Source organism: Sceloporus occidentalis, unplaced genomic scaffold (genome assembly GCF_023333645.1).
Source record: "Sceloporus occidentalis isolate IW3139 unplaced genomic scaffold, rSceOcc1.0.p SCAF_31, whole genome shotgun sequence".
Taxonomy (NCBI): Eukaryota; Metazoa; Chordata; class Lepidosauria; order Squamata; family Phrynosomatidae; genus Sceloporus; species Sceloporus occidentalis.
The window spans coordinates 8,146,863-8,218,951 of record NW_028317011.1 but is presented as its reverse complement, the minus strand read 5'-3'; positions in this window follow the sequence as shown (position 1 = coordinate 8,218,951).

The following is a 72,089-nucleotide window of genomic DNA, read 5'->3' as shown; positions in this document are numbered from 1 at the left end:
TGCATCGTTGTGGCTTCTATGACTCTTGGAGAGTATTGCACCCTCTTGGACGTGACTTTACGTTTTATTCGAATCCCCATTCCAGCTATTCTCGTATTGATCTCATTCTGGTGGATAAGTTGACTCTCAGTCCGTTACCTCGGCCTCTATTGGCAATATCACGTGGTCCGACCATGCTCCTGTCTGGATTTCTCTCGCCTCCGGTAATCGAGACCTTCCTCCCCCAACATGGAAATTAAATGAAAGCTTACTTCAACTGCCTGAAATCTGTGCTGACATAGAGGATTCCCTTCAACAATATTTTCTACTGAATGCATCACCTGATTTGCAGCCTTCCACGCTCTGGCTTGCTCATAAGTCGGTTATTCGGGGTCACCTGATGAAGTTAACGGCCCAGCTGAAGCGGAAGAGGCTGCACTCCCTTTCTACACTCTGTGCCAAGCTTACGACCCTTGAGTTAATGGACAAAACCTCTTGGTCCCCGGCGACTCACGCTGAATTGCTAGAGATAAAAGCTGAAATCCATCGCATTAATCTTCAGCACACTGAACTGGCATTACGACGGCTTCACCAGAATTATTATTCTAAAGGCAATAAGGCGGATACTTTATTAGCACGGAAACTCCATGCCCAGGCATCTTCCTCATCGATCCACTATTTACAGACGCCGGATGCCGGTAGAATCTACAACCCTAAAGATATAGCTGATCGATTTGCCGCCTATTATGAATCCTTATACAATTTGAGCTCTCAACCTCAGACGCCTCAACCACAAGATCAACAGATTCAAGCCTTTCTCGACTCTATTTCCATCCCCAGATTGTCACCGGATTGCTGGACTGACCTTATTAAACCTCGGTAGAGGAAGTGTCTCGGACTATTTCAGCTCTCAAGCGGCACAAAGCTCCGGGACCGGATGGTTTTCCTAACTCATATTACCAGAAATTTCAGCATATCCTTGCCCCACACCTCTGTGACCTTTTTACTCACATTATGGACTGTACTGCTCTTCCTACAGAGATGGCTGAGGCACACATCACTACTATACCAAAGCCTGGGAAGACCCCGACTGACTGCGCTAATTATAGGCCTATTTCGCTTCTAAATACCGACACGAAACTCTATGCTAAAATTCTGGCTGAACGCTTGAACCGTTTCTTACCAACCTTAATTCGGAATGATCAAGTTGGTTTCATCATTCACCTGTCCTCCAGTTCGTGTTGGGACGAATGGCACACGGCAGGGCTGTCCGCTTTCTCCGCTGCTGTTCGCATTAGCGATGGAACCCCTGGCGATAGCGATTCGCTCGAATGCAGATATCAAAGGTTTTGTCTGTCGTTCTGCTGATACGAAAATTGTGTTGTCCGCCGATGACGTTCTGCTTACTGTCACGGACCCCGTGATATCTCTGCCGTCCCTACATTCCGTCCTTGAAGTTTTTGGCAACGTCTCTTTCTACAAGATCAATTGGAGTAAGTCCCAAGCGCTGAATTTAGGTTTCCCTGCCGCTACGATTGAGCGCCTATCGCCTGCGTTCCCGTATGAATGGAGGTCTGATTACCTTACATATCTAGGTATTAGACTCACGAAATCTATCCATAATTTAGCTACAACAAACTATCAACACGTCTGGCGATCAATTTAAGGGGATCTCGTGCCCTGGTCCAAGCTGGAGCTGTCATGGACGGGTAGGATTGTTTCGTTTAAAATGAACTCTCTGCCGAAACTGCTCTATTTGTTCCGCACATTACCGGTGTCTGTTTCACCCGCTTTCTTACGAGACATCCAATCAACGTTATCGTCTTATATTTGGACAGGTAAAAAAGCGAGGTTATCCATTCGACTTCTGCAGCGCCCTAGGATGTTAGGGGGCCTCGGGGTTCCGGATGTTATGAAATACTACCTTGCTGCTGCTCTTGCTCAGGGTCTCCTGTTATTCTCGGACTCGGCTCAAGTGGCCTGGGTAGATCTTGAAAATGTTTGTTTTTGTTTCTCCATGGGAGATGAGAGACTTACTCTGGATTCCGAAATCCGCTCGCCCAACCCTTCCAAATCTCCTACCTACTACAAAACTATGTTTGACATTGTGGGATAGACACCGCTCAATACTTGGTTTCCCGTCTACGCTGCCTTCATGTGCTCCTATCACAGCCCTGCGTTCCCTCCTACCCCACGTTTCTTTTGACTCCTGGAGAGAGGCTGGACTTCGCTCTATTCACCATTTTGTCTCTAAGGGCCATGTCCACTCCTTTCAACACCTAAAGAATGAGTACTCTCTATCAAACAAAGACTTTTTTAAGTTCTTGCAACTTCGAAGCGCTATTCAGAAACATTGGAAGTCAGCTCCTCCTTCCACTCCTGTGTCCCGGATTGTTAACTTGTGCATAGCCGCCCCTGTGACACCTCAAGCCATCTCCACTTGTTACCTAGCTCTGTTAGATTGTAAAACGGATCTTAAGCTTCCATACATGCTGGCGTGGGAACGGGAGCTTGATTGCTCCTTTGAAGTTCAGGAATGGTATTCTGCCCTTGAAGCCATCAGAGGTGCATCAAAGAACGCCACTCATTTTGAGACGGACCGTAAAGTCCTTTTTCGCTGGTACTATGTCCCTTCCAAACTATCGAAGATTTTCCCGTCCGCTTCTCCGCTGTGTTGGAGGCTCTGTGGTCAAATAGGCACGATGGCACATATATGGTGGGAGTGTCCCCAGTTATTACATTTTCAGTCGGAAGTTTTCTCTCTTATCAATACTTCACTTTCGATCCCGATTGATAGGTCCACTTCGGTCGCCCTCCTAGACATGCTCCCTCCCGACTTAGACGCTCCTAGTCGTAAACTTCTGATCCATGTTTTATTAGCAGCTAAAAGCTGCATCGCTAGGAAATGGAAAAACCCGACACCTCCTTCATTACAGGACGTCCTCTACTCTTTAGCGACTACTCGCACATATGTATGGCGCATTCGGCGCTGGGCACCTCGCATATTTTTCAATCGACCTGGGACAGGTGGGATCAGTTCTACCTTGACGCCTTTCGGGGTCTCCCCTCTGGCTTCTTGCTTCCCAATATGCGTACTCCTTGGGGTCTGAGAGCCGTTCGTACGTCATAATGTGTTTGTCTGTTCTTTTTTCTTTCACACATACCCCCCCCGTTTTTTTTCTTCCCCTACTAAATGACACTGATGCTTCAGCTTTGTATTCTTTTATCTCATCGCCTGTATTTATGTTGTTTTTTTTATTTGTTAAAAATTCAATAAAAACTTAAGTGCTAAAAAAAAAAAGAAAACTGCAGTTTCTCGAGTGATTATTTAAAGAAGTCCCTGGAGTGTCGGTAACTATTTTTGGATGTTATATATATATATTTTAGACCCTGCTGCCGAGAGCAGGTATAGATCAACACATTAACACACAAACCCAGATCAATTGAAATTCACTTGTGTTCTCAGCACTGAAGGTATATATCAAATAAACAGAATCAGACATACAAATCATGTATTTGCAGGTATACAATAATAATATATGAAACGTAGCATCGCAGGTATAGATCAAATAAATACATGGAAACAGCATTGCAGGTATTAATCAACTGAATAAGACATATTAACCCTGTATTTGCAGGTATACATAAATAATGTATGGAAACATAGTACAGAAGATATGGATCTACAGAATAACACAAAAATGCAGGTATAGATCAATTGAAATTCACATAAAAACACGGCATTAAAAGGTATATTTAAAACCCCCTAAATTACAGGCATAGATCACAGGTTGCACACCCCAAAGTCAGCCCTGGCGTCCACACTGCCCACATAGAACCTGACCAGCACCCAGATAACACACATAAGATTTGCCACCTTTGTCCCCAAATAGCCCAGTACAAGTCAACTTTGTCCCCAAACAGCCTGGCCTGTGCCATCTTTGTCCCATAAACACCCTGCCTGTGCCATCTTGGTCCCCAAGGCTCAAACCTCCTGCTAGTGCCATCTTTGCTCTTCCACAATTATACATCTATGATACACACAAACACTTTTACAGTCACTCACTAATTCACACTTTCATTCAGACAACTCATCCACACATTAACTCATGCTCTCCCTCATTCAGAATATTCATCCACACATTAACTCATGCTCTCCCTCATTCAGACAACTCATCCACATATTAACTCATGCTCTCCCTCATTCCAACAACTCATCCACATATTAACTCATGCTCTCCCTCATTCAGACAACTCATGCTCTCCCTCATTCAGACAATACAGTCACATTTGAACTCATGCTCTCCCTCATTCACTCAATGCATCCACACATTAATTCACACTCTTTACTTATATCTACCCCCTCTCCCTTCCTTGTCACTTTCTAACCCCTTTCCCTACTACCCTCTTCCTCAATATCTACCCCCTCTCCTTCCCTTATCACTTTCTACCCCCTCTCCCCTCCCTTATCACTTTCTATCCCCTCTCCCCCTCCCTTATCACTTTCTACCCCCTCTCCTCCTTTGTAGTTCTCTCACCTTGAGGTCCAGCGACGGGAGCAGGAGTCTTCTGTCTTCCTGCACCGCTGCGGTTCCCGCTGCCGTAATATGATGTCATATTTCGGCGTCATATATGGCACGAGCCATAGATGCCATACCCTAGATACGCCTCTGATCACCACTATGGATATAATATATATATATATATATATATATATATATATATATATATATATACAGTATATCACAAAAATGAGTACACACCTCACATTTTTGTAAATATTTCATTATATCTTTTCATGTGACAACGCTGAAGAAATGACACTCTGCTACAATGTAAAGTAGTGTGTGTACAGCCTGTTTATCAAAAGTGAGTACACCCCTAAGTGGAAATGTCCAAATTGGGACCAAAGTGTCAATATTTTGTGTGGCCACCATTATTTTCCAGCAGTGCCTTAACCCTTTTGGGCATGGTGTTCACCAGAGCTTCACAGGTTGCCACTGGAGTCCTCTTCTACTCCTCCATGATGACATCACGGAGCTGGTGGATGTTAGAGACCTTGCGCTCCCCCACCTTCCGTTTGAGGATGCCCCACAGATGCTCAATAGGGTTTAGGTGTGGAGACATGCTTGGCCATGTCAGGACCCTGGTAAGCAGGTCGGGTAGGAGCCCAGTAGCAGGGATACAAGGGGTTCTGTTTGCACCCCACGATGCATGACGGTATGTGATGTGGTACGGACAGGCGAAATAACACACGGCACAACAGAATACGAGGAAAGGTACTGTATTGATGAAGGATATCACCAGCAAGAAAAGGCAGTAGTTTCTAGGCAGGATGCCTACTGTCAGGGCTGACGGCAGGAAGCCCACTGGCAGGGCTGACGGGTACGGAGACCCACTGGCAGGGCTGACGGGTACGGAGGCCCACTGGGTGGGCTGACTGGTACGGAGGCCCACTGGGTGGGCTGACGGCAGGAAGCCCACTGGCAGGGCTGACGGGTACGCAGGCCCACTGGGTGGGCTGACTGGTACGGAGGCCCACTGGGTGGGCTGACTGGTACGGAGGCCCACTGGGTGGGCTGACGGCAGGAAGCCCACTGGCAGGGCTGACTGGTACGGAGGCCCACTGGGTGGGCTGACGGCAGGAAGCCCACTGGCAGGGCTGACGGGTACGGAGGCCCACTGGGTGGGTTGACAGCAGGTACAGGCAGGTAGCTCAGGAACTAGCAGGTAGCTCACGGTACAGGGCCAAAGCAGAGCGGTCCATGCACTTCAATGCAAAGGCCCTGACTACAGGGCAGGGCAGGTTAATAAAGGCAGGTCCCACTCAGGTGATCAGACCCAGCTGACCTGGTAATCTGATCCTGAGCCCTGCAGAGAGAGGGAGAGGGTGGCCACTAGTGGTAGCAGCCGGACATAACGGCAAAAGTAATCATACATGGTCCGGGCTAGCAGGGTGGAATCCTGACAGGCCAGTCCATCACCTTTACCCTCAGCTTCTTTAGCAAGGCAGTGGTGGTCTTGGAGGTGTGTTTGGGGTCATTAACATGTTGGAATACTGCCCTGCTTCAGTATGTCACAGTACATGTTGGCACTCATGGTTCCTTTAATGAACTGTAGCTCCCCAGTGCAGGCAGCACTCATGCAGGGCCAGACCATGACGCTCCCACCACAATGCTTGACTGTAGGCAAGACACACTTGTCTTTATACTCCTCACCTGGTTGCCGCCACACACGCTTGACACCATCTGAACCAAATAAGTTTATCTTGGTCTCATCGGAACAAAGGACATGGTTCCAGTAATCCATGTCCTTAGTCTGCTTGTCTTCAGCAAACTGTTTGCAGGCTTTCTTGTTCCTCATCTTTAGAAGAGGCTTCCTTCTGGGATGACATGCCATGCTGACCAATTTGATGCAGTATGCTTAATGGCTTGCCGGCATGCCGATCATTGAGGCTCTTCTTCCCGCCCCTTTGAAGATGCTCAAGGGGGCGGGCACTTACGGAACAGATGCTGTGACAGGGAGCACGCGGTAGAAGAGCAAGAGCAGCGGTGTTAAGGCGGAAAAACGAAGACCTTCAAAAAAAGTAATTATTTCATTTAAAAAAATAGTTGATAAGCAGAAGGGTCTTCAAATGTCATTTCAATTTAGAAGGAGAACCCCCATTAAATATGTTTGGGTATTTTGTTAAAAATGCCGTTATTTAAGATTTGTGTTATTAGAAGTAATGCACTAGAGTAAGTACACCAGATCTCACTGGAGGAGGCACATTAACAAAAGCTTCACTGAAGGAGGGACATTAACAAGAGGGGGGCTGCCTTGGGAAAATTAAATACAAAAAGATGGTGGCTGGCAGGCTGGGGACATAATTACACATCAGGGGGGGGTTAATACACATTTGTATGGGGGCCATTATAATAACCATTATAAGGGGTTGGTGCATCAATACACAAGGGAGGGGGGCTGGCTGGGGGCATCAAATCAATACACAAGGGTGTATAGCAAAAATGCACAAAGGAGGGTGGCTGGGGGGGCACAAATACACAAGGGGCAATACACACAAACAACAAAGCAATGTGGAAAGCATTTTTATACTAGTAGTAGTATATAATTAATAATCTTAGTAGGTTATCCCATCCTGATGTGGGGGTCCATGTGGCAGCAGAGCCTGCCCTGGGGTATGTATTTGGGTGTCAGTGTGGCAGACCCTGTCCTGATATGTGTTTGGTCATCTGTTTCCTGGCACTTTACTTGCTGTAGAGGGTTAAATAGAACTTTGTAATTTTTATTTATGCAGATTTTGTGGTCACTTCAGAGGACAAAACTTTCTAGGCCTAGAATCAGTGAGAGGAAAAGTAAAGGTTTTGTGTTATTTACTCTTATTTCAATCTGAATATATTATTACAAAGGAAACTTAGATGTTGGTTCAGAGTTTGTGAAACTCAATTCTTGATTTCATTATACAGGATTCCCCTTTGGTTTCACAGGCCTTCACAGACCAAGTGGTATTCAGCTTAGTTATATGCAGCTGTATGCATTTTGTTATCTGTGATGAGGTGTTCATTTGGTGACGCAGTGCTAAAATGGTTGTGTTGCATTAATGGCTAAAAGTTTTGTTGAAGTTTCATATTTCATTTTCAAGAATATTGTTAAGAATAATGCTATCACTGTTTTGTTGCGCTGAATAAAACTGGACTTTTTCATCTAAAAATTTTTGCAGTAGCAAATGTTTCATTCCATTATGTATAATCTCCTTAATTTATTTGGGCCTTTTAACTTTTTTGATTTCTGGGATTTTAATAATGTGATAAAAAAGAATGATTTATAGTTGTTTGGATGTCAAATAGTGTGTCAAATTCTGTTGATCTATATCTGCTATGCTATGTTTCCCTACATTATTTATGTATACCTGCAAATACAGGTTTTTTTTGTCTTATTCAGTTGCATGTGCTGTTTCCATGTGTTCTTTATTTGATCTATACCTGAACTACAGGGTGTAAGTAAAAGAGCGGTATGGTTTAGTGAATGAGGGGACAAAGGGACTCTGGGGATGATTACAGGGGAGAGGACTTCTCAATGTGATGGTGCAGTCAGAAGGAGGGAACACTGCACTGACTCTCACTGTCTTCCTCTGATCTGCAGTCAGTGTGGCAAATATATTGGCAGCAGGGTCTAATATTAATATATATCAGCAGCAGGAGCTAATATTAACATATATTGGCAGCAGGGGCTAATATTAATATTTATTGGCAGCAGGGTCTAGTATTTATATTCATATTGGCAGCAGGGTCTAATATCGGCAGCAGGGGCTAATAATATATATCGGCAGTAGGGGCTAATATTAATATATGTTGGCAGCAGGGTATAATTTTTATGTATATCGGCAGCAGGGTATAATATAAGTATGTATCCGCAGCAGGGGCTAATATTAATATATATCCGCAGCAGGGGTTAATATTAATATATATCGGAAGCAGGGTGTAATATTTCTATATATCTGCAGCAGGGTCTAATATTTATATATATTGTCAGCAGGGGCTAATATTAAAGAATGAGAAATAACTGCCAGTTTAGCTGTTATTTTGAAATCATATTTCAATCACGGTCTTTACTTCAAAGAGATAAGTGCATATTATGTAGTTAAAAATGCACTTCTAACGTGTATATGTATGTATGTATGTATGTATGTATATATATATATTTATATATATATATATATGTAGTGTATATGTACCGTTTTATAATTGGCCCCCCTACTTTGGTCCCTGGCCCCCCATGTGCCCCCCCTAAATATGAAAGCTGGAGACGCCACTGGTGTGTGTGTATATATATATATATATATATATATATATTTCATTTGAACTTGGGGTCACTGATTTTTCATGGAAAACAAGGAAATTTATAGGCTTACTAACATAATTTCAAAATGGTTTTGTAATGATCAATTAGCCTTTTTAACTTAAACTTGGATTAGTTAACACATTGTGTCACTGAACACAGGAGTGATGGTTGCTGATAAAGGGCCTCTGAATGCCCATTCCATTAAAAATCAGCTGTTTCCAGCTACAGTAGTGATATATAACGTTAACAACTTCTATAGTGTATGTGTGATTCATTGAATGTTATTTTAATTTACCAACTTTGCTTTAATTTAAAAAAACAAGGATATGTCTATCAGAAGCATCCCTATTTTGATGATGGGGACCTCAACATGTAGGGGATCTATAAATGTATCACTGCATACGGTAGTTATGCCATTGGTTGAGTCTCCATCACTTATTTTGATATTCTATAAAAATATAAGTAGTTTGGACATGTAAAAGCAAAACCTTTTCTAAAAAAATATATTCTTGTGTTACTTGGAGCATAGCACAGGATTTCATCAGTCATCATGCAACAACTTTTCAAACAGCATTATCTGTATTTTATATTTAAAGTATGGCATACCAGACTCTAAAGTAGGAAACAGATTTCACAAACCGTATGACACGCATCACTGAAGGATGTACTTTTACTTTATTTCAGCTGTAATTAAATTAATTTGTTTCGGTGGTCTATGTAATCTTAATTTAGCAATTTATGACATGTATGTGTTGTTCAGAGCTATCGCTTTGTGCTAGTGTTAATTACGCAGTAGTGTGGAATTATCACCTTGGAATAAAAAGTGTGAAACCTGACAAATAAAGTAAATAAACAATTAATTCATATGACTTCTGTCAGATACAGGTCCTGTTCACATATAATAGATCTCCAACATATCATAAGTCAATGGTGCTATCTTATGTTCATTTGGACATTTATTCCTTGTCATTTTCAACATACAGTATAATACTATGGTGGACACCAAGATATCATGGTCTGGAGGTTGCCAAGCTAATATACTGTGTGTGTATGTATATATATATTATGATACATATGTTGGAAAATCACAATTTAATGTGTACAATAGTAAAGAAAAACTAAATATGGTAAATAATAGTATTTATTGACTACGGTATTTTTTGTGTGTGTTTCAAACAGATTTAAAATGACTTACTAAATATACCAACAAATATTATTATTGCCATGGAATGTAAGTGCTAATGTAGGGAGTAGGGATGCATTATCTAATCATTCATTAAATGACAGCAGTTACTGTAGTTGTTGGCATGCCATTTTAGACATGCACACAGCTGGCACAAAGAAACCCCACATGCCTGTAAATTCATTTTGACATTAGTACACCCACAGATAAATGGCATTTATAAAGCACATGGAGCAGCTTTAGACAACCCTATCTGAATCTGTATATATGTGTGTGTGTGTGTGTGTGTGTGTGTGTGTATATATATATATATATATATATATATATACGATGTCAAAAAATAGAGTATTGCAGAGTATGCGGTGATACCTTTTTTATTGGACTAACATAATATTAAAAAGACAAGCTTTCGAGAGTTATCCTCCCTTCATCAGGTCTGAAGCAATACTAATCAACATGATAGAGGTTACAACTTAAAACAAGTGATGGTATAAGGTGGGGGGGTTGAGTGGGGTGTCGTAAATAATAGGTCTGGAGGTGAGAAATGCAGAGAGGTGGAGAGATAACCCAGGGACAGAACAAATAAACTTAGGGAACCAATAACCACAGTAAAACATCAAAGACAACAGCAATTAGACATTGGATGACTAGATGAAGTTCATATGAAGTTCTGGTAGTGTGTAAGGAAACCAGAATCCACATTAAGTCCCTCTTTTATGGTGTTAAAATGTGTAATCATTTTCATCTCAAATGTTTTTCTTTCCTGAGAGTCTCTGAAATTTCCTTTGAGTACTTTAATTTTTAGGTTTTGGATGGAGTGATTGTTCTGTGTGAAATGATGTCCTACCGGGGTGCAATATTTTTCTTCCTCATGGTTTTTGATGGAGCTTCGGTGCAGGTTCATTCTAAGGTGCAGCTTAAGCCCAGTTTCTCCAATGTAGCACCCTTTGTCACATGCAGAGCATTGTATGATGTACACCACATTTGCCGATGTACATGAGTAAGAATCTTTGATGCTGTATGTTTTGTTGTTGTGACTGGCTGTGTTGCTGTCACATATATGTTGGCAAAGTTTGCAGCGGGATTTGTTGCATGGTATAATTATTACCGTTACATCGACGACATCTTCATAATATGGACAGAAGGAGAAGAAAACCTTTTAAAATTCCACGAATCTTTCAATTCATTCCACCCATCTATAAAACTCAAAATGAATTTCTCAAAACACAGTGTGAGCTTCCTGGACTGCACTATAACTGTCACCTCTGGCTTTCTTCACTCTTCCGTGTATAGAAAACCCACAGACAGGTACAGCTACCTTCACAATTCAAGCTTTCATCCCAAACACACTAAACAAGGTGTCATTTACAGCCAAGCCATAAGATACCACCGTATCTGCTCTGACACTCAGGACAGAGACAAACACCTGGGCGCGCTGGCAGAGTCATTTCAGAAGAAGGGCTACAAGGAAAAAACTATATCCAAAAAAATTAATCTGCTGTAAGGACACCACGGGAAAGGCTTCTAGAATACAAAAAAAAGGATAACACAAGCAGGATCCCTCTGGTAGTTACCTACAACCCAACTCTTGAGGAAACCCGCAAAATTATTAAAGACCTACAGCCGATATTCTCAGAAGACCCCATACTGAAAAAAATATTCCCTCAGCCCCCAATACTGGCATTCAAACAACCACCAAACCTGAGGAAAAGATTAGTGCGCAGCAAACTGGCCCCAGAACAGGAGCATACACAGAATGGCACTGTACCATGCAACAAATCCCGCTGCAAACTTTGCCAACATATATGTGACAGCAACACAGCCAGTCACAACAACAAAACATACAGCATCAAAGATTCTTACTCATGTACATCGGCAAACGTGGTGTACATCATACAATGCTCTGCATGTGACAAAGGGTGCTACATTGGAGAAACTGGGCTTAAGCTGCACCTTAGAATGAACCTGCACCGAAGCTCCATCAAAAACCATGAGGAAGAAAAATATTGCACCCCGGTAGGACATCATTTCACACAGAACAATCACTCCATCCAAAACCTAAAAATTAAAGTACTCAAAGGAAATTTCAGAGACTCTCAGGAAAGAAAAACATTTGAGATGAAAATGATTACACATTTTAACACCATAAAAGAGGGACTTAATGTGGATTCTGGTTTCCTTACACACTACCAGAACTTCATATGAACTTCATCTAGTCATCCAATGTCTAATTGCTGTTATCTTTGATGTTTTACTGTGGTTATTGGTTCCCTAAGTTTATTTGTTCTGTCCCTGGGTTATCTCTCCACCTCTCTGCATTTCTCACCTCCAGACCTATTATTTACGACACCCCACTCAACCCCCCCCACCTTATACCATCACTTGTTTTAAGTTGTAACCTCTATCATGTTGATTTTTATTGCTTCAGACCTGATGAAGGGAGGATAACTCTCGAAAGCTTGTCTTTTTAATATTATGTTAGTCCAATAAAAAAGGTATCACCGCATACTCTGCAATACTCTATTTTTTGACATCGTGTCTACTGGACTAATACGGCTTCACCCTTTTACATTATTATATATATATATATATATATATATATATATCTATATAATATGAGGCAGAAAGTCATACTGTATTATACAATAGATATGAATAGATATATCACACACTTATTTTACATGGACTTCATCAATCACCTTTTTTTGGTTCACATCAATATTTGTTAATTTTTATTAATATTTGGTTTTAACCCATATAGAAGACGGATGCATATATTATATTATGGCTAGAAATACTATTTTCTCTCACCCCAGACACCATACCAAAAATTGGTTCTAGCTAGACTTGGGCACCAGGGGGCACTTCGTGTTCATCTTCGTGCTCATCTTCGGGGGGAAAAAAATCTTCGTATTCTGTGAATATTCGCCTGTTCCCGTCTTCTCTTCGGGCGAATATTCGTGGACATTCTTCGTGTTCGGTTTTTCTTCGTTTCCCCGGTTAAGGGGTTAATACGGGGTTAACGCAGCTCTGGCGCCAGGAGTTTAAATGTACGTATGAGCAACTCTATTGGTCATCAGCAGGGGGCTCGTCTGCCATTGGTTGATGGCAGACGATCCCCCTGCTGGCGACCAATAGGGTCGCTCATACAGACTGTTAACTCCTGGTGCCGTAACTTACCTGGCACATCCCACTGGTCTCCCTCCCTGTTCAATTAGTTAAATGTCCGTACGAGCGACTTTATTGGTCGCTCGTACGGACATTTAACTAATTGAACAGGGAGGAAGACCAGTGGCATCTGCAGGGTAAGTTGCAGCATTGGGGTTTTAAAACCTCAATGCTGCAACTTACCTGGCACATCCCACTGGTCTCCCTCCCTGTTCAACAATTAGTTAAATGTCCGTACGAGCGACTTTATTGGACATTTAACTAATTGAACACGGAGGGAGACCAGTGGGATGAGCCTATTGGTCACCTGCAGGTCTTCATCTTCGCCTACGTTTTACCGCCGCTGTCTTCTCTTCGGCGTGTCTTCAGAACGAACACGAAAACGCACTCTTCGTCTTCGTTTTTTCGTGTTCGCCCGAAGACGAATGCACAAGTCTAGTTCTAGCCTTAATGGCACCCGAGACAAGGATACCTTCTGGCAACCTCCCTGTTATTGTTACTTACATTTTAAATACTAACATTATATATGACATATTCTGAATGCTTTTATTATTATTATTAATAATAAATTATCCATTGTTAGACTCCAGTTTAATTTTGGAAAATTCTGATTTCAGTTCCTGTAGAATTATGATTAATTATTTGTTATTCCTGTGTTCTATATATACACACATATGCACACACAAAAACATATCTATATCAGGCACCTGACTCCACTACCCATTGCATGGTGTAAGCACTGCCACACCAGCCTAGGACTGGGCTGTCCACTTCAAAACTGGATTCAGGTACTGCATGTGGTATGTAACGCAGCCCTGTTTTCCCCTACTCTTATTTATAACATACTACAGTTATTTAGATTTGACTTGAATATAGCAGACATTTCTGCTTACACTTCCGTTATTCCCTCTTCTTTTCCTGGCTTACAACTTTCCACCGATTCCCCATAATTATTTCAAATAACATGCAATTGCGTGCCTTCCTTATTCCTTCTAAATATTTTTTGTTTTGTTAAAATCTACCAAGAGATAATACAATTTAAATATGATTAAAATATTTGCATTTTTTTTATCAATTTGAGTTTTTCAACATAATGTTACTCACCTGTCCTCGGGTTCCACGTTGCCGCAGCAGCCGCCATGAAGGAAAGGGAGACCCCCCTCCAACGCATGGCCACCTCCACAGCAGCCGCCACGAAGGAGAGGGAGACCCCCTCCAACGCACGGCCACCTCCGCAGCAGCTGCCACGAGGGAGAACCCCCCTCCACCGCATGCTCACTTCCGCTGCTGTCCTCTGAAGTGCCGTGCAGAAGAGGCAGACCTCCTGGTACATGGCGTCCTGCTTCAGCAGTTCGTCATTGTCTATTTGGACGACATCCTGATTTACTCTGCAGACTTGCCTTCCCATCGCGAACAAGTCCGTCGTGTACTGTGCCGTCTTCGGCAACACGGACTGTTTGCTAAATTAGAGAAGTGCATCTTCGAGACTCGTAAAGTGACGTTTTTGGAATACATTATCACGCCTGAGGGGTTCGACATGTACAAGCAATCAAGGACTGGCCGCAGCCCGTGAGCCTCAAGGCTCTTCAACGTTTTCTTGGCCAACTATTATCGGCATTTTATTCGAAATTACTCCAAGATTGTTGCACCCTTAACGGACTTGACAAAGAAAGGTGCCAAAGTCGCGGAGTGTTCGCCTGAGGCGGTGTCAGCGTTTGCTCTTCTCAAGGATAGATTCACGTCGGCCCTGGTGCTACGGCATCCCGAGCCTCACCTACCGTTCGTCCTGGAGGTGGATGCTTCTGAATCTGGGGTTGGAGCTGTACTCTCTCAACGAGTATCGTACAGTGGATCGCTGCACCCATGTGGGTATTTCTCTCGGCACTTCTCTGCAGCTGAGAGGAACTACAACATCGGGAATAAGGAATTGTTGGCTGTCATCCTGGCTCTGGAGGAGTGGCGTCACCTGCTGGAGGGAGCTTCTGTAAATACCTTGAATTTGACCGATCATAAGAACCTCCAGTACATGGAATCTGCTAAATGCCTCAATCCCCGCCAGGCCAGATGGGCTTTGTTCCTCTCCCGATTTCCATTCGTGCTGACGTACCGTCTGGGTTCAAAGAACACCAAGGCAGACGCATTATCTCGCATGAACACACGACCGGGAACCGGAACCTATTGTTCCTTCTGCCAAAGTCATCGCTGCCATTCAATTACGCGGCTACACTCCCTTCCTGGATCGCATTTCTCGTTCTCAAGGACAAGCTCCGCCCTCCTTACCTCCAGGGAGACTATTTGTGCCACTACAGCCTTCGTCCAATCATGTACCAAATGCGCTGCCAACAAGTCATGCCGCACACGTCCTGATGGACTTCTGCGGCCGCTTCCTTGTCCCGAGGTTCCTTGGACTCATGTGGCCATAGACTTTATTGTCGAGCTGCCTCCTTCTAAGGGTCATACCGTGATCCTCATGGTGGTTGACCGCTTTTCTAAGATGGCTCACTTTATTCCACTCAAGAAGCTTCCTAACGCCTCTACCTTGGCAGATGTTTTTATCCGGGACATCGTTCGACTCCACGGAGTGCCGTTTGAGATTGTATCGGACAGAGGTACCCAATTCATTGCAAGATTTTGGCGCGACTTTAAGTCCCTGGGTATCACCCTTGCTTTTTCCTCTGCATATCACCCTCAGACGAACGGCCTGGTTGAGAGAGCTAACCAACATCTGGAGCAATACCTGCGTCTCTTCATCAATGATCACCAGGATAATTGGGTCGATCTACTGCCGTTCGCCGAAATTCGCAAGGAACAACACGCTCCAGGAGGACACTAGAATCTCTCCGTTTTTCTGCCTTTATAGTCTCCATCTGTAGTCTCTCCCAGACACATTGCCGGTTTCACCTGTTCCGGATCTGGAGGAGAGACTTGCTTCCATTCGTGCCACCTGGGCTTCTGTTCATTCCGCACTGGAACGCACGGCTCAGCTCCAGCAACGTCAGGCCAACAAGAGAAATTCTCCCAATCCCTCGTATCGGCCTGGCAATAGGGTTTGGCTGTCTACACGGTTGCTGAGACTCCGAGTCCCATCCATGAAATTGGCTCCGCGGTTTATTGGGCCCTTTCCGGTTCTACGTCGGATTAATCCGGTGGTTTACGAACTCTCGCTACCCAGAACACTTTGCATTCCTCGGGTATTTCACGCCTCTTTACTGAAACCTCTGGTCTGCAACCAGTTTACCCGAGGCGAACGTTCCACTGCTGGGACTGCTAGAAGGGCTTCGGAGAGACGCACTCCTCAGGTCATTCTCGATTCCCGGCGGCAGCAAGGAAGCCTACAGTATCTGGTACAGTGGAGAGGTCTCGGTCCTGAGGAACGTTCCTGGATTCCAGCGGCACGCCTCTCCGTGCCGCGATTGATACGTGCGTTTCACGCTAGACGTCCTTCTCGTCCTGGTAGTCTCCCTGAGGGCTCCCTTTTGAGAGGGGGGTAACGTTACTCACCTGTCCTCGGGTCCCACGTTGCCGCAGCAGCCGCCACGAAGGAGAGGGAGACCCCCCTTCCAATGCACGGCCACCTCCGCAGCAGCCGCCCCGAAAGAGGAGGGAGACCCCCCTCCAACGCACGGCCACCTCCGCAGCAGCTGCCACGAGGGAGAGGGAGACCCCCCTCCACTGCACGCTACCGTCCTCTGAAGTGCCGCGCAGGAGAGACAGACCTCCTGGTACACGGCGTCCTGCTTCAGCACTCGCTGCAGGTCTTTATGAAGGGAGATTACGCCACACTCAAAATGGTCGCGATTCCCGGACACCGGAAGTGATATCATGATGGGTTGATGGGAGATTCGGACTTCCTCCGCGGTTCCCCATTTAAACTCCTCAGACCAGCTACACCTTGCCTTCTGATGGTCGTCTATGCCTTGTGCTAGTGCCCAGATAGCGTTTAGCTTCCTGATTCCTGTGTTTGACCTCGGCTTGCCTGACTACGTTGTTATCCTGTATCCTGACCTCGGCTCATTTATTGTTTATCCTGATCTCCTGAATCCTGACCTCGGCTACGTTTATCGGTTATCCTGCTCTCCGGAATCCTGACCTCGGCTTGTCTGAACTGTTCTGTCCCGGAGTCCTACCTGACCACGGTGTCTCCTACTACTTGTACGTGACACATAAGAAATATTTAAGTTGGATTTGTATCTCACCTCTTTTGAGCTAAATAAACCAGTAATTGCAACTCTCTAGTATGCTTCTCATGCTTCTGTGCTCTATAAATTGAATTTGAGATCACCTGCACTGTAGACATATGCTATATTCAGCTTTGATTTACTTCTTATTTGGAATATACTGGGTAGAAAAGAGAGGCTTTAAGCAACAATTCTATTCTGTTAATTCTTTGTCATTTTCTATAAAGGTCTCAGAGCTGCAAGATCAAATACTTTTCTAGATTTATTTTCTGTTTTCTTTAGCAATGGTTGTTAAACATTTTTGTGTGTCTAGGAAGTTCTTTTGAAACATGCTCTACCCCAAGACTCACCTTTCTACTCTATGAATACGCTTTTGCCAAAAACCTGTATTATACAATTCCAAACTAAACACAAAGCACACATATAAACTTAATGAGCTGTTGAGTGCCGTTCCAACTACCTAATATGTAAAACATACACTCACTGGCCACTTTATTAGGTACACCTGTTCAATTGCTTATTAACACATGGGAGAAACTCAATGCATTTAGGCATGTAGACGTGGTCAAGGCAGCTTGCTGAAGTTCAAACTTGGCATCAGAATAGAGAAGAAGGGGATTTAAGTGAATGTGGCATGGTTCTTGGTGCATCTCTAGGGTTTACAGAAAATGGTCCGAAAAAGAGAAAATACTTGTGTGGAAGAAAATGCCTTGTTGATGTCAGAGAAGAATGGGCAGAATGGTTCAAGATGACAGAAAGGCAACAGTAGCTCAAATAACCACTCATTACAACCAAGGTATGCAGAATACCATCTCTGAACGCACAACAAGTCAAACATTGAAGACCACACCGGATGCCACTCCTGTTGGCTAAGAACAGGAAACTGATGCTGCAATTTGCACATGCTCACCAAAATTGGACAATGAAAGACTGGAAGAACGTTGCCTGGTCTGACTCTCGATTCCCGCTGCGACATTCAGATGGCAGGGTCAGACTTTGGCATAAATCACATAAAAGCATAGATCCTTCCTTGTATCGATGGTTCAGGCTGGTGGTGTAATGGTGTAAGGGGCATTTTCTTGGCACACTATACCAATTGAGCATCGTTTAAATGCGACAGCCTACCTGAGTATTGTTGCTGGACATATCCATCCCTTTATGACCACAGTGTGCCCATGTTCTGATTTCCAGCAGGATAAAAAAAAAAGCTCATGCCATCTCAAACTGGTTTCTTGAACATGACAATGAGTACGCTGTACTCCAATGGCATCCACAGTCACCAGATATCAATCCTAAAGAGCACCTTTGGGATGTGGTGAAACGGGAGATTCGCATCATGGATGTGCAGTCGACAAATTTGCAGTAACTGCATGATGTCCATATGGACCAAAATCTCTGAGAAATATTTCCAGCACCTTGTAGAAAGTATGCCATGAAGTATGAAGGCAGTTCTAAAGGCAAAAGGGGGTCCAACCCGATACTAGCAAGGTGTACCTAATAAAGTGGCCAGTGAGTTTATACTCTATAGAGAAATACCCTCTCTGTAAAACTACTGTTAATTGATTGACCTTTTAGAAAATTACTCTCGCCTCTTATCAATGCGGCTGCGGCCGCAAAGTAAAAAACTAAGCGGCCGCGAGCAGGATTGAATGCGGCCGTCATGCGTACCTGGCGGACGGGGGAGGGGGGCGGTCCGCCTCGGCTGCCGCTCATCTGAGGGGTGCCACCATGCCGGCACGCCTTCAGAAACGATGCGCGCGGCAACTGTGGCTGTGCGCCGGGACTTGATGTGAAATCCCGGCGCACAACACTGAAGCCACGCCCACCGTCTTCCGCGCTCAGTACACCGGAAGGACAGGAAGAAGAAGAAGTAGAAGAAGAAGAAGAAGAAGAAGAGGAGGAGGAGGAAAAGCGAGAGTGAAAGAAGAAAAGGTAGGAGAGAGTGGATTAGTAAGTGTGTGAGAGTGATGGGTGTTAAGCTGAATGTAAGTGTGTGAGAGTGATGGGTGTTATGCTGAATGTAAGTGTGTGAGAGTGATGGGTGTTATGCTGAATGTAAGTGTGTGAGAGTGATGGGTGTTATGCTGAATGTTTGTGAATGAGGGTTCCAGATAGCATGGATGTGTACGTGTTGGGGGATAGCTTGGCATAGGGAGTCCGTAATCACATTCCTTTCATGCCCAGATTCCAGCATGTAGTGGCTGCCTAGGCATGATAGGAGTGTGATTGCTGTTATAAATTATTTTTTGGTCCAACTTCGGTGTGTTAACACTTTTATTGGACAGAATAATTCAATGACAGTATTAATATATATATATATATATATATATATATATATATATATAATTGCAAACAGCAATCACACTCCTATCATGCTAAGTCAGCCAGCACATGCTAGAACCTGGGCATGATAGGATTGTGATTGTTGTTATATATGTGTGTATATATATATATATATATATATATATATATATATGTTAATATTGTTGTTGATTTTTTTGTTTAATTTTGGTGTTACTTTTAATAAAGTATTTTAAAGGTTTTTTTTTCAGTTTTGGCCAAGTGAATGCTGAATTTTTAGTTTCAGTCCAGAATTTTCATTTCGGTGCATCCCTACTATATACTATGCCAGTCACTAAAGTGGTAAGCCTACACCACATCAATGTTTGGCTTAGTATATAGTGATAGGGGTTGTCAGTGTCTGGCTCAATGTATAGGCACACATTGACGGTGGTACCGCGTAATCCCTAAGCATATAATGATAACAAATATGCTGTACCCCTGTCAATGTTTGCCTAACCATAGAAACTATGCAGTTTTAAAGTGTGTGTGGGGGGGTGCCACATACAGGGTCTGCCACAGGTGCCAAATACTCTAGGTACGCCCCTGCATCATGCGGCTGTCAGACCCAACGGCCATGCCTCAGCTCCTCTTCCCACGTCTTAAAAGGGGTGTGATGAAGAGCTGAGGCATGCGGTGCGTGCACACCGGCCACTTTAATTTCATTAGGCGCTGGTGGTGTGACTGCCGCACGACGGCCGCTTTCAATGTCGCTCGCAGCCGCTTTGATGGTGCAATGGGCCAGTTGACTAGACTTGCCCCCCAGGCCTTAGGCTGCCAGCCCTCCCCTGCTGGGAACTTTCCAGGTTTGACCAAGAGTCTTTAACGTGAAACATTGCTTGGGTCTCCAGGTCATTCACTGCTTTCTGCAGGTCAGGGGAGTAGTGTTAAGTGACTTTTCCCTCTGAATCATTTTAGTGGAATCTGAGGCTATCCCTGCCCTTAGCTTGACTAACAATGCACCTCATACGGCTAGCCATGTGCAGCTATTCCTGCCACTTGTGAAGCCATTCCCCAGAAGAGGAAGAACTCCATGTAGTCTACACTGGAAATTAGGTATGCTCATTATCACTTGCACAATTGTACATTAAGTGATGTAGAAACATATATGGGATAGGTATATCTTTATAGACAAGACCAAGGACCAAATAAGATTTAAGGTTTTATAAAAGTGAACAGACAATAAATACTCTTACCTCTCATCAAATTCTATATTTCAATAATTACAGATTTTTTGTTTGCTTTTTGGATACATAATACACCTTACAATCAAACAAGTGACTAAATAATTGTACTTGTAATACATTTTACTATGGCTCTAAACATCATATCTTCGAAAATTATTTAAGAACAAGAATATGTAGCAGAATTGTTGCTGTGTATCACTGCATATTCAAAGTGTTTGGTCTGAGTCCACCATTTTAAATCAAAGAATAGAATATATATGCAAAGTGTGTCCGTCCCAGGGTTTCCAACAGTTTAGATGAGCTATGCCTCCAGTTTGCCACTCCTGTGTGCACTTGCATCTTAACTAGTTAATGTTAACTGGTTAGTGCACAGTTCTAAATACATTTTGTGCCTGTCAAACCATGTCATGCCTATGGCCCTGCTAAAAAAAATTCTTTAGAGGACACTTTTGGTCTGTGTGCCTAGGAGGAGTGCCAGTGATAAAATCGACCCTTAATTTATTTCTTAATTTTATTTGCTATTTTGAAAATGCAAGATAACGAGGGAGTGGTGGTAGAATACTCAGATCATGAAATAATAGAAACAGCATTATGTAAACTAATAAAAATAATATAAATAATAAAATAAATTAATATAAAAATACTTTGGGACCCATAAGGGTTTGCAAAATTGTCTTCTTGAGGTTGGAGGAAACCCAAGCCTCTAATGAAACACACGGTGTTTTAGTGGCACATAATGCTTGGGTATCTTGGACTGTTTTTATGTTGGCATCTGTCATGGAAGCCTCCGTGCCATGGGCTCCTGGAGTGCCAGCCTCCTTCCTACAGACTACGGCAGGGCTCGACAAATCCCAGATGCCAGGTCGCCATGGTCGACTGAGAATTTTGTCCTGGTGCCTAGGTGTTTTGTCAGCCTGTCAAAGTTTGCACAACGAAGCTCATGCACCGATATATCGGAGGCCGACACATATCGGCCGAAAATAGTATTTCCGGCAAATTGCCGAAATGAAAAAAAAAAGGGCCGAAAATAATCCCCTCAGGGGCCGGACTGCTTAACTGTGTGTTGCTCTTACTGTGTGGGCAGCGTCTCTTGTACTGGTCTCACGTCACATGACTGCACTGTTCCTCCTCCCAGTGGGCGGGACAAGAGAAGTTGATGCAGAGAGAGACGCAGCAGGGCCCCTACGGAAGTCTAGTGAGAGATCTGCAGTGCAGCAAGGGGGTGAAGGAGGGTGTATGAATGAGTGTGTGTGTGTGTGTGTGATAGCATGGTTGTGTAAGTGGGGGGAGGAGCATGGCACAGGGGGCCTCTAAGTGATGTGCAGCATTAATACACAAGGGGGGCAGCAAGCCAGGTTTCAGCATGTACTGGTTGCTTTGGCATGATAGGAATGTGATTGCTGTTATCAATCACACTCCTATCATGCCAAGTCAGCCAGTACATGCTGGAACCTGGGTATGTCTGGGCAGGACTGTGATTGCAATCAAACAGCAATCACAGTCCTGCCCAGACATACCCAGGTTCCAGCATGTACTGGCTGACTTGGCATGTTTATATATATATATGACTTGGCATGATTATATATATATAATTATTGATTTTTTTGTACAGATTTGGTGTGTTACTTTTATTAAAAGTGTCATTTTCGGTTTCGGCCAGGGCAAAGTGTAAGTGCAGGGCAAAGTGCTGGGGCAAAGTGTGCGTGTAGGGCAAAAAAAATCCTGGCTCCTAACTTTTTTAGCTGGCTCCTAGATTCAAAACTAATTTGTCAAGCCCTGGACTATGGTAAGGAGTGCCACGTTATCCAAATCATAAGAGACTCTAAAGACTGTGGAGTTTGGAAAAAGATTTGGGGTTCCTGCATTTTGGGACTGTGACGGTTCCTAGAGTCACCCTACCCCTCAGTTAATGTTATCCAGTGACATGAAGCCCTTTTGTGTATTATTAATAAAAATGTATTTTATTATTGCCTTATTTCCTAACCGTTTACGCACAGTACACTATGGTCTGGGAGATAATCGACTCAAGACAATGTGTATTCCTTATTTTAGTGGTGTCTGTGTCCTTTTGTATTGTTAATCCCTTTACTGCCCCTGTTGTCTCTGGGATGCAGATTAAGGGGGCGGTTTGTATCCCAGTATCTTGTTTTATGTTAATGTGTGTTTTGCTGGATATATCCAGCTGTCTGTGTCTAAAATAAATCAGTTCTCCTCTTGTTGTACCTAAAGACTAGTCTTGTCTAGTTATTTGGGTACTGGATAGCGATATCCCTTTACTTTGCTTGGGGATATTAAATACGGATTGCAGTGGTTTGTCGTCCTAGCGGGAGAAGTCGTCTCTTGGTAGAGAGGGACAACCTGAGGTCCCTGGTCAGTCCGTCACAACTGGTTAGCAGCGGCAGGATCCGACTTCTCCAGGAATGACACTGGGATTGCTTCCCAGCTATGCAGAGCTGCCGGACCCATCTGGAGCATATCGGGAGGCCCAACGGCGCTTGTCCCGGTATGGGACCAACCCTCCGGTGGAGGTAAAACTCACAGTTATTGCAGAGGTGGACCGGCTCCTGATTCAAGTATATGAATGGCATGCACAGGGGCTGTTTGAACTTGAAAAACAGCCTATTCCAGAGTATGTGGGAGTGAATGGGAGTGCGGTCTCCACTGGTACCAGCCCAGAAGAAGAGCTGGCATTTGAGCAGGAGCAAGGAAAAGAAAAAATGTCGGTGCGCTAAGCTAGTCTCAGGCTCAAATAATACAAATGTATAATATGAGGCCTACCAAACAGTGTGAGCATGCTGCAAATACAGTGTGTTGGCTGTACAATGTATACAAAAAACAAAATACTGTCTGCGCTTCTCACCCTAATAAAGTTGGCAACAAATATATAAACATAATATAAATGAGAGGTTTTGGTTATATGAATTGGCCAATTCATATAACCAAAACCTCTCATTTATATTATGTTTATATATTTGTTGCCAACTTTATTAGGGTGAGAAGCGCAGACAGTATTTTGTTTTTTGTATTTGAGCAGGAGCGCCAGGGAGGGGATGCAGGCGGCATCACTCCCCAGTGGCTGAGTGAGTGCACGTGAGATGGTGCAGCCGGCCAGTCTCCCCAGCGGCAGCTCACGGATTCGGGAGCGGAGGAACCTGTCCTCCCTCCCCAACGGCAGATCCCAATTGGGGGAGCTGAGGATATCGTCCTCTCTCCCCAGCAGCTGACAGATGGCCTGGGAGACGGTGCAGCCGGCCCATCTCCCCAGCGGCAGCAGGAGCACCAGGGAGGGGGTGCAGGTGGCATCACTCCCCAGTGGCTGAGTGAGTGCGCGGGAGATGGCGCAGATGGCCAGTCTCCCCAGCGGCAGCTCACAAGTCCGGGAGCAGAGGAACCTGTCCTCCCTCCCCAGCGGCAACAAAAGCACCAGGGAGGGGACGCAGGCATCGTCACTCCTCAGCAGCTGAGCAAGTGCCTGAGAACATGTGCAACCAGCCCATCCCTCCAACAGGATCACCAGGGAGGGGATGCAAGTGGCATCACTCCCCAGCGGCTGAGTATACTCCAGGGAGAAGGGGAAGTTGGCACTTCTCTCCATCAGCTGGTATGTTCATCAGGAGAGACAGAGTTTGGCTGGGTGAGCACTGCGCTTGTAAGGGCAATTGGGCTAGGGAACCAGTTGGGACGGGATGGACTGACTAACTTCAGAGTCTGGGGTCTCCTCCTGTGTTAGTCTCTTTGTGAAGGGGAGAAATGTCACGGAAGCCTCCGTGCCATGGGCTCCTGGAGGGGACTGAGTGCCAGCCTCCTTCCTACAGACTATGGGCCCTTTTTAAGAAGTGCTACGTTATCCAAATCATAAGAGACTCTAAAGACTGTGGAGTTTGGAAACAGATTTGGGGTTCCTGCATTTTGGGGCTTTGACGGTTCCTAGTGTCATCCTACCCCTCAGTTAACATTATCCAGTGATATTAAGCCCTTTTGTGTGTTATTAATAAAAATGTATTTTATTATTGCCTTATTTCCTAACCGTTTACACACTAAGGTCTGAGAAATAATCTAATCAAGACAATGTGTATTTTAGTGGTGTCTGTGTCCTATTGTATTTTTACTGCCCATGTTGTCTCTGGGATGCAGATTAAGGGGGCGGTTTGTATCCCTGTATCTAGTTTTATGTTAATGTGTGTTTTGCTGGCTATATCCAGCCGTCTGTGTCTAAATTAAATCAGTTCTCTTGTTGTACCTAAAGACTAGTCTTGCCTGGTTATTTGGGTACTGGATAGCGATATCCCTTTACTTTGCTTGGGGATATTGCCAACGGATTGCGATGGTTTGTCGTCCTAGCGGGAGAAGTCGTCTCTTGGTGGAGAGGGACAACCTGAGGTCCCTGGTCAGTCTGTCACAGAATCTTTTCCACAATTGTATTTATGTCAGGGCCCCCTACAGTCAAAAAGTTAAAGTATAGAATTATGATTGAAAGCCACAATATAAGACAAAAATATGAGAAGCGAATACGGTATAACGTGTAGCATTGCACAATCCTAAAGGTTACAAGATGTTATTTGAACTTCACAACCTATTTTAATGCTTTATAAAAAGATAAACCTTGAAGTTGCAATGCTTAAATAAGTGGATATATTTTTTTAATACTTTTGATGATTTTTTTTTAGTTAACTATATGGGGATAATTGAAATCACATTAAAAACAGAGAAATAGCCAATCTGCCAAATGAAAAAAATGTTGTTTGAGATTGATCATAATTGTTTGTGCTTGGCATTAGCAGGATATCAGTGAACACTGGTTTTCATTTAACACATGAAGAAAATGGTTATTTAGCACTGGGGATGACAATAAAATTAATATAATCACTAAGGGTGATATTTAAGCTTTCTATGGGTATGAGCCACCTGCTTACCGTCTCCACGCTGAAAACATTTTAAATGCCTTTGCTTAATTGCATAGCTCAACATTGTAATATGTTTGATATAACAATAGCAGTCATTGTAAAACAGCACATACAGTGCTATGGGCGTGTTTATTAAGAGAAACAAAAGCAAAGATATGTTAATAAAATTCATATATTTAGGGTATGCTGGAATGTAATAATCAAAAAATGTTAGACGCGTTATGAAATAAATTTTGAAAAGATGCCAATCCAAAAAAGTAAAATTAAAAACATATTAATGGGTCAATATCTGAAGAAAGGTAACAATCTGCTGAATATTTCAAAGATAAAGATGAAATGTGTTACTGTAGAATACAATTTTGTTTCTTTTAAGCGGAGGTGCCCTATGCTTGCAATTGGTCTATGAAAACCACAGGGGAGTATGCAGCCCCTTCCTCTTCCCTTCCTGGCCAAAATGGGAAGCCTGGATCTTCTAGGATGCTGCAGAAGGAGTGACCCACTTAAATTTTCAAGGGACAGTAGGGGCCAAAAGGGACCAGGTTCTACTAAGGCATTTTCATTAAGCTGAAGGCAAATTTGGTGACCACACTCCCCATGACACTGTATCTCAATGGGAGAATTACATAGGTCAGAGATCTCCCTTGTAACCTTCCAATGTTTACTATGTGAGTTTGTGCTTAGGTGACACAAATCTCTGTGGCATCTCTTACCCTGTACTGCATGACCCTTTGATGCACCAAACAGTATGAGGAAGAGGACCACTTTACAAGGCGAGTATTTTCGTGGGCAGCTGGCTATGTTAATGCATCATTTAGTTTACCTATTTAATTGTGTGTCTACTTACACCCACCCCTTGTATACAATTACATTGTAAAGTATGTGAGAATGTTCATGTACATCCATTTAAGCACACTTTTAACGTGTATTGTAACCACAAAAAAGGCCAAATTACATTTTCAGCATAGCTGAAATGAAAATTGGCAATATCTGCAGTGGGAAAGATGCCATAGATACATCCTTATCATTTACAGCAATGGATGGATTTTCAGTGCTATGTAATGAAACCAATAGCACTGTATAACATCAAAGACAATACATTATGAGGTTGTTGATATGATTTAAGATATATATTTGAAGAGTTCCACGTAAGAACAGAGATAAAATACTTTCTTCTTTAAAACACAAGGCAAGCACACTCTCTGAGTAAGTCACAATAGCAATGAATGAGTGGTTCACCAGCATAGTAAGCTTGGAATCCTAGTAACATACATGCAAATGTGGGGGAATCTGGGACAAACCCTCTTATTACAGACAATATAAGATTAAATCAAAGTTACTGCATGAGAAGTGACATTACTGGGAAATAGATGTATTTACAATACAGGAAAATGTGTGAAATTGAGAAGAAATCAGAACAGTGTGTGATTACCACCTACCACATATCATTATCAATTTTCTGTAAAGATTTTTTTAAGCACACTAAATAATCTCCTTAGTTCCTTTACACATTCTTTTTCCCGAGTTTAATGTCCTGTGGAGTCTTTAGTTCATTAGGAATAATATATTTCCTGTGTTGTCAGATGTGATTCTCTGAAAATTTCTTTCATTACGGTAAATAGATGTTTATTACAAAAATATGGTCTCATAAACTCTAAGATATTCCAACTATTATATAATTCTTATGCCGTGACAGGTCTGCGGACCCTGCATTACAGAAATATTAAAGGGAAACAAGTTACTGATATTTCAGAAGATATCTTTTTTTTTAACTCTTATGTTGTGTATTACTATTGCTGTCTTACACATTTCAACTAGTGAAGAGTGGAGGAATATGAGCCAGAGCCAAGCTGACTTAAATTCCTTCTGTATTATAGCGCTTTGGTCCTTGTTTGCAGAGGCAGGTCTGGCACAGCTCATATTGTTTGAGAAGCTGGGCCTGAGGTCTGGCTCGACCCCTTGCTCTGCTGTGCTACCAGCCATCTCACCTTCCTCACGCAATAGAGGTTGGTTTGTGCAGATATACCATGTCTCACTTAATGTTATCTATATTTTAAACATTATGTCAAGTTTTCAGGTCTTGCATTTTTTACCTATGTGTGTTCATGGACGGAGTAACAATTTATGAACTACCAGGGGTGTCCGTTTTTTCTGCAGTGGGCCAGTTCATCAGAAATGTATGTGTGCATGGGCCGCACTCATTTTTCACTGAGAGAAAATATGGCCTTTGATCAACTTTAATATGTCATTCTATCAATACTAAATTACTTAAAAAGTAGACTTGTGCATTCGTCTTCGGGCGAACATGAAAACGAACAGGAAGAGTGCGTTTTCGTGTTCGTTCTGAAGACACGAAGAAGACAGCGGCGGTAAAACGTAGACGAAGACACACACACAAAGAATCTTCGTGATCGTCTTCGTCTACTAATCTCCCTGGTCCCTTCCCCATCTAGCCTACCTTATCTTCGTGGCATCTCAGGAGTTGACGGAAGCAGAAATCCACAGGTTCGCCATCAGGGGTTACAGGGAAGTGCGAGTGAGCCTATTGGTCGCCTGCAGGGAGCTCCTCTGGCATCATCCAATTGGTTGATAGGCTCACTCGCGCGGCCTTTTTAACTCCTGACAGCGAACCTACGGATTTCCGTGGGTTAAAGGGCAGTGCAAGCGACCAATAGGCTCACTTGCACGGCCCCTTACCACTGGTTGCAGAAATAAATAAATAAAACAACCTGGGACCCTGCTGCAACAGTTAAATGTCCGTACCAGTGACCAACAAAGTCGCTGGTACGGATATTTAACTGACAGCGGGGACACCGCCGGTCTCCCCGCTGCAACAGTTAAATGTCCGCACTCGCGGACATTAAGTCTGTCGAACTTGCAAACTTTTTTTTTCTATTTATTTTGGGGTTTTTTTGTATTAAACTGTTAGACGAAAGGATCATGGGAATATATTTTATTTGAATAAATGCAAATGAGCACACTACCATATATGGCTAATATATCTTCGGGCAGAATGCTGCCATCTATTGGTAAAAGACATTGAGTAGCATTGTTCCATATGCTTGAAAGTTATTATGCTACTCAATGTATCTTACCAATAGATGGCAGCATTCTGTCCAAAGATATATTAGCCATATATGGTAGTGTGCTCATTTGCATTTATTAATTATTCAGATAAAATATATTCCCATGATTCTTTCGTCTAACAGTTTGAGGCAAAACCCCCAAAATAAATTAAAAAAAAAGTTTGCAAGTTCGACAGAATTAATGTCCGCGAGTGCAGCGTGGAGACCAGCGGATCATGGGAATATATTTTATTTGAATAATTAATAAATTAAAATGAGCACACTACCATATATGGCTAATATATCGTCGGGCAGAATGCTGCCATCTATTGGTAAGATACACTGAGTAGCATAATATGGATTTCAAGCATATGGAACAATGCTACTCAATGTTTCTTACCAATAGATGGCAGAGTTCTGCCCGAAGATATTTTAGCCATATATGGTAGTGTGCTCATTGGTCGCCAGCAGGGGGCCCCCTGCTGGCGACCAATAGAGTTGCTCATATGGACATTTAAACTCCTGGCGCCAGAGCTGCTGCGGTATGCGTTAACCCTGTATTAACCCCTTAACCTAAAAAAAACAAAGAAAAAACGAACACGAAGAATGTCCACGAATATTCGCGGAATACGAGGTTTTTTTTTTTGCCGAAGACGAGCACAAAGACGAAGAGCCACCTGGTGCCCAAGTCTATTAAAAAGTAAAACTTGGTGCCCAAGTCTATTAAAAAGTCAGTCCACAAACTATTTTGAACACTGTGGGTACAAACTGGATTTAAGCTAGTTGACACACACTGAGTTGATCAGGGCTGGATTAAGAGCATCATGGGCCTGGTGCTGAGGATTTTGGAGGCCATTTTATAAAAATAAATAAAATAGAATCTTAACTCCTCGGCATCCATATGTACCTGATGACAAAGATGACATCAGTGCTCGGCAGCTAATACAAGATCGAATGTTATGTGATGGGATTGGGAGTATATCTGTAGACTAAAAACGTAATCATACACGGGACGCCTGAAGCAACAATTTAGTACCACTAATCCTTTTTGATAAAATATGCAGATTGAAACAGAGGAAATAACACAAAACCTTTGCAATTTCAGGGCACAGGAAGTCTGCTTAATATTACTGTAAACCCACCCATGTAATAAATATTAATGGTTTGTAGGTTAAGCTTTGCCTTTTATGGTAAAATACAGAGTCTACTTATTTTCTTTTGTGATCAATGTATATATATTGTGTGAAATTGTAAAGTTGTCAGACATGCCTGCTTTTGTGCAGATCTCCCTGCAGCTGCTTGTATCCAGAATAAACTTTTATACATTCAAAGAAGTCTGGTGGTCATCACATTTGATTTCCACAACACTACACAAAACATACAAAACTCTTTCCACACGGCTTTGTTGTTTGTGTGTTTGCCCCCTTGTGTATTGATGCCCCAGCCAGGCCCCCCTTTAGTACTAATGAACCCTCCCACATCCTTGTGTATTGCCCCATGTGTATTTGTGCCCCCAGCCAGCTCCCTTTGTGCATTTATGTCCCCACACCCTTGTGTATTGATTTTTATGTAATGCCCCCAGCCACCCCCTTGTGTATTGATGCCCCACCCCCTTTTGTACTGGTTAATGTAATGCCCCCCCATACCCATATTGTAAACAGCCGCCCACCCATTTTTGTATTGATTTATATGTGATGCCCCAACCACCCTGTTGTGTGCTTATAACCCTCAGCTGCCCCTTTTTGTATTATTAAAATGTTGCCCCGAGGCAGCCCCCCTTTGAATATGGGTCCCCTTCCATCTATCACCCCAAGTAGTTCTAAAATACTTTTTTACTGACTTCTTCCCCTGCAGACCGCTCTCTTCCGACATGCTCTTCTCCCCGTCACGAGGAACTCTTTGGTGTGAGCCCGCCCCCTTGAGAGTCACATCGCATCTTCAAAGGGGCGAGACGAAGAGCCTCATTAAGTCACTGGGCGGCATGGTGCCTGCACACCGGCCGCTTTAAAATCATTAAGCCACCAGCATAGGCAGCAGCAATAGCATACCGGCCCTGTTCACGCGGGCTGCACCTCAAAGTCCGGTGGGCCGCATTTGGCCTGCGGGACGCACGCTGGAAACCCCTGTTCTAGATGATAGATAACAGTATTGGTTAATGACATAGTCCTTGTTACATTTCAACTGCTTACTATGAAACATATTTTAAAAATAATATGGATACATATAAGTCTGTTCAGGGGAGCTTCTAATCAGTTTCATTTTTATTATTTACTCTCCACAAAAATCAGAACCAAATTAGCAAAGTGTATGGCATTCTTGTTCATCTTAATCCATACATGCTGTAAGAGAGAAAACCAAAACGTGAAGCTCTTTCATTTCTTTTGTACACCGCAATATATGAACTTTACTGTTCTTAAAACCGGAACATAATGGTGACAAATTTAGCTGTCAATTTAAACATCGAGTTCAGTCAACTTGTGGGCAATTACATACTTTTTTTTGCACTTTTCCTCCAACTGTGTGAGTGGTTTCCTGCGTTGCCAATGTAACTCTGAAGTGAACCATCAGGTGTTTCCAAACTAGGGAGTAACAGTTATCCCAGCTGGCACCCCAGAAAAATAACAAGAAATGCTTTTTAGTAGTTAAGCGATCTTTTATCTAATACCTCCATAGATGATCTTCATTCATTACTTCAAATAACTGAATCGAATAGATAAAATGAGTGGGCTTTGATGGATTTTATTAAATATATTTTTAACAGACAGTATTTAAAAAGGGTTAATTCCATCTTAGCAGTACATTATTGGTTCCCTGCTGACAGTTAATAAAACCCTTTTTTATGCACACAAATTATTATCACAAAGATGCCTCCTACACTCACAAATTGTCATAATTAAATTGGTTTAGAGATGTGTAGGTGTGCAAAGCATTAACATTATTTCTAAAGAGTTTGCAGGGAGGAATGTGAAGGTATTGAAAAAGCACCTGATTTTTACTTCCCATTTAACTTGCTACAATTAAGTGAATTGCATGTCACTGCTCCTATTACAATCCAGGGTCACATGGCATATCCAACTCTATATTTACCAGAAGTATGTAATTATATTTAAAGGGAAACCCTAAGTCGAATGCAAGTGCAAAATTCTGAAAATAAATATATATTTAAAAATAATGTTAATTTGTATATGATTATAAACCTTAATAGAGCTAAACAAAACTTCTAAATGCATGTCTTGTTTTCATCTGAGCATTCTATGTACATATGTAGGGGAGATTCTATAACATAAACTGGCATATGAAAGGCATTACTTAAAGATGATATAAAGATATGTATTCTGATTCTGCTCATACCAGGAGCACTGCCAGGCACATCCATGCAAACACAAACTTACAAATCCATACTATCCATACTATCCACACTTACACATTCACGCTCACACACAATTACATACATATCCATGCTGACACACACAATTACACATTCATGCTCACAAGTTTACACATATACATTCATGCTCACAAGTTTACACATATACATTCATGCTGACATGCATATATGCTCACCGACATTAATGCTCCCACACAACTACTTATACACTCTCACTACTCCCTCCCTTATTGTCTCCATCCCTCCCTTACCTTACTGGCAGCAGCTTTCTCTCTAGCATGTGCACACTGTCCGAGTAGCCTCTCATTTAACCGTGGAGTCAAATAACCTCACGTTAACTTACACCGCTGCATTCCTAAAATTGTTCACAAATGGCTGGTCCGACTTGGACTGGCATGGTCCACTTTGGATTGATCCACTTTGGATTGGTCCTCTGTGGTCCTGCCCAGAGAAGGGGGGAAATATGGCACCTGGATGGATCCCCCCAAGTATGCCACTGGGGCCAGTGATGAATGCCAGGAAAACATAAATCAAAAATCAGTGTGAAGATTCTTAAGCCAACTAAACAAAGAAACACTCTGCAACTTTAAAGACTCAAGGCTTCAGCATACATCAGTCCCTGAGGTCTACATTTGGAGCTGCCAAACAAATCCCTTGCTTCAGCTCCTTTCACCCATCAGATTGTGCTTCCTGTGATCTGAGACTCCGTGATTAACCCTTTCGGCGCTGGAGAAGTATAACGCTGCCACGATGAAGCAGGACCCTAATCCAATGGAGCCACGCTGACACTACGGCTAGCCGAAGCTGAGATACACAGTGTTACTATTGTCCTAAAAAAGGACAATAAGTTATCATTGCAGCCCATCCCAAACATCAGACAACACTAATTTTGAGGTCACAACAGGAACTGTTTATTGAGAAAACACACAGCCTTATATATAAAATTCTATCAGATAAGAAGCATAATCACATCAAACAATACCCTGCCCAGACAGCCAAGTGCCTTCATAAAGTTCTACAGCCAGCAATGCCCACCCGACCAAGCGTTACTACTTCAGAGTGATCCTGAGGGAGTGATGTCAATCCCGGGATACCAATGGAGAGCTCAGGGTCCGAGGATGTTATGTTCCAAAAAGAGACATGATCTGACGTCAGGACCCTGAGAGACAGGGTTGAAAAATCAACCAGGAGTAGTCCGCGCAGTAGCCAGGCCATAGTTCCATAGCCGCAGCTGGCTAAACCGCGGTCCTAAAGATTGGTGATAAAACCAGGGTTTCCAAGTGAGCTCCCCCTCCGTAACCACCTCCGAGTGTTGCCCACCACAAGCACAGTATAACCCCAAAAGATCCATGAATTTGCGGCTACGTCCCGGTAAGGCGCATGGTACAGGAAATGGTGATCCAGCTGGTTGGTAACATCGGAGTGTGATTTTACGGTGTAAACAGTCTCCTGTAGCCCTTGTTCCGTGACACATCCCAACCTTAGTAATGACCATGGCAGACACAACCATTACAATTACCATACACACCACATATCTTAACATTGTATAGTACAGCAAATAGTGCTATATGAAGTTATATGAAGCACACTACTGGTACACTGCAAAACTACAATTTTTAACACAAACTTTTTTGCAGGATAGCACTTACAAAGACAGCATGTCAACAACATGTTAAAAGAATGGTCCTGGTAAGGGGGAACTCCTGGAAAGGGCTGCATCTGAGGTAGGACTGGCAGACCCTATACATGCTATTGTCCATAGTTGGGCAGGTGTTGAACACGTTCTTTTGAAAAAGAGACAGTTGTGTTCATGCCCGTACTCCCCATGGTTTTGTAGTATAATGGACAGTGTTGGTGACTTGGTACAGTGGAGGAGCAGGCCACTGTGAGTGTTGTCTCACTTGTGGTGTGCAGGCCTTTCGGCAAATGTGCAGGACACTCCCTGGTATGGTGCCCTAGTGATGTGAGTGAAGACGCCAGTGGCTTCAATAGATGTGATGTTATGCCTATACCAAGTTGGTTAATGAGTAAATGTGTTAATCGTATTTCAATGATTAAGAACATTAAGTTTGGCCATATGTTAATACTAGGCTGGGTAAGGTTTATGGTGTTAGTCATAACAAGATAAATATATTAGTTTATATAATGGGTTCTGTGTATAATGTAATGTGTATATATTTGAGGACCTATGTAGTATCATCTTCTGATTGACTGCTGGTCAAACTGTGGCCAAATAATCATCCACTAGTGGAAAGTAAACATACCTAAACGGTAAAAGGTGTCTGGTTATTTCAGGGGAAGTCACGGACAGTGGCTCAGTAATGTATATGTGTCCTGGGCAAAATGGTGATATGGCGAACCCATAATTTTGAAATTATTTTTTAACCAAGGGATGCTATAAAGGCTATTTAATAGTCCAAGATATAGTTCAAGCTCATTGAAGAGTAGCTATTATGCTTATTCAGCTGCAGTGAGGATTAAGTAAAATAAAGATGGCCTTGAAAATTAATCTGTGGCCTATTGTACACCTAATCAAACAAAGAAAAAAAAGGTAATTCAAAGTCTTAACCTATATTTGTAATACATTAAAAATACTAAAAAGTTGAAAAAATATCAAATTATCTGGATAGGACAGGATATCTATGTGACGGAAGCCTCCATCACTGGGACCACTGGAGAGGCCTGACTGCCAGCCTCCTCCCTATTGACTATGGGCCCTGGGTTTGTAAAGGCTTCTGTGGCTACCCCCAGCAGTATCATCTCATCACTGGCTGAGGGGATTATCTCCGGCAGACAGCCAGGATCTGCAACCAGGGAGTGACTGCCACTGTCTTAATTTAATATCAGACCCCTCCACCCCATGGTGCATTATTATGTTGTGTAAATCAGTCCCCCCCCCCCCATTGTATTGTTAATCCCATTACTGCCCCTGTTGTCTCTGGGAGGAAGATTAAGCGGGCGGTTTGTATCCCAATATCTTGTTTTATGTTAATGTGTGTTTTGATGGATATATCCAGTCCTGTGTGTGAGAAATAAATCAGTCTTCGTTTGGTTTTACCCTACACTGAGACTCGGCGAGTGACTGGGGAACCGGGGAAAGTGTGTTGTCCCAGGCTAAGGGAGCACAAGACAGCAGAGGTAGTCGTTCGGACTAGCCAGCTCCGTGACAATCTAATTAACCTCTTGACAACAATCTGTCTGTGGGTTTGGAAAGCAATCAAAGATCATTTTCTTCTCCCAAAAAGTGCTGCTGTGATGGCTCAATATCGAGACATTCAACAACAGTGAGAACATGCGCCATATGCAATATGCTCCTAAGCTCCAAGGTAGCTTGAGTTAAAAATGTTTAGTTTCAAGTGATGAACAAAATACAAAACTATTTTAAAAAATAACAGTATCATGAGCAAGATCTAAAATTAGCACTGTACCTTCCCGAAAACCCTGGCATGGGCTAAAACACTAGCCCCTTTAAGAGGCCTGGCTGGACTTAAACTCACTGATGTGTTACCACCTAGTTCTGTTATGGACTGAACCCCACCTCTCTCACCTGGCCTCGTCAACAGGCTTTAAAAGAATAGCCTCACCTCCAGCCCAATATCTGGTTGTGTTTGTTTTGCTGCTGGATGTGCTAATATTCTATTCCTGTTTGCCTGGACTTTGACCTCTGCTTTGATCCCTGTCTGCCTGCCCTGACCTCCTTTTTACTTTTGACTCTGCTTCTGGATATCCCCTGTCTGTACCAAGTACCTGTTTTGCCTCTGTGCACACTCTCACTGTTCAAGTGATTTCTCCATACTGTCACTCTGAGCACTGTTATTTTGCAAGGGTGTGCACCATCTCCTGCAACTGGGCTCCAACTCCTGTTAAGTCCTTACAAGAAAGGACATGGGGAGAGGACCAAATGTCAAAATTCTAATTTAAAACTGAATTGCTCTTGTCTCAAATGTGGCCTTTTAGCCCCCAAACAGTTGTAGAGAACACATATTGAGGTGTTGTTTGTCAGCAACACATACAAAATAGGAATTGGAAATTCATACGTGATAAAAAAAAAACCCACAGAGAATTACTACCACAAAATTTGATAAAGGCTGATGGTAAAATTAGTGTTAAAATACCACCATGTGAAATACCCTGAGGTGTTTAGTTTTCACAAATATATGGTTTCATGGGGTAAACAGAATCGGGCCACTTCAAAGATGTCCCAAATAGGACTTGAAAGAAAGATGGCCAGATGTCAAAATTCAAAGTCGAAAACCGGAAATGTGCATGGGTGGTATCAGGAGCTGTATATTTATACCTGAAATACAATGTGCGTGGAAAAAACACAACACAATACTACCACAAATATTGACAAAGGGTGGTGGTAGAATTAGTGCATGGAAATAGCTAGAATACTGTGAAATACCCTGGGTTGTCTAGTTTTCAAAAATATATGATTTGATGGGGTAAATATGAATTACCTGACTTGAAGGATGTCTCAAAAAGGACATGGGTCCAATATGAAATAGCAATATGGTACTTGTATATATATATTACCCTATAACATGCAAAGAAAACCTCAAAACATAAAGAATATTGTATATTTCTAAACATAGGACAAATATTATCTTGTTTCATCAGCTTTTGTAGAGGAGTAAAATATTTTTCAAGTAAAAGTAAAAACAAAAAGGGCTTTTTTCAATGTTTCACCATCTTTTATTACTTTTTATAGTAAATAAAATGGTATGCACAGGATGATGGTTATCTGAAGAAAGCCCCTCTTGTCCTGAAAAAATAATATATAATTTATGTTGGTACACCAAATGAGAGAGAAGAAAATTACAGCTAAACCACAACACTACATTGTCACGAAGGGTACAAAAAAATAAAAACAGCTCTGTCCTTAAAAGGTCAATGATTGTGTACTAATTCAATAATAAAAAGCAAAAACCAATATTGCTACCTAGTACACACACTCACTAAAGAACTAAGCTTGCCCTATTTATATACAGATAAAGAGCTGTGAAATTCAATAACCCTATTGTAATGGATTCCCTAACTGTGAATAGAAAATATAAGAGGCAGTGTCTCTAGCTTTGTTTGAGTTATACACTTATACTTTTTTTCATATGAAACCTTAAATTTTACTGTTGGTGACCTTAATTTGTACATTTTGAATGCTCAGCAAGCAATTATAAGTACACTGGTTATGAAAATAGTTCAATTGAAGGGTCTGGAATGCAAGAATATTCTTTTGTACAATACAAACATTTAATTGAACAATTTAAATAATGTGTTAGACAGATGATATTATCTGCTATTGTTTTCACTAATTATAGCAGTATTCACATTTTAGATTTTTCTTTGTTAACCATTTCCATACCTAATCTTTGGAAGCAGTGTTTGTAGACTGGAATTTCTTAGTTATCTCTATTTGAAATGAAGGAAAAAATATCCTGTGTTTTTATTGACACTTCATATTGATTTTTCAGCTCGGAAAGTAATTTTTGTTGCCTTTTGATCTCATAACTGTAACATGGTCGCTGGTATAGCTGGAGCTCACCCAGGAACAGAGGTATCAGCTACTCAGAACTGTAACCCCCAGAAAAGTGGTCAGAATTATCTTTGCTGCACTGAGCAAACACTGGTAACAATTGCTATAAACGGGGTTATCCCCAGCATGCAGCAGGGGGCTCACCCCTCTGAGTAAATATATATATATATATATATTATTCTAGGAGGCCTGTAGATAATAGATAGCATCCAGTAAAACGAAAAAAAAAATAAAAAAAATGGCCCTTGAAACAGAAAAAATAACCTCATGTGGGAGGTTCCTTATTTGATTTATTCTGAGTTTGGTTGTTTTTAATCTGGGTTGTTCATGCTGCTATATTGTAGTAGTAGAGAGACAATAGCAAAATACTCGCCTCCTCTCGTCATTAAAAATAAGATTCTAAGTACACTAAAGTTAGCATAATCTTTAATTTATGTTGCCTTTTGATCTCCTAAAATAACTTATTTGAATGCCTTTATAGCAAATACTATTTGAGCACATTCTTCCTCTAGATAAATACATCTAAAAGCTAAATTGAAAAGACAGATCTAACACAGACCTAAAGCAAACTTTTATTGATAGTAACAATGAACTGCAACCTTCTTTGGAATTTTCCCCAAACAATTCTTATGAGGAAATCTGGTGCCAAGTTACAAACTTCGACCCTTCAATCTTGCATTTTCACTTTCTTCACTTGGTCATTTCAAACAAATATCTCCATAATTTAATGAACTATAGGATGAGATGTTTTTATGAAAATAACGCACAAACATGAGCATACGTGTAACTTTGCAATTAGAGACAAATAATATCCTGTTTTACAGACATACACACACAATAATGTGAGTATTATAATTAATATATTGTAAAATGATAACAGAATTTGTTCTGTATTTATTGGCTTTAATGCAAGTAAAGACTTGCTAACATAAGTGCCATGGCTTCAATGATTATGAAGTGTGTGAATTAGTCATCAGAAGCTGTATTATCCATTATTTCGGAATGTATTACTGCTGAAACTCAGTGTTTTCAGCATACCCAGCTCAAATCTACAGAGACTGCATTTTTGTATTACCTCTTGATGCCAGTAACACACAGCATTTGTTCTTAATCATGATGGCTTCTGCAAAAGGAACTGGAAATATTCTGGGATTCTAGGCAGTCCCAGAGGTTCATTTTAAGTCCCAACACAATTATTTTGAAAAGTGATGTTTGTTGTGTCTTTCTAGATTTTTGTTTCAGCTTGTAGCCTTTGTGGTCTTACAGGCTCTCAGAATCTCTGCATTTGGTAAAAGGGACGCTAGCTCTCCAGAGACTTCTCTTTATGCACCCGTGGCAACCACATTTGTGAGGCTTTACACTACAGTACATCAGTCAGCATACTTAAATTGACACCTAAACCAAACATCACCCAGATAATGATGGATAAATAGACACACAGGTGTCAGCAATATGAACTCTCTTCAATAAATGTAAACATAACTATATATAATACTAGGAACCTATAAAAATAAACAACACTTTTGATTAGTGTCTTATTTAGTATGAAATACAATACTTGATTATAATGTTGGTATAAATCTACATCTACATATGTATTTTTTTCATTGTAGAATTAAATGTTAACAGTTGTGTTCGTGATGGGGCCCCTAAATTCCTTTTTGAACAGGCACCATTCCAAAAAGACCTAGCACTATGAGATAAGTGTCATTAGTAGCGGAGCCAACTGGCCTTTTCCGATAAGAACATCATGAAAAATCTCATCTTTCTATAATATTAACAGTACCGAGGCTCTCCTTGTCAAGCATCTTTTTTTTTTTAATCTCCTTTCAAAGCATATATCATTAGTCACTGCATGTGTGGTTCTGGTCCCTTTCTAACTTGCCCCTTCCTGCCCTATACTACACTGTGGAAATTTTTCAGCAGTTCCAATAAGAGTCATTTCTCAGGAACAATGGTGGGTATGACATAGAAATTGACATGAATATAAATCGAAAGCTTGTATTATACTGTTGAAATAACAATAAAACACTATTATTTAGAATATAGCTCTCTAAGCACTGCAAATGAAATACAATATTTTGCATCAAAAATATACAAATACTACAAAGCGCTTACCATTATCCACCTGATGTGTATGCAAATCAGAGGTCAGCTGACCTAGGGGAAAGGGGGACATTTGCCCCTCCCAATACAGCTCAAATTTCTCAACGGTAACAATGCTATTGTACGCACAGTGTGCGAACATCTATGAGAAAACACTCTAGGTAAGGTTAGGGTGAGAGGTGTGATTGATAGAGTACGATGTAATGGAGTGAGTATGTTTTAAAGGATGTATGTTTTAGAGTTAGTTGTTAGTGTGTGTTGATATGAGTGTGTAAGTGTGTGTGTTAGAGTGTGGAGGTGTTTGTTAGTGTAATGTGTGTGCTAGTATGTAGGTTACTTGGGGGACAAGGGGCAGAGGGACCACTCAGCTGTACCTGCCCACCGGTCCTTAAGATGCCAATTATTTATTTCAGCCCTTCTGATGCAAAGAGGCACATCATTTACCATGCAGCACTTTCATTAAGTACTGAGACTGATATTGTTACCACTAGCTCCACCCCAAAATTAAAATTGTACTGGCAGATTGTTTAAACAAAAAGGGTTAATGGCTGACCAAATACTACAGAAGAAATCACATAGTTGGCATTTTCACCCCAAAATGTGACAATGTTTATTATCATACATGCACATGTAGGAATATGTCAATGGCATCGTTTTAATGAGTGACATATCAAACAGGAGACCTCTAGTGTTCCATGTTGCCATAGAAATGATTGAGATTAGCTGAAGGATGACAAATATAAGAAACTATTGCAATGAAGAAAAATAACACTTTCTAACATTCTTAACACTTTCTAACATTCTTAACACTTTCATATCCAAACAAGACTAGGAAGGCAGACAAGACACATAATAAACATATTTTGCAGTGATAATTAAATAGTTAATCCACTCTACCCACTTGTTTATTTTGAAGCTAATTTTATCAGGGTTTTTGAATTGTTCCTTACAGCATATCAAGAAGCTTTTAATACTAATTAAAGGCTACTAATTATATATTTAATTAAAAATGTAATTATGTACCAATGAAAGCAATCGTTGCCGATATTTTACAGTGCAATCCTAGCCAGGTAAATTTCACCGTAACAAAACAAACAAGTGAAATAATTAGAATTTAGCTAATGCAACTTTCCTTTTCACTTAAAATGGTGCAAATATTTTGGAACAAAAATCCTTCTGGAATATTATTATGTGTTCTTTTGGCTGAAAGTTTGAATATGAAGTTAATGAAGACTGATAGTGGACTTCACAAGTTCTTGTTTAACAGAATTAACAGATTATCCTTACTATCCTATTGGATGACTTGAATGGGCCTAGCAGCCCAAATGATAGGAGGGAAACCCAGTAAAAGTGCAGAAAATCTATTTGGCCTTATCGCTGTACATTCACAATTGCCTGCTCAAGATATTGCGTTAACAGATGCTCTTCAAAAAGTTCATTACACAATATATTTTTCATTCTCTGTAGTGTTTGCATGAAAGAAGGCACTCAAATGTTTTATTCTCCTTTGACTGACAGATGCATTTGTAACTGCTACTACAATGCTTGAATTCCTGTTTTGTCGTTTGTATTTTCTATATAACAATCAGATATGTTAATTTTTACAGAATTCATCAATATTTTAAAAAATAATGTAAAAGGTAATAAATACATTATTGACAAACAGTTCTATTCTACCACCGTATGGAAACTATTTAGTATGTGTGACTGGTGGTATTCTTCAATTTACAAAGCATATTAATAACTTATGCAGCTTGTATTCTGAGAATTTTGCTATGCTTTTGACAGAAGCATGTAGAAATTAAAAAGCTTATATTAAAGATAGCATAAATGGGATTGAGTTCAGTAAATCTTTATGGGGTTAATCAGGTCATATTTCAGGAAGTAATGATTTTAAGCCTAAGAAAAAAGTGATATGATGCAGCTTTGGGGGAAGTACAGGCAATCCTGGAATCTAACTAATATTTCAATTCAGGAAAGAAAATGTAGAGTGAAATCAACAGGGAACCCAGAGCTAAAGCTTTGGGGGAAATGTATAAATAATGGAACTTTTTCAGAATCTTAGCATTTTACAAGTGAGTCTGCATACGATATATAACACTATCCATGTTTTAAATATGTGAGAACAAAGAGAAGCACTGAGACATCTTTATTCTCACTTTGCAGTTTTATTTTCTGCACGCTGCTAAATCCAATAACTAAGTGACAAAGAATTTTCATGCAAAACAGTGTCAAATCTTGGCCATTTTAAAATCCAACCCTAATATATATATATATATATATATATATATATATATATATATATATATATATATATATATATATATATATATATATATATATATATATATGAGAGTTGGATTTATATATACACTCGTTCAATTGCATGTTAACACAATTAGCTAATCAGCCAATCACATGGCAGTAACTCAATGCATTTAGACATGTAGACGTGGTCAAGACAACTTGCTGAAGTTCAAACCGAGCATCAGAATGGGGAAGAAAGGGGATTTATGTGACTTTGAACATGGTATGGCTGCTGGTTCTGAGTATTTCAGAAACTGCTGATGTATTGGGATTTTTGGGGTTTACAGAGGATGGGCAGACTGGTTTGAGATGACAGGCAACAGTAACTCAAATAACCGGTCATTGCAACCATGATATGCAGAATACCATCTCTGAACGCAGAACACGTTGAACCTTGAAGCAGCTGGGCTAAAGCAGCAGAAGACCACACCGGGTGCCACACCTGTCAGCTAAGAACAGGAAACATAGTAACATAGTAACATAGTTCATAAGGTTGAAAAAAGACCAAAGTCCATCAAGTTCAACCTATATACATATTGTGTCCCTACTGTGTTGATCCAGAGGAAGGCAAAACACCCTTATGAAGCAGATGCCAATTGCCCCATACCAGGGGGAAAATTCCTTCCCGACTCCAAATATGGCAATCAGAATAAATCCCTGGATCAACGTTCTGTCCCTATTAATCTAATATCCATAACTTGTAATATTATTGCTTTCAAGAAACACGTCCAGGCTCCTTTTGAACTCTTTTATTGAGTTTACCATTACCACTTCCTCTGGCAGAGAGTTCCATAATCTCACCGTTCTTACTGTAAAGAGCATAAACAGATGCTAAAATTCGCACATGCTCCAAAATTGGACAATGGAAGACTAGAAGAACGTTGCCTGGTCTGATGAGTCTCGATTCCAGCTGGGACATCCAGATTGCAAGGTCAGACTTTGTAATGGTAAACAAAATGAAAGCATGTGATCCATCCTGCCTTTTATCAATGGTTCAGGCTGGTGCTGGTGGTGTAATGGTGTGGGGGACATTTTCTTGGCACATTTTGGGCCCCTTAGTACCAATTGAGCATTGTTTAAATGCGTCAGCCTACCTGAGTATTGTTGCTGACCATGTCCATCCCTTTGTGACCGTAGTATACCCATCTTCTCATGGCTACTTCCAGCAGGATAGTGCACCATGTCACGAAGCTCACATCATCTCAAACTTGTTCCTTGAACATGACAAGGAGTTGACTGTACTCTGATGGCCTTCACAATCACCAGATCTCAATTCAATAGAGCACCTTTGGGATGTGGTGAAATGGGAGATTTGTATCATGGATGTGCAGCCGACAAATCTGCAGCAACTGCATGATGCCATCATTTCCAAATGGACCAAAATCTCTGAGGAATGTTTCCAGCACCTTGTAGAAAGTATGCCATGAAGAATGAAGGCAGTTCTGAAGGCAAAAGGGGGTCCAACCCGGTACTAGCAAGGTGTACCCAATAAAGTGGCCAGTGAGTGTATGTCTATGTATGTAAGTATGTGTTAGCACGGATATGTAGTATTGTGTGTGTCTGTCAGCATGGATGTGTAATTGTGTGTGTGCCAGCACAGATGTGGAATAGTGCGTGTGTGTGAGCAGATGTGTAATTGTGAGCGTGTGTATGAGCACAGACGTGTAATTGTGCACGTGTGTGAGCATAGATGTATAATTGTGCATGTGTGTGAGCATGGATGTGTAATTGTGCGCATGTGTGAGCACAGATGTGTAATTGTGCACGCGTGTGTGAGCACAGATGTGTAAATGGGTCAGATGGAGTGTGTGTTAGTGAGTTTACATATGTGTGCCAGAGTGTTCGTTGGAAGTGAGGGCAAGGGGCAAAGAAGGCACAGACAAGTTGTTTGGGGGCACTGATGTCACAGGCCAGCAGGGCAATTTTCGCAACAGGGCCCTGTTTCTTGTTAAGCCTGGTTTCTGACACTTTATTGCATTGTTTGCTTACCTTTAAGCCCTCAGAAATAATTACTCCCAAATTCCTCTCTTCTGTTGTGGCGGACAGAACAGTACCTTCAATGGTATAGTCTGCCTTGGGAGTTTTAAGTCCCAAGTGCATTTTACATTTATCAACATTAAACTGCAGATGCCACACGTGCAAACATTTTTGTAACTTAAGAAAATCACTTCCCATTTAGCTTATTCCACCAGGAATGTGTAATCTGTTGCAGACATTTATATCATCTGCAAAAAGATATGCCTTACTATTAAGAGCTTTTATAATAACGCTAATAAAAATATAAAAAAATATGAGTCCTGATCCCTGTGTGTGTGTGTTTGTGGGAAAAAATGTATACTTACTGTGCCTCCTAACATCTGTTCATTCTATAACACAAAACCAATTGTAACACAATTCAAATTATTTGCACATATTTATCTATAATCATATGTAGCCTCAATATACACGTGTCTATTACATATACATTAAATCATATCAACTCATATTATTGGACTATTATAGTGGCAATTTCAACACCACCTGAAAAAAATGGTTTTCATCGTGCAAGATAATGCACATTTACATAATTTAGCTGCATTAAGTTGAGCAGTCACAATGGTAACATACAAATCATCTCAACACTAGATGCACACATTACAATGCATTCAGTTAACCTCTGCTTCTCACAATTGAATAAAATCAACAAAAAAACATAGTAAACACAGAACTGAACTGCAGGTACAATCAGGTGTTTTACATTTTTTTTAAAGTAGCCTATAAATGTACAAACTACTTACAGTCATTTCAGTTATGGCAACCAAGGGATCCGTGCAGATCGTTCAGTAGCACAGGTGTTTTGCTAATCTAATTTAATGATGTAGCTAGCAGCAACTTGGTGTATAGCATTTCACTTGGAATAAAGAAGTAATGAACTGGCAAGGAAACACATTCATAAACAAGCTGATGATCCTGGGAGCCTGTCCTAAAGTGGCAAAACACAAAAAAGTAATCCGAGTTTATTGAAAGTAAGCAAAAAGAAGCAATATGATGTCAGTGACTGTGCTGATATATTCACATACACACACACACACACATATCCTTGGTGACAAACCTTTTGTAAAAACTGTAAAAGTAAAAAAGAAATTAAAAAAGAAAAAAGCCAGAATCGTAATACATAACACTTTAAATTACATGGCTTATTTTCTCCCTTGCAGTAAATATATAGCAACATTAAGCTCATTAATACATTGATTAATTTTATATAGGAACATACCTTCTGTATAATGTTGTGCTATTTGCTCAAGAAAGCTAATTTATATTGCAGTTTCTTTATAGTTATACGATGTCAGAAACATATCTATATTAATTTTTAAAATAAAGTATATATTTATCCATCAGAAGAAAAAAATGTTAAATAGTATAAAGGTGGGCATAAAACAGGGATACACGGATGGTAATGTATACAGAGTGTATTACAGAAGGTGTTTATGGCAAACTGTTTATCATAACTGGGTTAATGTTATTTTAAAAATATATTATGAATCAAGCCTTTACTTACTTTTACATAGGATCCAAAAACTTTTTTAGATACACTTTTCCCTCCAGTCTCAAACCTCGCTTGCAGGTTTGTATTTAACTTAAAAAATCTGAACATATTTGTAATATTCTATTCCAAATTTCACTTTAATGTTCTAAAAATATATGTAAGCCATATGTGGCACCCATACTCCAACAAGCCATATGGCAATCCATTTGCCATGTGTTTTTCTCTGCATATTAAGTATGTGCAAGAAAATGAAAAAGAAGTTCCAGGTTTGACACGTCACTCATGTTTAATTTTCTTTTGCTGCATACATTTAAAAAACACATAATATTCCTTGATATATGCAAATGTATTTATAATTAAAATTAAGGTGTCTTTTTCTTATAACAAATCATAGAACAATAAGGAGGAAGTATAATCACCATCACTTGCTATTAAACTGACAGAAGATTAACTGATCTCTAGAATTATTTGACTGGGCATAGCATGTAGTTATTTGTACATGCTAATTTTTAAATAAAAAGATCTATGTGGGGCACACATAAATACAGGAACTGAAGTAAAGAGCAGAACTAGAATCCAGGAATCAGAGGTACAGAACAGAGCATACGGAAATCCAGGAATGGATCACAGCAAAACATGGGAACTGAGGCAATGTAACAATCCGACGAGAGACAGGTCCCGTTTGCAGAATGGTGGGATATCAGGACGGTTAATAGCAGGAGGAATAGTGGGACAACAGCAGGAAGGTTCCAATAGCATAAACGCGTCACAGTCCAAGGTCAAGGCAGGCAGCAAACAGGCAAAGTCCAAAAAGCAATCCAAAGTCAATCCAAGCGGTGATCAGAGAGTAGTCAGGAACAAAGCAGGAGTTAAGAAACCAGTAAATCAGAATATAACACACTGAGACAGTGATAACGTATGTACCACACAAGGGCTCAGATTAGAGTGAGCAGGGGGTTTAAATTTGGTTCCAAACTGTTACAGCCTATAATCAGCCAATCAGATAAAAAGCGGGAGGACCCGCCCCCTAGCGTGACGTACACAGTTGCTGGGTATGGGATTCCTGGCCGCCATGACAGCGTGCACGTGTACGCACTTCCAGCACACAGAGGATGGCAGAAGAACCTCTCCAGGACCCCCGCCGCAGACCCCCGGCAGGAGAGACAGACGCCAGGACGGCCGAGGACGGCGAAGAAGGTGATCCCCAGCGGCGAGCATCGCTGGAGGACCCGACGGCGGGCACCATTGAGGACGCCCCCACCCGAGGGAGCGGCACGCGAGACGGATGGACGGTAGCAGCGGAGCCCCCTTGACAGACCTGCCGGCGAAAGGGAAAAACAGATATGCAGCTCCGCAGCCTGGATGGACCCTGACAGGAGGAAAGCCCTCCCCACAAAAAATGGGGAGGGCTTAGGAAATTTAAGTAAACTATAAAAAGTCAGAGCTGTGGGAACTGGAATTTAATGTGGATAGGTGCAAGATAATGCACCTAGGGCATAAAAACCCAAGGGCAGAGTTTAGAATATTTGATACAATCCTAACATCAACAACTGAGGAAAGGGATTTAGGGGTAATTATTTCAGAGGACTTAAAAGTAGGTAGATAATGCAATAGAGTAGTAGGAAATGCTTGCAGAATGCTTGGTTTTATAAAGAGAGGTAATAGCAGTAGAAAGTAGACTTGTGCATTCGTATTCGGGCAAACATGAAAACGAACACGAAGGGTGCGTTTTCGTTGTTGAGCACGAATACTGAACATGGTGGCGGCAAAACTTATACGAAGATGAAGACACACAACACAAAGAATCTTCGTGTTCGTCTTCGTTTACTTATCTCCCTGATCCCTTCCCCATCTAGCCTACCTTATCTATGCAGCATCGCAGGGGTTAATGGAAGCAGAAATCCTTAGGTTCGCCATCAGGAATGAAAGACCTTTAACTTGGAGCGGGGAGACAGGCCAAGGTCCCCTTCAGGAGTTAAAGGGCCGTGCAAGCGACTCTCTTGGTCGTCAGCAGGGGGCTCACGTGCCATCAACCAATGAAGTACAGGTGTCCTTCATTGGTTTATGGCAGAAAAGGCCCCTGCAGGCGACCAAGAGAGTTGCTCATACGGACATTTAAAATAATGGCACCAAAGCTGCTGCGTAGTGCGTACCGCGTTAACCCCGTATTAACTCCTTCTACGAAAAATGGCAAAAACGAAGAAAAAAAACGACCACGAAAAATGTACACGAATATTCGCCTGAACCGAACACAGGAATGGGCGAATATTTGTGGAATACGAAGATTCCCCCCCCCCACAAAGACGAACACGAAGAATCTAATAGGAATAGGGAAGTGTTTATGCTGTTGTACAGAGCACTACTCAGACCTCACTTGGAGTGTACAGTACTGGGGACCATATCTCCAGAAGGATATAGATACTTTGGAGAGAGTTCTGAGAATGACTACTAAACAGGTTGCAGGATAAACCTAATTTCCAATCTTCTGGGACTACTCCTGTTAACAATGATTGGTTAAATAAATCCATTAATGCTTTTCCTAGTACCACTAAGCTCTTTAATAACCTTGGGTGTATCCCATCAGGCCCCAATGAGTTATTTGTCTACTTTCAACAACTCTATAAACTCACATGTATCAAAATCACTTGAATTCAAAATGTTTGTTTCCCTTTTGCCATGTTTGTTTTCAGTACATTTCCGGGAGGTTCAGCTCAGATGAAATTCAGGGTTTTTTTTATGCGGAACCATATTCAGGGGAGTTTCCAAAGGGGGAGGTCCCTGACATCTTCTGGACCTTCAGCCCCATGAAGCAGGAATAAATTTACCAATATCATATTTTTTTTTTAAAGTTCCCCTAGAGTAAGGACAGTCAAAAAGGTGCAGCAGCAGCAATAGTAGTAGGGCACTGGGCCTGGGCAGACAAACACTGACAGATGATTAGCTTTTTGGAGCAGGACTGATTTATGACCACACAAAAAAATGTTCCCCCAGAGTAAGGAAGGTCAAAGAATTGCAGCAGCAGCACTGGTAGTGTGTTTATTACCCACAACCCTGATTTCAGTAGGTGGCTTCAGATTATCTGTTCTTATTGGATAACTCTGTGAGACTAGCTGGCCATGAGGTGTGAGACTCATCGTCGCAGATTGATTCTTCTGTATTTGGTTGTTGCTGTTACAATTCGAGAAACATCCAATCCTTGTACCATGTGTTGTTCACCTGATAATTGTACTGAATGATGAACAGGATTCTGTTTAAATCAACATATTTATTAAAGTTGTAAGCTTAGACACTTTAGCTGCTTCACTATGCCACCTAGCTCTTTGGATCACTCTCTGACTGGCCTCTTCCTGGGGCATCCCTGCACTTCCTGTTGTCTGACCCTTATGAATATGCATTACAGGTTCAGCTCAACACAGGTAGTAGGGCACTGAGCCTGGGCAAGCAGATCATGGCACATACAGCCCCATGGAGCAGAACTTATTTTCCACAATATTATAGAAATTTATAAAAAGGTTCCCCCAGAGTGAGGATGGCAAAATAGGGGCAGCAGTATCAGTTGGGCACTGGGCCTGGGCAGGCATACGCTGGCAGATGATAGGCACATGCAGGCCCTTGGAGCAGGACTAAATTTCCCTAATAGTATATATATTATACCAATTATAATGTATGGTTTTATCAACAATATTTATTTAACAATAATAGATAATATGATAATAGAATAAATAACTTGGTCACAAACTACAGGTTTGGGTAGTAGCATAAACAGGCAACTGTCTTAATCAACTAAACTCTACTTAGGAACAGGTAAAAAATGTGTGCTACAGTCCCTGTAATACACTACAATAGTCACTTCTTAAATCCACCCTACAACAGTAAATCTTCTTCACTAAAATAAACTATTATTTAACTTGCATGTACGTGAGCAACAAGCATTCATCTCAGCCTCTGCTTAGGTAATTGTCTCATACTGCAACTTTGATCAGTTTGTAAGTTAGGATGGTTTCAGCACACTCGTATATCTAATGTTTGTCCCTTCGCTTTGTAAATGCTGATTGTAAAAAATGTTAGGAAAAACTCCCACACGTTGTTGGACCCATCAATCACAGCCATAACCATCAATGAGACCCCCCATTAGTCATTAATATGTACCCTCCTACAAACAGCCCCTCCCACTTTACCTCATCAATGTGCGCCAAAATGGCTTTTTTGGTGATTTTGTAGTAGTTTATAGTCTTTTCCCTATTATCTGTTGTCACGTGCTCTGCCGCGGCTCTCTCTCCGGCCGCTCACGCCGGCTCGCCGGGCGCCGGCAGCCCCACCTCCGTCCCGCACGCGCGTCGCCGCCGGGTCACGCACGCAGCCGCGGCTCTCACCTCGGCCGCTTACACCGGTTCGCCGGACGTCGGCAGCTCCACCTCCATTCCGCTCGCCCGGCTCCGCCTCTGCCATCGCCGCTGCCACTCACAGGGCTTGCGGTCCTACCTCCTCCAGCGCGCACGCCCGCCCACGCCGCGGGCACTTCGCCGCGTCCTCCACGCACACGCGCGCCGGGACCATGGCGGTGACTCGCCGTCTAGTAGTGATGCCAGCCGCAATGCACCTGATTACATCCGACGCACGCAGCGGTGCGGCCTATGACGTGAATGCCTTTTTCCTATTTAAACCCCATTTGTTTTCCATGTCTTTGCCCGTTCTAAGCGTTATTTAGCTGTGGGTGTGCTATTTCTCGTTCTGCTTTATCTCTGCCTTGTGTACCGACCTCTTGCTTGTTTAAACGACCACGAATCTTCTCTGCCTGCCTACTGACCCGGACCTGTTTACCGTTTTTGCACCTGATCTACCTGCCCTGACCTCGAATTGTTTTTGACCTTGCTGCCTGCTGTTGCCCCCGACCTCGGACTGTGTACTGGACTTTCTCTAAGCTGTGCTTACCTCCATTGTTGGATCCACCTCGTGTACCTGGCCGTAACATCTGTACTATTCAAGCCCCTAGATCCACTCACCTGGGTACAATGTAAAACATCTTCCTTTTCTATACTGTGTAGTCTACTGCTTTAAAAACCCAGTAGATTTTCTCCTCATGCCTTTGCTTCAGAACGGGGGGGCGGATCCCCCCTAGGAAATCTTGCGCGGGGTACTGATAATGAAGAAATCCTCCCTAGGGCGGTAGGAAGGGAGGAAGAAAGGTACTCTCCATGTCCCCCCTACACCATGCTGTGCCACCCAATCAAAACACTGTACAGCACCCAGGCGGAGGAGAGAGAAGGGCACGAGCAGTCCCTCATGAAATAATTTTGAACAACCGCTCAGCGTTCCTCTGTCTCCTCCATTGCCTGCCGCCACCCGCCTCAGTGCTGACCTGACTGTGGTGGTGTGAGCGTGAGGCCTCTGTCATAGCCCGGCGCTCAGCACTGAAGCAGAGTGAACCATGGCAGAGGAGCGAGACAGAGGCCTTGCGTTCCCATCACAGGACTTCAGCAAGGTAGGTGAACTACAAAGGGGAAAAGGGGGTACATAGTAAGAAATGGGGTAGTAAGAATATTGAAATAAAGAGTGAGAATGAGAGTGCATTAATTAATATGTGGATGAATTGTGTAAATGAGTGACTGAATGTGTGGATGAATTGTGTGAATGAGTGAGAGAATGAATTAATGTGTGGATGAATGAGAGAATGAATACATTAATGTGTGGATGAATGAGAGAATGATTTGTGAGAAAGCATTAATGCATATGTGTATTATGGAATTGATTTAGGGAAAGGCAAATATGGCACAATCAGGGTGTTTGAGCCTTGGGGAACAAGATGGCACAGACGGGGTGTTTATGGGACAAAGATGGCACATGGTGTGCTGTTTGAGGACAAAGATGGATCACGCTGGGCTGTTTGGGGACAAGGTAGTTTGTGTAATCAGGGTGCTGGTCAAGTTCTATGTGGGCAATGTGGATGCCAGGGCTGGCCTTTGGGATTTTGCAACCTGTGATCTATGCCTGTAATTTAAGGGGTTTTATCTATACCTTCAATCCTGAGTTCACATGTGATTTTCAATTGATCCATACATGAAAGTGCTGTTTACATGTGTTTATTTGATCTATACCTAAACTACAGAGAGGAAGGAAAAGAGATGTGTGGTTTAATGAATGAGCGGACAAAGTGACTCTGGGGATGATTATGGGGCAGAGGACCTCTCAAAGTCACAGTCAGTAGGAGGGAAGACTGCACTGACTCTCATAGTCAACCCCTAATCTGCAGTCAGTGTGGCAACTTTTTGGTTTGGGAGCAGAGGTAGTAATTGCATGCTAGGGAGAGTGGAGGGGGTCCAATTAAATGCTTACCTAAGGTCCAATTTTTCAATATTTAAAAAAATGTTTTTGTTACAAAGATTAGCTGATTTTCCCCCTATATTTAATGTATTAAACGTACATTATTTTTTACCAGTGTTTCAAGTCATATATTATTGTACTTCTTTGCAAAAAAGAGATGGGGATAAAGTGGGGTAGGGGATAGTGAGGTATCTAATTGGGAAAAAGAAGGGGGTATCTGATGGGGGAAAAATGCTATCCCCCAGATTTTTAGGGGTTCCTATGCCCATGCTTACCACCACAACCTGCCTAGGCTTCCCTTCCTTCTGGGTCTGCTGTATGTTAGATGGGCTGTTATCCTGGCTGTTAGGGAGAACAGATTTATCCAGCAATCCCACTTCTGACTATCATATCATTTGGTACTGAATGAGCACTCAACAAAGAATTTCTTCAGCCCTGAATAACCTAGCAAGGAAGTGGGCCCAAAGCTAAGTGGGCAGGAACCTACATGGTCCTAACAATGAGGAGGATTAGGCAGGTAAAGTTTGGTACTGAGTGTAGTAGGCAATTAACAGACAGATCCAGGTAAATATAAAAACTCAAATAATAAGTGTAAAGTAAAGTGCAACTTATAACACCTCGTGAAAAAAACACTATAATAATAAATATATATTATTTGTCAAATAATACAAATAACAATAAACATAAAGTTGTAAACGCACATGCCCCGATACACAACCTTAGAGTATATATGTATATATATATATATATATATATATATATATATATATATATATATACTTGCATATAATGTGGTTTAGACCTCTCTTTTAGCCCTGTAAATTGAAACACAGAGAGATCATAGTGTAACCCATAAATGCAGTTATGATTTTAATGGGGTATAGAGTAAACTCACATGAGATAGAGCCATGAACAGGCTCTATATAAACAGCTCAGGGTGTCCGCATGGGGTATAAACGAAAGGATTCCTTCCTTCTGCTTCAGACAAGCCAGGTAAAGTACATAGAAAAAAGCAATACAAGATCAGAATCACTACGCAGAAGAGTAGTCAGGTTCTCTCTGTAATCTCAACTAGTTGGTTCTCTCTGTTTTAGGATGGTATGCAGACCAGAAAGCCAACAAGATTCTTATTGCTGAACAGAAAGTTCTCCAAAGCAACTCCATACGTTGCACTTCTCTATCTGGTACAATTTGTACTAGAAGTTCAAGTAGATGGATTTTCTAAGAAAAAATGTGTAGATTCTTTTTTTTTGACAAATAAAGGTACTCATTCAGGAGCGGAGGGCAGCTTTGGTTAGGGGAACAAAATGGACCATCTTAGAGAAGCGATCCACTACAATAAGAATTATTGTATTTCCTTCCAATGGAGGGAGGTCAATAATAAAGTCCATGACCAGATGAGTCCAAGGACATGCAAGAACAGGAAGCGGATGAATTAATTTACTGGTAAAACACAAAACAACTTTGCTACGAAGTCTGTACAAATCGTGTCTGTAAAGGTTATCATGCATGTGTTGACCACTCTGGTGTCCCGGGGGTCGGAATGAACGAAACCATACCAATACATAACATATCTCCATTTCAGGAATGAACATAGTACTGTGAACGGGGAAACTTCAGAATACAATTAAATAACAGGGATGGCAATTGGGTTGTAACAGAGACAATGACAAGGATGGATAATGGGTTAAGCTTTTATATACTTAGAGCCTGGACTATATGAAATGATAAAATCAAATCTCAAAAGAGATCTGTAGTAACTCCCAGAGATCACCCAGTATCCTCCTGTTGACCCCTGAATAACTTCCAGCACCAGTCAGCATACACACCTTGGAACCCTGCTATGTGTACCCAATAAGTAGACACAACTACCTTGTAATTGAGTACAGCAGGAATGAACAGTTTATTGTTGTAAAACATAGACTCATATAGCCACAGAACTTCATTAACATAAATTAACATTAAATAGGTGCATGTAGACAACCCCCTGGCAGTAATCCTATTGATGGGATTAATTAAACAATGGAGTTCCTACCTGTGCTATCTTTGTTTGACAGCCAGGCTGGAGCCATCTCTGAGTACCTTGGCCCTGTATGACAGGTCATTCTGTCACAATGACCAACAAGTTTGTTTAGGGTTTAAATGATTGCCAATAGTTTGTGTTTTCCCACATCATCAATTAATTCAGTAAGTTGGAATTTCTTAGAGCAGAGCTGCAACAACTAACCGATAATTGATAATGAAAATTGTTGCCAATGAATTTAATTATTGATTAGTTGAATCGATTTTATCGATTATAAGATGAGGCTTTTTCAGAGCAAATGCTCTGAAAAATACCCCTCGTTTTATAATCCGGTTCATTCAATGTCACTCATAGCAGTTACTACTACCCAGTCCCTCCCCTCAGTCACAGTGATGATTGGCCCCGCCCATTTCCTTATAGCACCTAACAGTAAGTATAAAATTAATATTTGGGCTGCTGAAAGTTAAGGGAGTTTAGGGTTAATTTAGGGGCAGTTATGGTTAATGCGTGCATGAGAGCTAGAAATCAGAGGAGAGGATAGAAGGAGATCATTGGATGAGCAGAGAGACCAGTTAGGAGTGTATTTCGAGATGAGTGAGGAGATGTAGGGAGGGGAACCGCTGTGGAGGGCTTTGAAAGTAAGAGTGAGGATTTTGAAATGAATCCTGAAGCGCACAGGCAGCCAGTGAAGAGACTGACAGGGGGAGAGACGTTAGTAAAGCGATGTGAGAGGAAGATAAGTCTGGCAGCAGCATTCATGGTGGATTGTAGAGGGGTGAGGTGGTTAAGAGGGAGACCAGCTAAGACAGAGTTACAGTAATCAAGATTAGTTGATAAGGCATGGACAAGAGCCTTAGTGGCATGCTGTGTTAGGAAGGGGCAGATGCAAGCAATGTTTTTAAGATGAAGATGACAGGTTTTAGAGACAGACTGAATATGGGGTGTGAATGAAAGGTCAAGGGCGACACCAAGACAGCGTGCATGAGTAGACAGGGAGATGATGGCACCATTAACATTGAGGGAGATTGATGGGGGGATCTTAGCATTGGAGGGAGGACTGTTCAGTTTTTGCAAGGCAGTTAATTACATGATCTAAGACAGACGGAGAGAGATCAGGGGAGGATAGATAGATCTGGGTGTCATCAGCGTACAGGTGGTACTGAAAGCCAAAGGATGAGATCAGTTTGCCAAGGGAGGAAGTGTAAAGAGAGAACAAAAGGGGTCCTAAAACTGAGCCTTGGGGTACCCCAACTGAGAGAGGGAGGGGAGGGGAGGGAAAGTGTTACTGGAGACAGAGACGCTGAAGGTACGATCAGAGAGGTAGGAAGTGAGCCAGGAGAGAGCAGTGTCACGGAGGCCAAGATCATAAAGTATTTGAAGGAGAAGAGGGTGGTCCACAGTGTCAAAAGCAACAGAAAGGTCCAGTAGGATTAGCATGGAGTAGTGACCCTTTAGCAGTGAGTAAGTCGTTAGTAACTTTAGTAAGGGGCGGTCTCAGTAGAGTGTCGAGGGCGAAAACCAGATTGAAGAGGTCAAGCAGGAAGTTGGAATCTAGAAACTTAGTTAATTGGATATAAACAATTCTGTCAAGAAACTTGGAGGTGAAAGGAAGCAGAGAGATGGGACGGTAACTGGAGAGATCAGTCTGGTCGAGGGAAGACTTTTTCAAAATAGGAGTAATGGTAGCATGCTTGAAGGAGGATGGGACAGATCCAGTAGTGAAGGAGAGGTTGAATATATGTCAGAGGGAGGGTGAGGGCAGGGTGGTGACTGTGCAGATATGTCATCTCTGATAGTTTGAATTTTATTATTGAAGAATGTGGCAAAGTCCGATGCCTTAAGGTTAGTGGAAGGGATAGTAGGGATCGGTCGAAGCAGGGAATTGAAAGTATTAAAGAGTCGTTTAGGGTTGTGAGACAGGGAGGAGATGAGGGAGGTGAAGTAGGTTTCTTTAGCAAGGTTGAGAGCAGAGTAGTAGGAACGTAGCATTAATTTATAGTGCAGAAAGTCAGACATTGAATGAGACTTTCGCCAACTACGTTCAGCAGTGCGGGAACATCGTCGTATGTGTCGGGTTACAGTCAAGTGCCAGGGTTGGAGGCGTGAACGTCGTGAGGAGCGAGTAGTAACTGGTGCTACATGCTCAAAAGCAGATGTGAGAGTTATAGACAGAGGTAGGCGGGATTGGGGTGCAAGGGAGCGAGTATGAGGCAAGGTTAGAGAGCAGGAAATGAAGTGGTCAGAGAGGGGGAAAGGGGAATTAGAAAGGTTAGTGAGAGAGCACATGCTTGAAAAAAAGGGCAATATGTATCAGCAATGCATATGGAGATGGAATGAAATAGTCAGATAGCATGGACTTCAAATGAGGAGAAAGAGCGTGAAGGGGCAGAGGGAATAGGTTGAAAAGTACAAAAAGGGGAGAATAGGAAGCCTACCCATCCACCCTTCCTGTCATCAGGTCTGGGAGTGTGAGGTGTAGGCCACCATAGGAGAGAGCAGCGGGAGAGGCAGTGTTAGGAGGGGATTGCCAGGTTTCAGTTAGAGCGAGAAGGTGTAAGGAACTAGAGACAAAGTGGTCATGTAAGGCTGTTAGTTTATTACAGACAGAACGTGCATTCCAAAGTGCAAAGGTTAATGGGGGGGTAGGAAGAGTGGCAGGGTATGTGGACAAGATTATTGAGGTTTCTGGAATGTTGACTGGGAGAGGATGAGGAAGAGAGCACCAAAGGAGGCCCAGGTTTTGGGGAGGTATCCCCAGCAGCTAGAAGAAGTAGGAGAGAGAGTGAGAGGAGGTGGGAATAGGACTTGTGTGAGCAGAGAGATTGCTGGGAGTGAGGGGAGGTGGGGGAAAGGGAGGAGGTGAAGTTGAGAAGTGCTTGGGATGAGAGAAGGGGAGAAGAAAGTAATGATGGTGCAATACAGACATAGTGTGGGGTAGCTGGTGGCTGGAGAGAGATAATGATTTTAGAAACAATAGAGGAGAGAGAAAGGAGGAACAAGAGGATTCTGAACATGGTACTTGGAGACAAATGGTGATGGGAATGGAATGGAATGGAAGTGGAGCAAACACAGTGTGTAGTAGGTAGCACTTGACAAATGGTATATTGATTTCAGGGAGTCTCCCAGGTCTTCTGTGGCAGGTGCAGAAGAATACTAGAATGGAACCAAATCAGCAACTGGAATGCCAACATCAAGATCCCAAAGTAAATTAGGAACAAGGTCAAAGAACCGAAAATAAGGAGCGTCAAGGCCAAATCAGGAAGCAAGATAAAAGTCTCAAGAAATGTGAGTCAAAACGCAAAAAATCAGAACTCTGGAACAGCAGAATAACCCTAGGAGCAACCTAGGACAGAGCAGAATTAAGGAAAGGATCCTTAAAAATAGGACTTCCGGGGTCAATCTAGGTAATCAGGGGGAGAGGTAAATATAGTTCCAATGACGCCATACACATGTGCACCATCCTGGACTGTAAACACTTTGTGTTGTGTGATCACATGATCATGAGTTCAAAGGAAGGCAGCCTGCTTGTGAGTGCTGTAATTAGTAACGGGAACCGTTGTAAAAACTGAGGTAAGTGCTAACAGACATTGAGGCATTCAGCAACACCAAGAATCTAGGAGCACCGTTCAACCAATCCTATGAGCAATTATATTCACCGTATTGAAAGGCTGTATATCTTTTAAATATGGTGGCACCCAGTAGCTAAAAAAAAAATAATGCGCCATGTGAAATGTGCAGGTGGTAGAATGAATCCATGGAAATGGTTGAAATACTAGTGTTTGAAATATGGAGTGTCTAGTTTTTCACAATATATGGTTTGATGGGGTAAATTGAATTTGCCAGCTTCGAAGATGTCACAAATAGGACATGGGTGCAGATGTAAAAAGAAGAAATAGAAAAATGTGCACCTCCCAAATATGACCTTTTAGCCCCCAAATGACCTGACAAACCTATGCATGAGTGGTATCACTATACTCAGGAAATATTGTTGAACACACATTAGGTTGTTGTTTGGTAGTGACATATTAAAATTATACCTGAAGCACAAAAACACCAAAAAATCTACTGCAAACATTAACAAAGACTGGTGGTAGGGGGGCGTGGGGAGCAACGACCCAAGATGGACGTGTAGAGCTTTTGCTCCTCCACGACGCCCTTACTATTCTGTTATTATTAGCAGTTCATCTGCCCACTCCGCGAGTAGCACTTGAATAGAGGATGACCGGGAGATCCCGCAAGACCTCCAAACAGAAATCGGTGCATGACATTTTCGCCAAGAAACCTGCCTCTCCGGACCTTCCCGCGCCTGCAGACAGAGACGACACGAGGCCCTCAGACGTGATGACTGCGATGGCCTGCACCGAACAAGACATAGACGAGATCAAGGACCTCGTCCGGTCCGTCAAGAGAGACCTGATGGATCACATCCACAATGAGATAAAAGAGCTCAAACACGATCTACACGACATTGGCACCCGCATGGACGCCTTTGAAAAAACGCAAACGGTACTCCAGCATGCTAAACGTAAGATGGCGGGAGACATTGAGATGTTGCAACAAGAAGTCCTGATTCTCCAGGACGCACAGGAAGACATGGAAAACAGGTCAAGGTGCTCAAATTTTCGGCTACGTGGCATTCCAGAGACTTACCTTGATCTGGATAAAGCTTTAAGAAAGTTACTCCAACAACTCGTTCCTCAACTCTCCCTGGACGGAGTGCAGGATAACCGTATCCACAGGGCCCTGAGGCCTCAGACTGGTCCCAACGAGAAGCCACGAGATGTCATAGTCAAGTTCCAGGACTACACTCTCAAGGAAGAGGTGATTAAAGCTGCAAGATTGTCGACACTTACCCTCGATGCTGTCGAAATCCAGGTCTACGCAGACCTCTCGCCCAGGACACTCCAGCGACGACGTCTCCTCAAACCACTCACTGACCATCTTCAGGCGCACACCGTCCCTTACAGGTGGAGATTTCCGTTCGCCCTTCAAGTCACCTGGGGTGACCGGCAGAGCTCGTTGCGGTCCCTATCGGAAGCTGACGACCTCCTGAGAACCCTAGACAGCTGCGGGGGATTGGTGTGTTATGCCGGCGAGCCCTCCACGAGATACCGCACGTTCACCGACACCTTGAACTATGGCGTATTGACTGGTTCGGTAGTTTTTTCCATTTTTTTATTTTTCTCATACCGCGGTGATATGCCGCTTATGATTGTATTGACGCCACTTGCACCTACACACTGATCCACCTTTATTTATTTATGTTTATATCAGATATCTGGTATCTATTGATCATACCATTTACATTTATTACACTTTAAGTTCCGTTAGGCACGACCGCTAACTTGCTGCGGTTTTACTCAATTTTTCTGCACTCTTTCTCACAACGTGTTTTTTTTTTCTCCCTCCTGGAATGCGCTCGAGATGGTAATTCACCGTCCTGTGCGAGATGCATCCCGCTCTTCCCACCTTACACTACACGCATGCTGCTTGCCTATGTCTGCCCGTTGTACCGCGCTCCCTTTATAGTTCTTTCGGACTGCACTGCCTCAGAGACCGCTTGAACGTGATGGCTTACATGCAGACTCTCTCTTGTAATGCTGTACACTTCTTCCCCTGAGGCACACTCAGGACCCCACATTTACACATTCTCAGCTCATCCACAGAGCTTCCTACACACACTTTTTTTTTTTTTCCTCTTCTCTGATATTGAGCTGTATCACTCAAAGGTGGCAATTATTATACCAATGTTACCTTCCTGTTGTGTCGATTTCCAATTGGTTTTGGGCGACGTTCCCTCTGCTAGGGTAGGGGAACCAACTTGATGGAAGCGCTGTTGACTTCCCCCATTAGACCACTTACGGTCTCCTTGCAGCCTGCTGGCTTTCCGCTCCGATACCCGGAGATAGGGAGCCATGCTCCTGCGCAGAGCTGCTATTTCTATGGACCTCGGGTCCTTGTTCAGTTTACCGCCAGGCCACATTTCGCACTCTACATGTGATGTAATCTATGTAGCCGTACAGGACTACACTATAACCCTAGACTGGTATGTTCCCCTTGTTTTTCCCTTGTTTTCCCCTCCCTACCACCCCTTCTTTCCTCCCTTTTTTTTCTTTTTTTCTTTCTTTTCTCTTTCTCTTTCTTCCTCTCACCAGGTTGCCAGAAGCTCTCGTCCAGGACACTTACCCCGTGTATTCGCATTCTTCTCTATAACCAGTGATGTCGACCGGTAGTCTTAAAATTATTACTCACAATGTTCGAGGCCCAAAAAAGGCGACAGGCGATGAGATATTATTACATGCTGATGTAGTACTATTACAAGATCCCACCTCCGGAGGCTGTCACTACCAGCGTACTGGTCCAGATCCTTCGGGGTCCATTATCACGCTACTCATCCAACCCAGCGCAAGAATGGAGTCAGTATTTTCCTGAGAGGATCCTTGGGCTTCCAATGCCTTGACATCAAACGAGATAAATGGGGCCGCTACCTGTCATCCTTCTATCGGTCTATGCTCCTTCGACCCAGACGGCACGGTTCTTCGCTCAGCTCACGGACTTCCTGCTGCCGTTCAGCAAACATATGATCATTGCAGGAGGAGACTTCAATACCTGCTGGGATGCTTACATTGACCGGAAGGGCCCAGCCACCAGAGTGCTCCCCTCCTCGGCCTCCAAACATTTTCGGGACTTTGCTAAAACGTCTGCGCTCGTTGATATATGGAGACATCACCACCCGAAACTGCTGGACTATTCCTTTTTCTCACACCCACAGAACTCCTACTCTAGGATCGATTATATATCCTCCTCAGCCAATACGCTGCCCCAGTGGGCCTCTCTTCTCGCATCCACCTTATCTCCTGGTCCGATCATGGCGCGGTAGAATGCTCTCTCTGCCCGGCGGACTGGAAACCTGTCTCCCATACTTGGCGCCTTGATGAGTTCCTGCTGACTGACCCTTCAGTGGTATCTGAAACAACTAAAGATCTAGCGGACTTCTTCGACTTCAATGACACCCCTGATGCATCTCCGCAACTTCTCTGGGTGACACATAAAGCTTTTATCCGCGGATCATTCCTCAAGATAGCTGCAAGTCGCCAAGCTGTGGACTCTCTCACTGCTAAACTGTCCTCCCTGGAACAACTCCACAAGACCTCCTTGGACCCCGCTATACTACGGGAAATCGTCCACCTTCGGGGCAAACTCAACACACTTCAGAGCAATGACGTCCTGCATTCGTTGAATCTTACCAAGCAAAGATTCTTTGAATTTGCTAATAAACCCGGAGCCATGCTGGTGTGCAGACTGCGCACACAGAGGAAGATGCAAATTATATCCAAAATCATTGACTACCACCAGCTAAATCACAGCTAAACTACATGACGAAATGAGTAAATTTGAGAGCCTCTGGGGCCCCTGGCTTGAAACCTTCTCAGGTCCTGCAGCATTGCCGCTGGTCCTTCTATGATTGAGCTTTTCTGCCTTCCTGGTTTCTCCTTTTCCTTTCCCTTTTTTTTTTTTTTTTTTTTCTCTCTCTATCCCCCTCTCTTCATTTCCCATGTGGGTCTATGTTGTCTTCTCCCCTTTCTCTCCCACTTCCCATCAAAAACACAAAAACCATGTGGTATACTTTCAGGCTTTATTGCTCTGTTTCCTTGGCAGCGCACCGTGCTTTCCACATACATTTGTACCTTGCCTATATGTGATGCCACTGTCAATATATCGATGTATCTTCATACTGCCGTGTCTACATTGTCTCTCATGGTACTCGGTGGGCGCAGTATGTTTAAATTTGAAAGAAAAATGGTTTTGAAATAGCATGTCCCCCTACTGTCCCGATTTGGGCGGGACAGTCCTGATTCTGGGACTCTGTCGCTCTGCCCCGCCTATCCCTACCTCTGTCCCGCTTTGCAGGGGCTGAGGAAGGGTGAGGCGAGATCGGTACTTACCTTGGATGCAGCTGTGAGGGGGCGCACATCCCTCGATCAGCAGCTACAGCCTGCAGGACTATTTGGGAGATCATAATCTCCCTCTAGTCGGCTCAACATTAGGGAGTGTGAGATCTGTCACTTTAGCACTCACTTTACTGCTCCCTAATCGCTACACACTGGCAAATAATGCTGAGCGTGGGCATATGAAGTCATACCCCGCATGCTCTGCATCAATAGCCAGCGTGTAGTGATGAGGGAGCAGTAAATCGAGGTCTAAAGTGACAGATCTCGCGCTCCCATCAGAGGATGGAGGAAGAGGTAAGAGATGGGGAGAAAGGGGTGTAAGGCCAGTGTATGTGTATATATGTGCATGTGTTTGTAAGCTTGTGTATGTATATGGGCAGGCATGTGTAAGAGCAGTATAGGTATTTGTAAGCTGGTGTGTAAGGGCAATGTATGTTTATATGTGTATGTAAATGCAGGTGTGTGTAAAGGCAGTGTAGGTGTATATGTGTGTGTAAGGGCAGTGTACATGTATATATGTCTGTGTAAGGGCAGTGTATGTGTATATGTCTGTGTATATGTCTGTGTAAGGGCAGTGTATGTGTATATGTTTTTGGGCAGGCGTGTGTAAAGGCAGTATGTAAGGGTCCTGGGAGGGAGGCTAACATTAGCCTTTTTTAATAATAAAAAAGAAATCTGCTGCTGTTGACTACTCTTCCAATGATATTCAGCCAGCATTATGGTGGACACCTACCTGTCTGAGAGTCATGGGAATTGTAGTTCACAGCTAGCATCTAAAAAACAAAATACTGTCTGCGCTTCTCACCCTAATAAAGTTGGCTACAAATATATAAACATAATATAAATGAGAGGTTTTGGTTATATGAATTGGCCAAAGCATAATTAAGCTCACCCGCCACGTCAAGGCACACTCTCAATAGGGTGAGAACCTACTCTCACCTCCTACATAGTGGGCACACAAAGCAGTTTATACTGCTACCAAAACCAGATTAATGTGTTGGGGGAGGTGCAATTAAACCTCCTCCCATTTAACCCCTGGACAGCAAGCTGCAACCAGACTGATGAGGAGCCAACAACCTCAAATATGTTGTTCTTTTCCCTGTTGCACAGCTAGCATCTGCAGATTTACTGTTGACTGCACTTTCCATAGTGCTCACCCAGCATCATGGAATCAGTGTGTCTGGCTGAGCCTCATGTAAAGTGTAGTTAACAGCAGATGATATGACAGGTGAATTACAACTCCCACGATGCCTAGTAATAGTGGACACTGGGCTGGCTGAGCATCATGGGAATTGTAATTCACAGCTAACATCTGCAGCTTTATCTATTAACTGCACTTCACATGATGCTCAGCCAGCATCATGGAAGTAGTATGTCTGGCTGAGCATCATGGGAATTCAATTCAATGTGTTTATTTTTAACATACATGACTGTGCTAACAATAATGTAGCGTGTTTTAAGTGGTGATGCAAGTGCGACATTGTAAATTGCAATTGTATTGGTGAGTGCTAAAGAAAGCCTTCTTGTCCTGAAAAAAGCAATATATAATTTGTGTGGGCATAGTAAATGTGAAAAAAGTAAATTACAACTAAACAAAAATGTCAAAACAGCCATTTTAAAAATATGGGGTTAAGAGATATGTTGTTCAAACATCCTGATTTTTTTAGGGGTTTAGGAAGGTAATTTCCCAACATTTGTAATCAAGATAAAGCATCAAGCATCCATACCAACAATATGGCAATTAAATATATTGTAGTACACCAAAAATATTAGTGCCTTCAAGACTGGAGAATCTTGGTATCTTGGGTGAATAGTGGTAGTTGAAGAGGAATTCATTTTTTTAGGTTTTAAAATAAGCTATAGCAAAGGGGTACCTTGATAGATGTCCAGTTACATTATGAATTGTTGTATGAAGTCTGTATAAATGTTAAAGTAGTAATGACTAGCTTATACCATGGCCCCTATATACACCCATGTATTTCCAGACAGTGGCGACTCTAGAAACAATATATAGGGGGGGGCACACAAGATACCACAGTCAAACTGGGGGGGCATTCATAATTTCCAAAAGTAATGTAATAATACTTTTGTTATTGGGCTAAAATAATACTTGATCATTCAACATGAGAAGCCTGAAGCCACAATTGAGTGCGACTAATCCTTGAAATAAATGTTATAACACAATAAATAACTTTTCCACTAAATGATTTCAGGGCCTTGAACGTTTTGTCCCCTGAAGTCACTACAACTTCAGGAGGGCATTTTATCTCTGGATAAATATAAATTAAATAATTCCTACTGTCAGTTAAGTGCCAGGAAACAGATGACCAAACACACACACCAACACAGGCTCTGTCACACCGACACCCAGACACACACACCAGGACAGGCTCTGCCACACCGACAACCAAACACACACACACCAGGACAGGCTCTGCCACACAGACACCCACATACATCAGGACAGGCTCTGCCACACCCACATCCAAACACACACACACACCAGGACAGGCTCTGACACACTGACACCCAAACACACACCCTAGGACAGGCTCTGCCACACTGACAACCGAACACACACACCAGGACAGGCTCTGCCACACCAACACCCAAACACACATCAGGACAGGCTCTGCCACACCAACACCTATACACACACACACCCAAGGACAGGCTCTGCTACACTGATAACCAAAAACACACAAACAGCAGGACACAATCTACGTCACAGACGTCTACATCAGGATGGATTTTTCACACTGAATTGTCGTTTATACCCCCTTAGTGTTTTTGCCCCTTGTGTATTGATGCCCCTGCTGCCCATATATATTAATATTAGCCTCAGTTGCTGATAGCGGGTATAGATCAACACATTAACACACAAACTAAGCTTTGCATGTATAGATCAACTGAAATTCACTTGTGATCTCAGCACTGAAGGTATATATTAAATAAACAGAATCAGACATACAAATCCTGTATTTGCAGGTATACAATAATAATATATGAAACGTAGCATTGCAGGTATAGATCAAATAAATACATGGAAACAGCAACCAGTAAATGCTGGTACCTAGGCATGATGGGACTGTGCTTGCTTTGATTGCTGTTAGCTAACAGCAATCACAGTCCCATCATGCCTAGGTTCCAGCATTTACTGGTTGGATGTGTAAGTGCTGGAACCTAGGCATGTAGGCTGTTAGCAATCACACCCCTATCATGCCAGGTCAGCCAGTACATGCTGGTACAGGGTGGCTCTAAGTGATGTGTAGACCCCATACTGCTGGCAGCATCAATACACAAGGGGGGCAACTAGCTAGGTTTCAGCATGTACTGGCTGACTTGGCATGATAGGGGTGTGATTGCTAACAGCAATCAAAGTCCCATCATGCCTAGGTTCCAGCACTTACATACCCAACCAGTAAATGCTGGAACCTAGGCATGATGGGACTGTGACTGCTGTTAGCAATCACACCCCTATCATGCCAGGTCAGCCAGTACATGCTGTTACAGGGTGGCTGTAAGTGATGTGCAGACCCCATACTGCTGGCAGCATCAATACACAAGGAGGGCAGCTAGCTAGGTTTCAGCATGTACTGGCTGACTTGGTATGATAGGAGTGTGATTGCTAACAGCAATCACAGTCCCATCATGCCAAGGTTCCAGCACTTACACATCCATGCTATCACACACACACACTCATTCATTCATATACTCATTCACAGATTAATCCCCTGAATCACGCATACTCATTCAAACACCCTCCCCACCCCCTTACCTGCACTGCAGCTCCTCGATGCCGCTCACAGACTTCAGCAGAGGGCGCGCCTCCCTCTGCGTTCTCTGGTACTGCACAGAGGAAGCAGGACTGGAGCAGAGTCATATGATGTCCCAAGAACTCTGCTAGATTCCGCTTCCTCTATGCAGTACAGAAGACCCTCCCACAGGTAAGTAGCAGGGCTCGAGGTGCGGCCCGCGTAAGATCGGTTGCCCTGGCCGCCGATCTTACGCGGGCCGCACCCTCTCCCTCCTCCGCATTAAAAAATAAATAAATAATAAAAAAAGACGGGATTTAAAGTCGCATTGCGACTTTATTCCAAATTCAGCAGGGGGGCAACAGGGGGGCAAGGATTAACCTAGGGGGGCAATTGCCCCCCCCTTGCCCCCCTGTAGCGACGCCACTGTTTCCAGATGAGACATATTAGAACATACATATATTAACCCCTTAATGCCCAATGACGGCGCAGACACAAAAGGTAAGGTAACGACCAATGACGTGCCTGGAATGTGCATGTCGAGGCATTCAGCAACAAGGAGATGTCTGGCCCCTCTCCATGGGCGTCAACATACGCCATATACTGTATGGTGTATGGTGTCGCTGAAATGCCTCCATAACAAGGCATTCAGTAACACCGAACACTCACTCTGGCTCCACTTGCAGATTGATATACAGGTACTGCAATCAACCATGCAAGTCAATGGAGACCAGTTTTCTAATCACAATGTGATTAGTTAACTATTTAAAAATTATAAAATATGGAAAAAAAATCTGTGGTAACATTTAAAAATAATTATGCATTAGAGGAACTATCCAGTTCCAGCAAAATGTAAAATAAACGTCCAAAAAGAATAAAATAAAAAGTTTATTATTATGAGCAAGTGCTAAAATTAGCGCTGTACCCTAAAAAGCATTTCAAATACCCAAGGGATGTCTAATTTTAAAATGAATGGTTTGATGGGGTAAATTGGAGTGGCTGGGTGCAAAGACAGGGCATAGGCCTATCATAGGCCTATCATAGACTGACCAAAATGGGGGGGGGCGCACTTCCCAAATATGGCCTATAAGGGGTGTCTAGTTTAAAAAAAAAAAGTGGTTTGATGGGGTAAATTGAATTATCCGGCTTCAAAGATGGCCCTATGAGGACCTCGGGCCAGTAGGACCAGATGTAAAAGTACAAAAATGCACACTTCCTAAATGTGGTGTTTTACCTCCCAAACAACCCGACAAACCCATGTATGGGTGGTATCCCTGTACTCGGGAGATGTTGCTGAACACATATTGGGGTCTTGTTTGAAAGCGACATACACCAGAAGCTGTAAATCCATACCTGAATCGCATTTTTTGTGATAAAAAAGACACAAAAGAAATTATTACCACAAAGTTTGGCAAAGTGTCTAGTTTTCAAAAATATATGCTTTGATGGGGTAAATTGCATTGGCCGGCTTTAAAGATACCCAAAATAGCACATGGGGCAGAATTACCCGATTTGGAAAAAAATTGGTTTTGAAATAGCAAAACGCTACTTTTACTTATTGCCCAATAACTTGCAGAAAAAAAGCAAAAAAAACATATAAACATTGGGTATTTCTAAACTCAGGACAAATAGAATCTATTTAGCAGGTTTTTGCATTAGCTTTTTGGATGAGTAAAGGATTTTTCAAATAAAAGTCTTTTTTTTTTACATTTTTCATCATTTTATTTTTCTTTATAGGAAATTACATAAGATGATAAAAAAAATGGTATCTGAAGAAAGCATTACTTGTCCTGAAAAAAATATATAACTTGTGTGGGTACATTAAATCGGTGAGGAGAAAATTACATCTAAACACAAGCATTCCAAAAGTGTTAAAACAGCCTCAGCCCCAAAGGGAACAAAAACTAAAAAACAGCCTGGTCCTTGAGGGGTTAAATGTGTCCATTTATGCAACCATGGAATATCTATGTATTAATTCTTTTTGTAGATTATTTAATAATATCACCGAATATTTGCTGTTTGTGATTTATTTTAAAACTCAGTATTTACAAGGTTAAAATGTATATCTTAGCTATGAAGGGATACGTTACATGAAACGTAAACAGAGGCTTTATATTATTACAATGCAATATTTGACACACAGATTTACATTTGTTATGTTCAACATAAAAACATTTTGCACCTTTTTTCTTAATGAGCTTTTTCGAAGTTAAAAGGTGTGACGAGATATTGTTAAACAATGAAGTCTTAGAGAAGACTTTGTTGAATTACCGTTACATTAAATATTAAGCAGGACAGACAAAAACACAAAGCTTAAGTTACATAAAACTCAAGATACTTTAAAACATGTATGAACCTGAGTTCACGATTAGGTTATGACACATTGTATAGGAACAAAAGACATTCCGTGATAGCTACGTTAGTATTCACTCATAATAATCCATAAGTCAATTTAACATACTTTTACACAATACATCAAGCATTGCTATTTAGCTTATACATTTACTTATGGTAAATGCAACTCAAAGAATTTGTGTGTAATTTTGTGTTTGCTTGAAAATGGGCACTGTATTCAGGGCCGGCCCGACAATGGAGCCGAGTGGGGCAGCCGCCCCAAACCCTTTTTTTTTTCTTTCTTTGTAAAGCGAAAGAGAGAGAAAGGGGCGCCGAGTGGTTTTCGCTTACCAAGCTGTCAGTACCCGCTCGGCGCCCCTCTCTCTCTCCTCTGTGGCGAGTCTTCCTGTTCGGTCTCGGTGCCGGCTTGTAATGCTGAGTGCCGGAAGATTTCCGGCGCTCAGCATTACAAGCCGGCACCGAGACTGAACAGGGAGATTCGCCGCAGGACTGCTGAAAGGTAAGTACAAGGGGGGGAGGAAGGGTAGATAATATGGGGGGGGATAGATAATGGGGGGGCGGCAGGGACGGAGGGAGAGGAAGGGTAAAAAAGGGGGGGCGGCATTTTAAAATTCGCCCCAGGCGGCATTTTGCCTTGGGCCGGCCCTGACTGTATTTCAAAGTATTTTATAATGCCTTCACCTGTATGAATTAGCAAACACTTTAACATGGTTTAAGATTGTTAAAAATGTTTACTTTATCATATCTTTTAACCCAGAATAAGTGCTGTGATACCATAGAGCTTCTTGAACTACCACTCCTATCAATCTCAGACATAATGCATATGAGCTTGATGGGAGTTGTAGCCCACAAAAGCCCAGAAGTGGTAAAAAGGTGTCATACTTCCGGGCATGTGTATTTTTACCTTATATTTTCTGTGTTTAGCACCTCTTATCAAATGTAGCCCTTTTTCATTTATAAACAAATATTTGACTCCAAGCTCTGACAAATTGAGGCATGAACTCCACTAGAGCTCTGAAGGTGCTCTGTAGTGTCTAGCACCAAGATGTTAGCCACAGATCCTTAAAGTCCTGTAAGTTACGAGGTGGAGCCTCCATGGATGCATCCTGTTGCCATGTGTTCTCCAGGTAAGTGACGCACATGCACCCGGCCACCTTCTTCCATTGCTTTGAGGTCCGGCTCTTATTCTCACATACCCAATGTAGGCGCTTCCTACAATAGACAGGGGTCAGCATGGGCACCCCAACTGGTCTAAGGCTATGCAGCCCCATACACAACAGACTTTGATGCAGTGTGTGCTCTGAACCCTTTCTATACGAACCAGCATTCACTTTTTTTAGCATAACAAGATTATCAAGGTCATAATGGCTAATCGTTGTATGCATATATATATATATATATATATATCTATATATATCTATATATAAAATATATAGAATGTAATGCACTCACTTGACTGGAAGCAGTTGCAGTATGCCCGGGTGCTAACAATCCAAAAAGTATATACAGCAAATAAAGTTGATGCACTCAGCGGGTCTTCTTTTTAGAAAAATGTATTGACTTGCTGAAGGTCCAAAGTTTCGGCTCTCGATGAGCCTTTCTCCAAGATGGGAAGTTCAGCCAAAATGGTGGCGCTTGCGGTGATATCCTTACCTGATCTTCCTTTCAGAAGAGAGGTCCTCACTTGAACTCTGGCAGTATGGCGGAGCTTGCAGTGACATCTTCTTGCCCAGCTGGGGGATCAGGGAGAGGACGTCACTGCAAGCACTGCCATTGTGGCGGAAATTCATGGCTGGTTATGTATGTAGATATACGGACAAAGATTGAAGATAGAAGAGAGATAAAAATGAGTATATAGAAGATGAAGAAAATGCAGAAGAAGATGCGGAAACAGAAATGGCCAGCAGAGAGGATAGGGAAACATTCAGGGAACGAGAGTACAAGAAAGTGGGTAAGAACGTGAGTGAATGTGAACGAGTGATTTTCAGAAGGAAATTAAAAGCTTTTGCTTCGTTTTCTCTGTTCTGTTGGGTCTGGCCTTGTGTTAGGGACTTGGTACGAATTGTCGAGTTTACCAAAATTTTGTACATTTGCAGTTCGTACGAATCCAAATGCACAAGTCTAGTGCGCACTAAGATTGTGACATAAATATAGCTACAGCAGAAACATCTAAATTAGCCTCCAATAGGGGAAAACATGATCCTTGGTCTTAAAGAGTTAATTAAACACTAACGATTATTCATTACATTCAAGACCTTGTTTAAAATCTTTCTGGTCTTTGTATATGTATGATTTTAGCAGCAAAAAAATATTATTAACAGTATGGTTGGCAGTTTTTTCAAAGGTAAATATGGCTACCATTTTCAGACCTATAAATGCACATTCATTTATTAAACGGTTTTACTTACAATGATCCACAAATTACCTATTCCATTGTACACTCACTGGTCACTTTTTTAGGCACACCTTGTTAGTACCAGGTTGGACCCACTTTTGCCTTCAGAACTGCGTTCATTCTTCGTGGCATACTTTCTATAAGGTGCTGGAAACATTCCTCAGAGATGATGGCATCACGCAGATTTGTCAGCTGCACATCCATGATGCAAATCTCCAGTTCCACCACATCCCAAAAGTGCTTTATTGGATTGAGATCTGGTGACTGTGGAGGCCATTTGAGTACAGAGTACTCATTGTCATGTCCAAGAAACCAGGTTGAGATGATGTGAGCTTTGTGACATGGTGCATTATCTTGCTGAAAGTAGCCATCAGAAGATGGGTACACTGCCGTCATAAAGGGATGGACATGGTCAGCAACAATGCTCAGGTAGGCTGTCATGTTTAAATTGGTAATAAAGTACCCAAAGTGTGCCAAGAAAATGTCCCCCACAAAATTACACCACCAGCCTGAACCGTTGATACAAGGCAGGATGGATCCAGGCTTTCATGTAGTTTAGGATAAAGAAAACTGAAAACCAGTGTTCAGAAAAGTGAAAGTAAAGGTGATAAAATCAAAGAGATACTTTCCTCTTATTGATCGTGTGTACAGCTGCAACCCTATGTAACAGTATCCACAGAATGTTGAAACAATAGCTCTGACAAAAGACTTCCGTCTAGGGGCGCTTGTAACCACCGATCTCAATGACTCAGAGAAACAAAAAATAACATATACAAAATAGTGTAATACGGTGTCACGTTTCACCATGCGCTAGCTGGACTTGTTCAAACTTTGTTGTTTGTTTTTCATTTACCGACCACTAGTGGCCGCCCTTGCCACTCAGACCACTCTGACTAATTATCAGGTCCAGCTGCAGTGGCTTACCTGATCAAGTCAGCCTTGATAAACCTGCCCAGCCCTGCAGTCTGGGCCTTGACATTAATGTTTGAGGACTACCTGTTTGGTTCCTGCCTTGTTCCAGTACCTGCCTTGTTCCAGTACCTGCCTTGTTCCAGTACCTGCCTTGTTCCAGTACCTGCCTTGTTCCAGTACCTGCCTTGTTCCAGTACCTGCCTTGTTCCAGTACCTGCCTTGTTCCAGTACCTGCCTTGTTCCAGTACCTGCCTTGTTCCAGTACCTGCCTTGTTCCAGTACCTGCCTTGTTCCAGTACCTGCCTTGTTCCAGTACCTGCCGTGTGCCCCGCAAGTGGGCTTATCTGCCGTGTGCCCCGCAAGTGGGCTTATCTGCCTTGTGCCCCGCAAGTGGGCTTATCTGCCGTGTGCCCCGCAAGTGGGCTTATCTGCCGTGTGCCCCGCAAGTGGGCTTATCTGCCGTGTGCCCCGCAAGTGGGCTTATCTGCCGTGTGCCCCGCAAGAGGGCTTATCTGCCGTGTGCCCCGCAAGAGGGCTTATCTGCCGTGTGCCCCGCAAGTGGGCTTATCTGCCGTGTGCCCCGCAAGTGGGCTTATCTGCCGTGTGCCCCGCAAGTGGGCTTATCTGCCGTGTGCCCCGCAAGTGGGCTTATCTGCCGTGTGCCCCGCAAGTGG